Below are 72,089 nucleotides of genomic sequence, written 5' to 3' on the forward strand. Positions count from 1 at the left end.
ACGCCAGGGCGACTCGAGGGTATGAGTCAAGGACCTGTCGTCGGGAACATTTTAGAGTCTGTCGACTGTCCGTGCGGGTCGTTTAAAGTCCGTTAGACTACGTACAAAGGCTCGCCATCCATAAGAAGGAGTCATACCTGAGGCATCTTCGGATATGTCCTTGCATGGTTGCGGATAAATGCTCGCCAGCTGCGGTGCGTACGTGAGGAGGGCTCGCCAGCCGTGGTGCTTTGTAAGGCTCGCCAGCCGAGACAAGGAAATGTACCCGAGGCATCTTCGGGATGTGTCCTTGAAAGGGTGCGGGCAAAGGCTCGCCAGCCACGGTGCGTATATGAGGAGGGCTCGCCAGCCGCGATGCGTTGTAAGGCTCGCCAGCCATGGTGCATATATGAGGAGGGCTCGCCAGCCGCGGTGCGTTGTAAGGCTCTCCAGCCGAGACAAGGAAATGTACCCGAGGCATCTTCGGGATGTGTCCTTGAAAGGTTGCGGACAAAGGCTCGCCAGCTGTGGTGCGTATGTGAGGAGGGCTCGCCAGCCGCGATGCGTTGTAAGGCTCGCCAGCTGTGGTGCGTATGTGAGGAGGGCTCGCCAGCCGTGATGCGTTGTAAGGCTCGCCAGCCGTGGTGCGTATATGAGGAGGGCTCGCCAGCCGCGGTGCGTTGTAAGGCTCGCCAGCCAAGACAAGGAAATGTACCCGAGGCATCTTCGGGACCTGTCCTTGGAAGGGTGCGGACAAAGGCTCGCCAGCCATGGGTACGGTCGGTTAATGGACCATGGGAGTAGCCGCGTCGAATGGGCTTGTTTTGAAAGTAGCGAACTCGTGATGTCGCTGGGGAAATAGTGAGTATGGATTCTCACTATCACTATTTTTGGAATGAACGGGTTCCGCGAGGAAGCCCCCTGCTGGTATTTGAAGGAATAGTGAATTTGGAATTTTCACCATTCGGTTTGAATTTGCAGTGGCGGTTTTGATCGCCGTTTGTTCTAATTTTGAAGGAAAATAGCAAATTTGAGTTTTGCTATAGCGTTTGAAGTGACGGTTTATGTGCCGCCGTTGACATTTGATGGAAATAGTGAATTTGGAATCTTCACCATTGATTGAAGTGACGGTTTATGTGCCGCCGTTGACATTTGATGGAAATAGTGAATTTGGAATCTTCACTATTGATTGGAGTGACGGTTTATGTGCCGCCGTTGACATTTGTAAGAAATAGTGAATTTGGAATCTTCACTATTGATTGGAGTGACGGTTTATGTGCCGCCGTTGACGTGTGTGGTGAAAATAGTGGAATTCAATTTCCAACTACTATTTTGAAATTGACGGGTTTAATTGCTGTTGCTTGAAATAGCGGTTTTTGAATTTTCGCCATCATTTTGGAAAATGGTGAATTTTGATTTCACCATTGTTTTTGAAATTGGCGGTTTTGATCGCCGTTTGCTTGAAATTTTTGAAGAAATAGCGGTTTTTGAATTTTCGCTATTAGTTTCTTGAAGTTGGCGGTTTTGATCGCCGTTTGCTTGAAAATAGCGAGTTTTAAATTTTCACTATTTGTTTTGTTTGTTTTCGAGGAAATGACGTCATTCATATCGTCAACGAAAATTTTGAAGTTTGTTGTGGGAAATTGGGCCAAAGCCCAAATTTCGCTGAAAAAGAAAGGGGGAGGCCTGGTTTAGGCGTGAGCCATCTGGCGATAGAAGCCGGCTTCCCTATTTTCTGTTAAAAAGACGCGAGGTTGAGCCGCGGATGATTATTCATCTTCAACCTCAAAATCTCGCAAAATCGCCATTAAAGGACCTTTTAGCTTGCTTTCGTCTGTGCCATTGTCAACAAATGTCATCTCAAGGTAAGTATTTCCTCTTGAATCCTTTCAAATTTGTCGATTTTAGCTTGATTGAATTAGGGCGAAATTTTGCCCTAAAAATCGAATTGGGCGTTTTTGATTGAGCCAATTTGGAGTGAAATTGATGTTTGCATTAGGTTAGAAACCTGTTTAGGAGTATAGGGGTGCTTTTAGTTTGTATTTTGGTCCCCGTTCCCGCTCCCTGTGCTCGAAAAACGTGATTGAGGCGAGAAACCGTCTCATTTCACAATGCCAAGTTTATTTGCTTGGGTAGTGGGTCCCACTAGGTTGTATTGTAGTTGGGAAAACCCGTGTTTGCCATCTAAGGACCTTCGTTGGATATTTGTGGGCAAAAGTGGATTTTTGCCTTTTGCGACGTTCTTACGTCTGACAAAATAAGCGTCTGTTTGGGCTTGAATTGAGTCAGTTTGCCTTGAAATGGACCTTATTGGTATTTTAGGTCACCTTGGGGCGTGATAAAATCACGTTTGCCTTTTTGCGGTCGTTTTTGAATTTTTGACCGGCTCGGGCTCAAGATAGCGTATGAATTGCCTTTTTAAACCGTAGAAAAATCCCCATTGTGTCGGGAATGTATAATCCCCATTGTGTCGGGAATGTATTTTGGGTTGTAGGCGGACCTTGTGTGGGTCTTGAAATGCCGTTTTTGCGGTTTTGACTCGTCTTTTGCTTGAAAAGTGGGGCGAGTCGTTTTTGTGTGTTTTTTTTTGCGAATGGTTTGGGGCGGGATTGCCCCGTATTTTTGTATTGCAGGTTTTTGTTGTTTTTGGATTTATCCATTTCATGCCGTCGTAATGCCGAAATTTCGGCTGACGTTGTTTTTTGTTGTTGTTGTTTTTATTTATCGCAGGGTATCGTCTGGGACCGATGGGGTCCGTTGTCGAGGCTTTGGAGGAGGAAGTCGATCCCGGAGAGGGAGAGTCGACTGTTTTTGTTACAGGCTTGGTTGTGTTTCTCCCTGGCGGCCTTTGTCCGGCCAATGATCGAGTATCGATCGTTGGTCGTTGTCTGCAGAGATCCGGATAGGCGGCTAATACGGCCGGTTTGTCCTTTTCGTTGTGGCTCATGGGCAGGATGGCTGATGATTGGGGGTCAGCACCGGTGTGGTGCATCGCATCATGGTTCTTGGCCTCCCTATCATCCAAAATCTGCCTGGCACTGTCTTCTTTTTCGTCAAGGAGCAGGAGCGGAGGGTTATCGTCATGGTAACCACCTCTGCTTCCGCTGTTGCTCCTCTGTTTCCTGTGTGGCTCTCTTTCTTTTCCGTTTGAGAGAATAGAGAGTGCTTAGTTCGGTAGGTGGCGGATAGCCCCCAGTTCGTTGTCTTAGGCCAGTGTCTGTATGATAGACGTTTATTTTAGGCCAGTGTCTGTATGATAGACGTTTGTCTTAGGCCAGTGTCTGTATGATAGACGTTCGTTTTAGGCCAGTGTCTGTATGATAGACGTTTGTTTTAGGCCAGTGTCTGTATGATAGACGTTTGTCGATGTATTTTGCGTAAGGCGGTTTGTATATATGTGTTTTTTTATTGTGGTTTATTTTGTGATTTTTGGCTTTTTGTGTTGTGTTTCGGAGGAGCGCTTGTCGGCTGTTGATTCTCCATTTGCTTTGCACCAGTTCCTGCATCGTTAGTATAGAAAACAGGCAACATATAGCACATACGCAAAAACGTAAACACGTAGAAGCAATTGATTGAAAACACGTAAAGCATTTGAAAATCAAAATTAACCAAGATGATTTGAAGTTAAAATTGAAATTTTGAAACGAATTTTGAAAATTCCGTGACAAAATCGCCACGTTCGGAATTCAAAAGGAATTGTTGAAAATTTGAGCAATTAACTCGTGTCGTGAATTAAATTGCATTGAAATTTTGAAAATCGACTCGAAAAAAATATAAAAACTCAAACCGTCAGGAACGAATTTTTAGAAAAGGATTTTTGCAAGTATATTTGGCTTTTGAGGTCAAGACTCGAATTTGTGAGCTCTTGAATTTTTGTGTAATACCCCGTATTTTTATATAATTAATTAAACGGATATTATTATATATTAATTATTATACATTTTATATTACTAATTATGTCGGGTTAATTGTTAGTCGAGAATTATGTTAAATTATCAAGCGAAGTTAATTGTGACGGGTTTTATATTGAATTCGAAAGGAGAGCCAAACAATTAAACATCGACCCATTTGAGCTAGCCCAATAACATGTCCAGCCCAATAACCCTAACCCTGCTTAACCCTAACCCTAATAGTGCCCCAACCCTAACCCTAACAGTCCCCTAACCCGCCTCCCTCCTCTCAGATCCCATCAACCCGCCTCCCTCCTTCATCAGCTTAGATCTCAGCCTTTCACGCAAAACGAGAGAGAGAGAAGGAGCGTGAGTGTTGACGGCACAGCAGGGAGAAGCTAGGGACTAGTGTCGACGTCCGTGGGTGGCCGTGGTGGCCGTCGTGGTGGCAGAAAGATGGTAAGACCAACTCTTTTCCTCTGTTTTCGTTTGATGTCGGGTTTTTGGGGGTTGTGTCGTGTCTTGTTGAGGTGTTAAGGGTAGTTGTTGACGGAGTATATGGGTAGTAGGGTAGGTGACGAGTCAGGTGGTGGTTGTTGGGGTGGTTGTAGGCGGCTAGGGTGGCAGGGATAGGCAGAATCGATTAAGAGGGCAAAACAGGTTTGGGTTACGGTTTTCAGGCGAGTTTTATGGTTGGGATTTGGGGTGGCGCCACCGTTGACTCGGGGGAGGTCGAAACGGCGGCGTCACGGTGTCTTGGTTCGTGGGTTGACGGCGAGTGGGACTGTGGTGGTTGACAGGGCTATGGTAATGAGTGCGGTGGTGGTGTGTCGTGTAAAAAGGGGTGTTTGGTGAGGCACGACTGTGAACCAGGCCAAAAGACGGCCGTGGTTCACCTCGCCGGCGAGGGTCGACCCCAGTGGGGGTGTTTGCTGGTGGCTGGGTTGAAGTGGGGGACTGGTCTGGTGGTTGCCACGGTGGTGAGGTGGTGCGTGGTGGTGCGTGAGTGCGAGGGAAGGGGGGTAGTGCGATGCGGGCTGTTTTGGTTTTAAACGGGTTTTTCATCATCTAATCGTTATATTTCGTATCGGGTCGTATTCTAAATTAATTAATTAATTCCCGAGTGCATTAAAATAATTAAAGACGGGTTTGAGTCGGGATGTTTGAATTGTTTAAAGTTGATTCGGGTATCTCTTAAATCATATGATTCGTGTAATCTTTTATTTATCATATTAGTTATTTAATTTAATTCCCGAGTCTTTTAAATAAATTATTCCCGAGACATTTAAATAATTTATTTAATTTGATCCCCAAGTCGTTTAAATAATTAGAGATGGACTTTGAGTCGGGACTGGTTAAAGTAGAAAGTTACTATATCGGGAAAGTTCTATTTTGGGAGATTTCTATATTTAGTAGTTAGTAATTATAAATATCATAATTGTTTTAGGTGACGGATTCGTGAAGGATCGATAATCAAATGCATTGCTTTATTTCTCGGACCGCTTAATCGCTTAATTGGAATTGCTGGCACTTTGAGGTAGGGAAATACACTTGTCCTATTATCGTCATAGTTGAATTGTGTTGACTTGATTCCTGGTTGTTGATTTACGTTATCATTTATATTCGGAAAGGTGATTGACTGATTTGATCGTATTGAGTATGATATCACAACATCGGGTAACTGGCATGACTTTACGATTTATCGGTTCGATGATTTATATACATATTGCATTGCATTAATTATCATTGAGCATTTCATATGCATTGGAGTTGGAGGATGATGTGGTAGTGACGATGTTGAGATACGATGTGATGTTGTGATAAGGCCCAGGCGGGTTCTGCAGACTTGCCCTGGTGTCCTCACCGTTGAGTGGCGGATCGGCTTCGGTCGATATATAGTCTACCGGGATCGGTATGGTCAAGGCGTTCGGGGTATGAGATGTGTGTGATGAGTTGAGATGGAGATGGAGGTGGCGGAGTATCATGCATATCATATTTTATTGTTTGATTGTTTTCCCTACTCAACCTCGCGGTTGACCCTGTGTATTCGTGAACACCTGTGATGAACCATAATGGGGAGCAGATTTGACAGGTACTAAAGATTAGCTGACTTGGGAGCTATGGGGTGCGTGAGGACTTGGCCAATCTACCTAGAAGTTTAGACCACATAGAAGAATTTATCACATAATTTATTTTCCGCATGAGTTGTATTTATCTTATATTAAGTTTAGTTGGATAAATTGTAATAACATGTAATCGTTAAGTTTTAATTTAAAGTACTTTGGTATTGTTGTACTTTGTTATTCACTACCTCGGGAAACCGAGATGGTAACAGTCCGGTTTATTAGGGAATGTCTTGCTAAAGGCTCCTAAATAAACCGGGGTGTTACAAAGTGGTATCAGAGCGAACGATCCTCAGGCCTAAACCAATGAGCCCAATGAACATAGGAAGTGTCTAATTAAAATGAACCCCGGATAGAACTCGTTAGGAGCACACTAAGGTAAGGTATGAGTTAGGGGCCCCCTCACACCGAACCAGCCCCCTCTCTCGCTTGACCCGGAACCCCGAGTGTACATGAGAGAAAGGGTAGAAAAGTTGCTTGAGGTTGAACATGAAATTCAAATATCGTTGCCTAAGTATTAACTGATTGATACGTTGATTATTGCATAATCAAATTGATGAATACCTTGAGACCCATATATTCTAACCATTCTCGCAGACCACGCTACGGTAGGTATTTTGTATGACTGATGACGTGATCATAAATGTTGTGGAAATGAGAAATAAGATTTCGAGTCAGGTTAATAATCAATGAAGAGTTGTGCTAGTCGTGAGCATGAAAATAATTGCGAGTCGATGATAGTTACCTGGTTGGATGTTGAATGATGTGTTGATAGTACTATTATGTCTAGTAATATGCGGTTATGTGATCCCAAAGTCATGCTAGTATAGTCTTGTGATAGTAATTAGAAACACTTTTGAATTGCATGTTTATAGTCATAGCAATCGTGATTTAGATGTACGGAGTAGATCGATAGGCGAAGGGATTCTACGGGATAGATGTTTACGAAAGTACAGTGTGAGATTTAAGTTAGGATGGGTTAGTATCGATAATATGGTTGTAAGAGTTTGGAACATAGAAAATGAACGACTTAGTGCTGAAACTTGCTTTGTTTGATTGTACTCTTTAATTGACCTTACTGCCATTTCTTTTCTGTTTATTGCCTATGGATGAAAATTTTATGGGAGATAGCCTCGTGAGTTAGTGTTCATTTGACGTTGGTTTCATGCTTATAGGATATACGGATTAGGAGTAATAAATATTTTAGTGGGCTGTGGTCAGGAAGTTTCTGTGCAGTGATGTTTGACCAACGATTTTGTAAAAAAATCCTCATTTAAATTGTATTAATCATTTTCGCATAATTCCAACTCCATCAGTCATAAAATTCGCATATGTTTTCAAATTGATAAGCCACGAAAATTTTTGATGTCTCTATATTAAACGGTAGGTTTTGCAAACTGACCCAAGTTTTGGACCAATTGCTGTCACATGTTTGTTTGGACCAACTGAGTTGTAAAATTCTTTAAAAATGAAATTTTGTGCTTTAGACCTAATTCTTTTTCCCCTGTGTTTTTATCTCTCCGTGTTTTATAAAAATAATATGAATCAAGTTTTAATCGAACGGTTATTTATTCGTGATCTTTGAAAGTTACAACGTGAAACATGACTTGTAAATGTGTGTTCTAGGTTGAGTTTCATACAGTTGTTTATTAATTCATGAGCCTTAGTAATGTGAATTTATAATGCTTTATATGACGATAGTAGCACGCATGTTCAGTAGTTATGTATCTTAACAAGTGATAAAATTAAAACTTAGTTGATAACATTGTTGGCATGATAGCGTGAGTAAAATTGGATAGCTTAAATTGATTCTTAATCAAGGGTGAAATATTTTAAACGAGTCCAGTTGTTGCATATTTTATGTATGTTGGGCATGTTGTAATATCTCTAGCATGTTCATCATATTTGCATGGTGGTCGGATATATATGAATAATAAAACTATATTGTCGTACCTAGGAAGAATTGATGGCGTTAAAAGCTAAGGTGATTGTTCTAATATACTCGCATGAATATTTACAATAATTATGATTAAAAGTTTACAAATGGGTGGTAGTAATGATTGTGTCTAAATGTTCACACGTGGAGGATGTCATCTGAGATCTAAGGTCCTTTATGTGAGTCTGTGTACCTATAGTTATACCTATTGATTTCATTGCATTAAATTATTTCATTGAACCTAAAACCTATAACATGATAATAAACGATTAAGTCGTTATTCCTTATTGAATATGTTCGTTATTATATCGTCATAAAATGCTAAAGTGATTCTTGCAATTGTAACACGACATTCGACATATCTATATTCTCGAGTCGTTACTATCAACCATATTTTAATAAAGATTGTTTATGATAATGAGATTGGCAATTATAATGGGATAACCCTTTTAGGATTCACATGATATGCATTGTTTTAAATGATAGTCGTTATAGTTACGTTTAATTGAGCCGTGAATATAATTGAGTAAAGAAGTGCAACTAAAATCCTGATGTTGAAGTAATAGTCGTTCATTAATAAAGATAGGAGTGAATTGAATAAGATGAACCGGTAAATTACAATATGTGAGTCGACACCTAAGCTTGTTTTGTTTAAAGTAATTCAATTAAGTTTACCTGATTTTGGGTTTCGTAGTAAGTCGTAAGTGGATTCTATGACGACCCGTTATAAGATTATGTTAAGAAAATTATTCACCGTACAAAGATGAAAGTAAAAGTTTTGGAAATGAAGTTAGATTTTGTCGTGTGAGTATAAATTGAATGAGATTTCCAACCGGTGTTCGATTGTATGGTTTCATGATATTTGCTAGTCTGGAGGAATGGAACTAGAACGGAGTCACAAGTAGTGGATTAATTTAGTCATGTTGTTCATTCATGTAGCGAATTGGTGGGTTGTGGTTAGTTAAGAATGTCGAAACTGGTTGTTTTCATTTTATTGGTGATTCTGTGTCTTGACCTAAATCTGTACTATTAAGTAAAGGAAAGTCAGACTGGACCTATTAAGGTATAAATTTTCATAAATCGATTTAGTAAGTTTTGGACCCTAATTCTTTCTCATGTTGATTGATTCCCTATGTTTCTAAGGTAAAAGATTACCCTAATTAGTAAAATGAATAATTACTAATGCTTTTTACTGAAACGGTAGCCTCTTTCGATTGTTAGCCGTGGTTTGAGATCTGTAGTTATAATAATAAAGGTTACGAGGACGTAACCATGTTTTTAGTTGGGGAGGATTGTAAAATCTTGATGCTTAATTGCACTTATTTGTAGGTTATAGTTGACCAAGTTGACCTTTAGTTGTGGGGTACCTATGCGGAGGAGTTCGATATGTTTTGTTCATACTTCGGTTAGTTAATTGATGTGTAAAGGGAGAGTGTGAGTAAACTACTGGTAATGTGTTATGAGTTAGCCTATGAGCTGAGTTATGGTTACGGGGGATACGTTGCGGTCCAAAGCGACCATGGTTAATGAGTTTATGTTGAGTTTGAGATCGGAATTGAGATGGAAAGATGATGATGGTGTTCTCAGATGATTATATAGTGTTATACATTTGTGTTCGCAGGTAGTTATTAGTTGTAGTTAATTGGATTAAGAAAAGATGAGTTAAACTTCGGACGAAGTTTATTTTTAGGAGGGCGAAATGTAACATTCCGTATTTGTTACGTTTAATTGATGAGTCAAAAGTGTGTTAACCATGTTAGAATTGCGTGACGTCCGTAAGTACAACATACAATACCTTTCTTTTGTTGAGTATGGGAGCGAACTTCGGGACGAAGTTCATTTTAAGGGGGGAAGACTGTAATACCCCGTATTTTTATATAATTAATTAAACGGATATTATTATATATTAATTATTATACATTTTATATTACTAATTATGTCGGGTTAATTGTTAGTCGAGAATTATGTTAAATTATCAAGCGAAGTTAATTGTGACGGGTTTTATATTGAATTCGAAAGGAGAGCCAAACAATTAAACATCGACCCATTTGAGCTGGCCCAATAACATGTCCAGCCCAATAACCCTAACCCTGCTTAACTCTAACCCTAATAGTGCCCCAACCCTAACCCTAACAGTCCCCTAACCCGCCTCCCTCCTCTCAGATCCCATCAACCCGCCTCCCTCCTTCATCAGCTTAGATCTCGGCCTTTCACGCAAAACGAGAGAGAGAGAAGGAGCGTGAGTGTTGACGGCACAGGGGGAGAAGCTAGGGACTAGTGTCGACGTCCGTGGGTGGCCGTGGTGGCCGTCGTGGTGGCAGAAAGATGGTAAGACCAACTCTTTTCCTCTGTTTTCGTTTGATGTCGGGTTTTTGGGGGTTGTGTCGTGTCTTGTTGAGGTGTTAAGGGTAGTTGTTGACGGAGTATATGGGTAGTAGGGTAGGTGACGAGTCAGGTGGTGGTTGTTGGGGTGGTTGTAGGCGGCTAGGGTGGCAGGGATAGGCAGAATCGATTAAGAGGGCAAAACAGGTTTGGGTTACGGTTTTTGAAGTAGTTTTATGGTTGGGATTTGGGGTGGCGCCACCGTTGACTCGGGGGAGGTCGAAACGGCGGCGTCACGGTGTCTTGGTTCGTGGGTTGACGGCGAGTGGGACTGTGGTGGTTGACAGGGCTATGGTAATGAGTGCGGTGGTGGTGTGTCGTGTAAAAAGGGGTGTTTGGTGAGGCACGGTACGTGAACCAGGCCAAAAGACGGCCGTGGTTCACCTCGCCGGCGAGGGTCGACCCAGTGGGGGTGTTCTGCTGGTGGCCGGGTTGAAGTGGGGGACTGGTCCGTGGTTGCCACGGTGGTGAGGTGGTGCGTGGTGGTGCGTGAGTGCGAGGGAAGGGGGGTAGTGCGATGCGGGCTGTTTTGGTTTTAAACGGGTTTTTCATCATCTAATCGTTATATTTCGTATCGGGTCGTATTCTAAATTAATTAATTAATTCCCGAGTGCATTAAAATAATTAAAGACGGGTTTGAGTCGGGATGTTTGAATTGTTTAAAATTGATTCGGGTATCTCTTAAATCATATGATTCGTGTAATCTTTTATTTATCATATTAGTTATTTAATTTAATTCCCGAGTCTTTTAAATAAATTATTCCCGAGACATTTAAATAATTTATTTAATTTGATCCCCAAGTCGTTTAAATAATTAGAGATGGACTTTGAGTCGGGACTGGTTAAAGTAGAAAGTTACTATATCGGGAAAGTTCTATTTTGGGAGATTTCTATATTTAGTAGTTAGTAATTATAAATATCATAATTGTTTTAGGTGACGGATTCGTGAAGGATCGATAATCAAATGCATTGCTTTATTTCTGGACTGCTTAACTGCTTAATTGGAATTGCTGGCACTTTGAGGTAGGGAAATACACTTGTCCTATTATCGTCATAGTTGAATTGCGTTGACTTGATTCCTGGTTGTTGATTTACGTTATCATTTATATTCGGAAAGGTGATTGACTGATTTGATCGTATTGAGTATGATATCACAACATCGGGTAACTGACATGACTTTACGATTTATCAGTTCAGTGATTTATATACATATTGCATTGCATTAATTACTGTTGAGCATTTCATATGCATTGGAGTTGGAGGATGATGTGGTAGTGACGATGTTGAGATACGATGTGATGTTGTGATAAGGCCCAGCGGGTTCTGCGGACTTGCCCTGGTGTCCTCACCGTTGAGTGGCGGATCGGCTTCGGTCGATATATAGTCTACCGGGGATCGGTATGGTCATGGGCGTTCGGGGTATGAGATGTGTGTGATGAGTTGAGATGGAGATGGAGGTGGCGGAGTATCATGCATATCATATTTTATTGTTTTATTGTTTTCCCTACTCAACCTCGCGGTTGACCCTGTGTATTCGTGAACACCTGTGATGAACCATAATGGGGAGCAGATTTGACAGGTACTAAAGATTAGCTGACTTGGGAGCTATGGGGTGCGTGAGGACTTGGCTAATCTACCTAGAAGTTTAGACCACATAGAAGAATTTATCACATAATTTATTTTCCGCTGCGAGTTGTATTTATCTTATATTAAGTTTAGTTGGATAAATTGTAATAACATGTAATCGTTAAGTTTTAATTTAAAGTACTTTGGTATTGTTGTACTTTGTTATTCACTACCTCGGGAAACCGAGATGGTAACAGTCCGGTTTATTAGGGAATGTCTTGCTAAAGGCTCCTAAATAAACCGGGGTGTTACATTTTGAGGAAAATTGATGTCGTGTTATCAATTCTCGATTTTGATTTTGCGAAAAACCGAAAAATTTTCGGAATTTCGACTGACATGGAAACGATCCGTCGCGGATCGGGGCGACTAGCCCTTACCCCTTTAAAAAAAGAAAGAAAAATCCGTATGTTTAAAGCTGCATCATGGAAACCGTGTCGGATTTCGTAAAACGCGAAAACAAGGAAATGTGAGTATGAAGAAACACAAAATTTCCCGGATCATCCCGAAGAGGCACGAGGTTCCTGGCGGGAGGTTTGAGATGTCAGGAGAAAACACATGTTGAAAGAGACAAGTCAACAGCGGGAATCCTGGGGAAGCCTCAAAGAGGCGCGAGCTGCTCGGCGATGGAAGCCGACTCTCCTCTTTTTCTGAAAAACGCGCTGATCATTTTGTATAAATAGGGACGTTTGCGCTTCATTGTTTCATCATCCGAAACACAAAACCATCTCTACAAAACCTCTTCTTCTTCCACAAAATATTTCATGGATGCTTTTGAGAACGCCTTGCGACAATGGTGCCGGGATTTGTCGCCTCCCGAGAAGTATCAACTCGATTGCATGGGAGTTGGTCAATTGTTGGTGCTTCGTCAAGTCAAGGTGCAACCTTCGTTTCTTGAAGCATGTTCTCGGTTTTGGGATTCGAAACATCATGTTTTCGTTTTCCCGAAAGGTGAAATTTGTCCTCTTGCCGAAGAAGTTGGAGCCATTGGTGGGTGGCCGGGTTGTGCTCCGGTGCTTCCTCCGACTCGGTTGTGCTACAAGGAGAAATTCCGTTCCATGTTGGGCTTATCAACAAGCCAAGTCAACTTTCTTCTTGCTCCACATGGTGTGGATATGTTGGCTCTTATCAACATCTTCTCGAATCGGTTAGATGCTAATGTCTCGGAGGTGGCTAGGAGAAGGGCTCTTGCATTTTGCCTCGTCCATGTGTACCTCTTTGTTAATGTCTTGAAGAAGGAGGGGCCGAGATGCCATGGTAGCATGACCCTTATCCATGTGATCGAGCAAATGGAGCATGGTAGAGATCCATCATGGTTGTTGCTTGGAGAGATTATCCAAGCTTTGGACAAGGAAGGCTCTTGTGGAGAAGCTCCCTCTTTTGGATCGCCAAGGATCCTCCAAGTGTGGCTATTGGAGAGGCTAAGGTATGTAGAGCCTCCGGTTAATCCTTCTTCTTACTCCATCCGTCACCTTACCATGAGGAAGAAGTTGAGGTCTATTGGGCCGCAAGATTGGCGGAGGAGGGTGGTCCTCATATCCGTTGGGTGGTGCCGTGGTGCCACTTGAGGTCCTGCACGGGGTTGTCCGCTTCGGGTGCTAGTCCTTGTTCTGTGATGGTGGTGGGCTTGAAGGTTGTTTCCTTCATTTATCCCGAAAGGCTCATGCGGCAAATGGGGCGTCAACAAAAGGTGCCCGCTCAAGATACTCTTGTCCAAGAGAATGTTTTCCGGAACTCCGAGCTTGTGGAATTCTTTGAAACGTGGTGGGCCACTCGGCCACTTTGGGAGGTGCCAAACCCCGTTGCCACGACATGGGTGACTCCCGCTTATGTCAAGTGGTCACGAGCCCCGTCCTTGGAAGAGAGATCCAAATTCCGTAAGGACGAGGTCGTCGATTTGAAGTATCGAGAGGTTGGCAAGGCCAACCGTGCCTTCTTTGAGGAGTATGTTGATGAAGCTACTCCCGATGTGATGAGACCACCGAAGAGGAGGAGTTCCGGTCCCTAGAATATGGTGGGCCGTGCATTGGCTCGTCTTGGGTCGAACATGGGGTCTTGTGCTAGACCGGAGGCCGTCGCCGTCTTAGATCCGTTTAGGATCCGTTCCGACGAGGAAGTCCATGCTAGGCGGGCCAACAAGAAGAACAAGGGGAAGATGTACCCCAAAGGAAAAGGCAAGGGTAGAATGGAAGAGTGAAGACCTCCATTACCCACTTTATTATTATGTTGTATTATTGTTGTGAGTTTTTGTTATGTTGTACAGCTAGTTATTGTGTGTTTTGTGCTAGTTTTACTATGTGAGGTGTGTTAGTTGACACCTTAGCTTCGACAAGTTGTAGACTCGTCGAGCTTTATTTGTTGTTGAAATTGTAATCCCTCCCATTATTAATTAAATAAGAGGATTGCTCGTGTCGAAAATTGTGAACGCTTGTTTCTTCCATCCATTTTGTGAAGGCAATTCGATTTGAATTGTCCTAAGCATTTGCACTTGGGAAAGTGGTATTTTGTGGAAAGGGAGAAAGGCTCATTTTTTGTATGTTGGTGGGAAAGGGAATGGTTTTCCCTTTCTTTTTTTGGATGTTGTTTGTATGTGGGGATTTTTGTATGGGGATGGTTGTTTTTTGATTGTGGGAATGGTTGTATCCTCCTTGTGTAAGGAAGGACTGCCTACGTATTCACCCAAAGAGGTGAAATCAAACCATGATCGTAGTTCGGGATGTTTTGTGAATTTGATTTGGGTTTTGTGGTTGTATCCCTCAGGCATAAGAGGGATTGCCTACGTATTCACCTGAAGAGGTGAAATCAAACCATGGCTCGTAGTTCTGGGGGTTTGTTTTTGTAGTGCAAATGGACGTTGCCTTTGACGGATCAAAGGACATTCGAAACGGGCAAGGTGCCGCAGCTTAGACTCGATAAAACATGCAATTTCAAATCAGAACATATTGAGGAACTTGACTTGAAAAGGGTTGAGGTCGGTGCTAGTTGCAAAACTAGGCTAGGTTGTTGGTCGATAGGGTTCAAGGGTAGTATTTCTTGAGTTGGTCTAGGTTGGTCGGGTTTGTAAAGTCCTCCCCATCTAGGTCACTCAGTCTCACTGCGCCCCCCGAAAGTATTTTCTTAACCAGGTATGTCCCGGCCCAGTTGGGTTTGAATTTTCCCCTCGGATCGACGGGTAATGGTGCTCGAACTGACTTGAGGACCAAGTCGCCCTCCTGGATGTTCCTGGGTTTAACCTTCTTGTTGAATTCCCGTTGTATACGTCGTTGGTATAGCTGGACGTTGTGCAAGGCGTTGAGCCGCCGTTCGTCTAGAAGAGTGAGATGTTCGTACCTTCGACGGGTCCATTCCGCTTCAGGGACTTGACTCTCTAGTAGGATGCGTAGAGATGGGACCTCTAACTCTACCGGTTGAACCGCCTCCATTCCGTATGCTAGGTAGAAGGGTGTGGCGCCTGTCGGTGTTCGAATGGAGGTTCGGTATCCCTAGAGTGCGAATGGGAGTTTGCTCGGCCAATCGCGGTAGTTGTCTTGCATTTTCTTGATAATGGTGACAAGAGTTTTGTTCGCTGCCTCTACCGCTCCGTTAGTTTGGGGACGGTAGGGGGATGATCGATGTCGTTTGATCTTGTATTTGTCCAGCAAGGCTTGAGTTTCCGCCGGGAAGTGAGAGCCTTGGTCGCTGATGATCTCATGGGGTACCCCATATCGGCAGATGATGTTGTTTTGAATGAACTTGGCCACTTGTTTGGCGGTCAAGACTGCATATGACTGTGCTTCCACCCATTTGGTGAAGTAGTCGATGGCGACGAGGACGAAGCAATGCCCCTTGGTGCCTACCGGGTTGACTTTCCCGATGATGTCAATGCCCCAGGTTGAGAATGGCCAGGGTGACGTCATGGTGTATAAAAGGGATGGTGGTATATGTTGTATGCTGGCGAAGATTTGGCAACTGTGGCAATGTTTGACGTAGTTACGGCAATCGGCTTCCATGGTTGTCCAGTAGTAACCTAGCCGCATGATTTTCCGTGTAAGCATCATTGCGCTCATGTGAGGGCCACATTCTCCGTCGTGAACCTCTCCCACGACTTTTTTGGCTTTGTGATGGTCAATGCAAAGGAGGAGAATTCCTTGGGGTGTTCTTTTGTAGAGTTGATTTTGGTTTATCACGAATTGTGATGCAAGTAAACGGATGGCTCTTTGTCCTCTTTGATCAGAGTTGGGAGGAAATTCGTTTTTGGTTTTGTAATTGAGGATGGCTTGGTACCAAGGTTCATCATGGCTTTCCTCGTCGTCAATAATGGCACAAATGTGAGCTGGCTCGCTCCTTCTCTCGACACAAAGGGGCATTGACGTCATGTCGTCAGGTATGTTGACGAGCGCGACAAGTTTTGCCAGGGCATCAGCAAATTGATTTTCCTCTCGTGGCAAGTGGAAGTAGTCGACTTGGTCGAAGAACTCGGCCTCTTGATTGATCTTTGCTCGGTAGGGAGCTAAGCTGTCAGATCGGATTTTCCACGATCCGGACACCTGATTGATGATGAGCGAGGAATCGCCGTGGACCCTCAATCTCTTGATGCCAAGTGTGATGGCTGCTTGTAGGCCGATGAGGCATGCTTCATATTCAACGGCATTGTTGGTGACGGCGAAGTCTAGCTTGAACGAGATTGGAACATGTTCTCCCTCCGGTGAAATTAGAAGGATCCCTACCCCGAAGCCTCTCAGGTTAGATGCACCATCAAAGTATAGGTCCCATGCGTCGGAATCGGCACAAAGGATGTCCTCGTCAGGAAGTGACCATGTGTCGGTCGTTGGATCCTCGCTGACGGGATTTTCTGCTAGGAAATCGGCAACTGCTCTTCCCTTGATAACCTTGAGGGGTACAAACTTGAGATCAAATTCGGACAGCATGAGTGTCCATCTAGACAGCCTTCCGTTTAGTACGGGTTTTTCGAAGATGTATTTAACCGGGTCCATCTTGGAGTAGATGTGGACCGAGTAGTTGAGCATGTAATGCCGCAACTTCTTTGTTGACCATACTAGGGCAAGGCATGTCTTTTCCAGTTGGGTATACCTCGTCTCGTACTCAATAAACTTTTTGCTGATGTAGTAGATGGCTCTCTCCTCACTGCCAACTGTTTGTGCTAGCATTGCTCCCATGGCTGTGTCAGTAACAGTCAGGTATAGGGGTAGAGGAATCCCCGGTTGAGGTGGCATGAGGACAGGAGGTTTGGATAGGATTTCCTTTATCCTGTCGAATGCCTTCTGACAGTCGTCGTCCCAATCGGTGTGATCGGAGGCACGAAGCTTCTTGAATATTGGTTCACAAATCATAGTGAGTTTGGCAATGAATCGGCTGATGTATTGAACCTGACCGAGAAATCCCCGAATCTCCTTCTCGTTTCTAGGCCGGGGCATTTGTTGAAGGGCTTTGATTTTGGTTGGATCAATCTCAATGCCTCTTTTGCTGACGACATGTCCCAAGAGTTTTCCGGAGGTGACCCCGAATGCACACTTCTGAGGATTTAGTCTCATGTTATATCTCCGCAGGCGAGCGAAGAATTTCCGGAGGGCATTGATGTGGCCGTCCCGTTCTTTTGATTTGACGATCATGTCATCGACATATACCTCTACCTCCTTGTGCATCATATCATGTAGGAGAGTGGTAGCGGTTCTATGATAGGTTGCTCCGGCGTTGATGAGGCCGAAAGGCATGACCGTGTAGCAGTATGTACCCCACTGTGTAGTGAACGCAGTTTTGTGCATGTCTTCCTCAGCCATTTTAATCTGGTTGTACCCGGCATACCCGTCCATGAATGATAGGAGAGCATGCTTGGCGGTGTTGTCTACCAGAATGTCAATATGTGGCAAAGGGAAGTCGGCCTTTGGACTTGCCTTGTTCAGATCCCTGAAGTCGACGCAGACCCGAATTCTTCCGTCATTCTTTGGTACCGGCACAATGTTGGCCACCCAATCCGAGTATTCAGATACTTTGATGAACCCAGCTTTGAACTGTTTGTCCACCTCTTCTTTGATTTTTAAGGCCCACTCAGGACGCATCGGGTGTAGCTTCTGTTTCACAGGTTTAGCCCCGGGTTTGATGGGTATCCGGTGCTCTGCAATTTCTCTATCAATCCCAGGCATGTCTCTGTACGACCACGCGAATACGTCCTTGTATTCGTGGAGGAGGTCAATGAACTGTTGTCTTTCCTAGGGGTCCATGGTTATCCCTATCCTAAGTTCTTGAGGTGTATTGTTGGTTCCTACGTTAATAGGCTCGGTTTCCTCAATGATGGGGGTTCTGGTTTCCCGTTTGTCAAGTTCTTTGGCTAAGTGAGGTGGGTAGTCATTCAAGTCAAGTTCCTCATAATCATTCAGAATTGCATTGCAGTTAAATTGAGACGAGTCATAAGCAAACTTAGCGTTCATTAAGTTGACACGAGCGAAAATCTCGCAAAGGACAGACATCTCGTGGTCAGTCAGAGGCAACACAACAGAAGAAGTGGCCCCTGGAACAGGCTCCAGGTTGTCACCATTCATGGGAGTGGGGGTGACCCTAGCCTCTGAATCAGCTATGATTTTGTGATAAAACAGTGGGAAAGAGACCTTGACTGAGACCTCCGGAGTGTTAGGAGCTATAACAGACTCTGACTCCGACTCAGACTCAGACTCAGATCCTTCTTCACTTCCCTCCTTGAACATAGGGCCTTCTCCAGTTGTTATCTTGAGAATGCGGCCTTGCTGATCGGTCCACTTGATGGTTTTCCTCCCGGCCCAGGTGGCTTTCACCGGTCGATGCTCGGAGATCAAGGCGGTTGGATCAAACTGATTGTCTTTCAGGGCGATGTTGATGATGTCCTTATAGTCGAGGCGTTTGACGTTATCTTCCCCAAAGAGTAGTGTGACAGCTTGTCCGTCGAGGCATGGTGACGGTTTGGACTCAGTTGATGCAGCTTGAATGTTGTCGGGAATAAAGTAGCAGTCCTGGAAGACTTCCACTCCCGGGTAACTAGCCTTGGCCACTGAGTCATAGATTGGCTCTGGAAAGCCGTGGTAGAGTTCAGACTCTCCCTCAGGGACGAAGTATCCGTTGAGGGTTAGGTGGTATGGACGGAGGATGACTCCGTGCTTCTTGCGTTTTCGGACTAGGAGGTTCATCTCCTGGATATCTTTACTGGTAGGTTCGTACCCCAACCCAAAGGGAATGTTGGGGACCTTAGCCTGTTTCAAGGGAGGCAATGGATCCTTTAGTGGTTTGAGCGGCAAACCCGGGAAATAACCCTGACGCATCATGATACGGTTGATCGTGAGGTTGGTGAACGGGTCACCATCAGAGGTTGCCGATTCATCAGTTATGGCGTTTACAGCTTGGAAACCCCACATTTCATTGTCGTCCTCCTCAATGGCTTAGGAGGCTACCCCTCTTCTCATAACTGCTTTGATTGGGGAACCGGGGATCGTGATCGTTTTCCCGTTGAAGGGGACCCTGATCTTTTGGTGGAGCGTTGATGTGACCGCCTTGACGACGTAAATCCAGGGACGTCCCAGGAGCATGTTGAAGGACGCGTCGATGTCGACCACTTGAAAATTGGTTTGTCTTTCTAATGGCCCGGTTGCGACGGTCAAAGTGACTAGCCCAGCGACCTTGCGACGAGTGCCGTCGTAGGCGCGTACTCCTTGATTCGTTGGGATCAAATCAGATTCCTTAATACCCAGCCTGTGGGCAGTTTTGAGAGGAATGACATTCACGGCGGAACCGCCATCCACGAGGACCAATGGTATATTCTTTTGGAGGCATTGTACGGTGATGTACAGGGCTAGGTTATGATTGGCTCCGAACAGGGGGATATCCTCGTCGAAGAAGACAATAGGGTTACTCAGATCAGGGGCGTCCTTTGTCATGTGTGCCACTATTTCTTCTGGGGAAGAGGTGGAGGGCACGGTTAGTTTTCCCAAGGCCTGCAGTAGGGCCTGTCGGTGCTCAAAAGACGTTGCGATCAATTGCCAAATTGAGATTTCGGCCTTTGCTTTCTGGAGCTGTCTCAGGATTGAGTTCTCGGCCAAATTGAGATTTCGGCCTTCGCCCGGGACGATTTGGTCATTCGTTGTTGGAACGACCGCTGGGTTGCTCGGATTCTGATAGGGACGTCCGGACCGGGTGAGCTGTCAGATTTCCTTCGTCCGCTTTTCCTTTCTCGGTGTGACATAGACATCCTCAACATCATCCTGCCATATGCCGTTAATTTCAGGGTCTCGAGGATACCTTGGAGGGGTATTCCTCGGTGGGTAGTTCTTGTGGGGAATATTTTTGTGAGGGCGATTTTTGTGAGGGTAGTTATTTTGAGGGTGATTTTCGTGAGGTCTATCACAGAATGGTCGCGGGAGCAATCCATCCTGGGGTGGGTAGTTTTGAATGCTTGGGGAAATCTCCCTTGGACGCGATGTGGGTGGATTGAAGATGAGTCAATGGTAGGCGTCGTCGAGTCGGGTGATTCTCTCAGAAAGGCTGGCAATGGCCTCCTCAACTTGCTGAAACATAGTGAGCATAGTGGCAGCACTGAACACAAACACTCCGTCTGAAGGATCCTTTTCCAGAACATTCACCTCATTGTCAATCGGCGAGATGAGATGAGAGCAGTCTAGGGTCGGCTCATCGTCAGAGATGGCGTGAATTCCCAGAGGATTCGTCTTGTTGTTCGGCTTAGTTGGTGGGGGTATAGGCAAATCTCCCTTCTCAATCATGTCTTGAATGAGGTGCTTGAGCTTGAAGCAATTTTCGGTATCATGCCCTTTCCCTCGATGATACTGGCAGCAGGCGTTGGGGTTCCAAAATCGGGACTTCTTGGCGTCGGCCGGGTCTGGGGTGGGCCCGATCGGTTGTAGCTTCCCTTGGTCCATGAGCCTTTTCAGGCCACTTGCATAAGTTGACCCTATGTTGGTGAACAATCTCTGGGGGCGTTCGGTTTTCTTTGCAGATGGTTCGACGAGGTTAACCTCATCAATCTTATTTGTCTGACCGTAAGGGCGAGATCCGGTTGAGGTGGATCCTTGATAGACCCTGCCAGTGGTCTTTGCTAAGAGACCCTTTCGGAGGTCGTCCTCAATACGTGTCCCTAGAATCTGCAGATCTTGAAAAGTTTTGATATTCTGATACCTCAGCAGGTTGGCATAAACCGGGCGGAGGTTGTTGACAATTTTTTCTACCAGAGTTGATTGACTCGGCTTGCTGACCAACTGAGTACTCACCCTCTTCCAACGGGTTAGGAACTCAGTGAATCCTTCCTTGTCGTTTTGGGTTAGCACCTTGAGAGTACGGGTGTTGGCCTGGATCTCGACATTGTCGGCATACTGTTTGGCAAATTCAATTGCGATCTCATCCCAGGTGGTAAGGTTTTTCGGGTCCAAGGAGTAGTACCATTGGCGAGGAATCGGCTCCAAAGAGGATGGGAAGATCCTGGTAAAAAGCTCCTGTTTGACCCCCTTAATGGCCATGTTGTCTTTGAAAGTACGGATGTGGTTGAGTGGGTCCTCCACTCCCTTGAACTTAGGCACATCAGTCAGGGTGAAGTTGTCGGATAACTGGTCCCCAACAGGTTCGAACCTTCGGTTATTCTCAAGGTGGATATTGTTACCCCTGGCTAGGAGCTGTTCCTCCAGGAGTTTCAGCCTCTTCTCAGTTTCAGTCAGAGGTGGGGTATTATGTTCCCTAATTTCCTTGTTCTCCGGGGCGTCGATACGGGTCTCGACGCGATCCAGGGTGACCTTAAGAGCGGTAAGCAGGCTGGCTAGCTGATCAGTTGTGACATCTCTGTTGTTATCATTGTTGTTGTGGTTGACAGACGAAGTTGAAGACGGTGCCATGGCTCTGAGGCAGAAAAACGGCTCACATTACAACTCAATCCGACACGGTTCCAAGACTGAACGCAGACAACACAGAGGATGAGACAAAGATCGACTCAACAAGACGGGGTGACCGTGTGTGGTTCCTCGGTGCTGACTCGATTTATGACGTGACGGTGTTTGACCGAACCTTTGACACGAGTCCAAAATGACGGCGCGACGCCATTGGACGGGTCTCGTGGTGAGACGACTCATAAGAAAAGACCCATAAGTACGTTTGCTTTGACTCGATAGAACGAGGCGGAAATGGAATGGTGGACTGAAGTTTTCGAAAATAGGAATTTTCAAAAAGATTCATTTGTCGCTTTAATGGGTGGCTTCCGAAGATAGAAATCTCCGCAAGTCGATCAGTTGAAAAGAGGTTGTCTTAAGTTTATTTGCAAAAGACGGTTTGAGTTTGAGTCGGCTCGGAAAACAGTGCATTGTTTCCCAAGACGGTTTTGAAATTCAAAATTTTATGTTTTGAAAATCGAGTTTGAAATGTTTGAAAAGGTCTCGGGGACGGTGTATGGTCCTCGGGATCCCGAAAGTGTCTCGAGAAAAGGGTGTGTGCTTTTCTCGGGTTTTGAAAGAGAGCCATTGTCGAAGCGAAACGGGTTAAAATCCGTGTCTAGACGCGGCGATTATAACGGCGTAAAAAAGGTGATTTCAAATGGTTATACAAAACCGGGTTTGAAAATCGTCATTACGAAGGCCTAGAAAGGCGTGTTGAAATGGTTATACAAAACCGGGTTTGAAAATCGTCATTACGACGGCCTAGAAAGGCGTGTTGAAATGGTTATACAAAACTGAGTTTGAAAATTGTCATTACGACGGCCTAGAAAGGCGTGTTGAAATGGTTATACAAAACCGGGTTTGAAAATCGTCATTACGACGGCCTAGAAAGGCGTGTTGAAATGGTTATACAAAACCGGGTTTGAAAATCGTCATTACGACGGCCTAGAAAGGCGTGCATCGGTCGGCGAAAGACCGACTTTTGAAATGGCCATTATAACGGCGCGAAAGGTGTTTTGAAAGTTTGAAATGACACGGAAGGACTTATGATCAAGTAGCACATAAGCACTCACAGTTTCATTATATTATGCATTATGCTGACACGAGTTTTGGTTTAAAAGGGTGGGTTACACACCAAGCAATCAAACCCCGATTTGCGAGACGGATACCAATCCAAACAAAATGTGTAAGGAGGGTGCCCTAGCCTCGTGCTCGAAAGTGATGAAAGCTCTTTGACGAAACAGAAATGTGTAACGTCAATGGTATGCTTGACTCAATCGGGATTCGAAACGCGGGGATGAGAAAAATCACGCCGACGAAACGAGCCAATTGGTCGAAAGGGGTTAGGTTGTGGGCCCGGACAAGGAACCCGACCGTGACCGTAATATCAATCAATGCATTCCAACCAAGACCTCGTTCGAGTCTCACTATCTAGGGATCACAAAGACGTAAGTGTCCTAGTTTTCCCCAGCGGAGTCGCCAATCTGTGGGCATGGGCCACGTCTCGGTCTGTGGATTTTGGGCCACCTACCAATCCGTAGGCGCGGGCCACCTGCAAGCCCAGTCGATCTGTTGACATGCAGCGGTCTTTTGAAAGCCACGCTCGGAGGCGTAAAGATGCCTTCGACCGGATCGTTTTAGATCGGTCGGTTTCGTCTCGGTAAGGGTCTCGAAAAGATTAGAGATGTTCGGAGTCACCACCAAGCATTATTCTGGGATGCCTGGAATCTGTTCGAATTCCACTTTATACCTCGGTCAAATCGAAGCACAAAGCAGCGTTTTGACATAGGTACTAAAGATAGGGAAATCGTCCCTCTTTAGCATCCTATCTCTAGAATGACTCTCGTACGCCCTGGATAAGGTCGTCCACTATCCAAAGTTTCTGAGTAAGAGGTGAAGGTACATATTGGGAAGCCCTTTAATCAGACACCCAATCCCGCCCGCGTTTAGCGGCCTCTACTGATCGATCTTGGTTGGTTGAATGCAAAGGTTGATAAAACGGTTTAAATGCATGAATGCGCATCCAATGATTTAAACCTAACATGTGAGAGCTTTCTAAGTCGGTTGATTTAATCCAAGTATCAAGTATAAGATGTCGAGTTGGATTAAAGATTGATTTGCATGCAAGACGGAAATTAAACATCCATTTACCGTATTAGGTTTAGGGTGCATAACATGATCCATTTGTCTTAGTAAGGCATTTTGCAAATATGGTTTGAATAGTCATCTGATCCGTCCTATATCCTGGTTAACCGGAGTCGGGATCGTCCTAGACTAGTCTTTGGAAGGGAACAGGCCTGCACTGACGGCTATAAGAGGCGCGAGCCAGCCGGCGGTGTAAGGGGCCTCCCACTGGTTTTGAAAATGAAAAAGGGGAGCCTGTTTGAGGCGCGGGTTAGCCAACGGTAGTATGCCGTGTTCTGACTATTTAGAAAACGTTATAAAACGTGTTGAAAATGGGTATTTGAACCCGGTTTGGTTTTGAAAGGGTCGTTTAGACCGCATTTGTTGATTTGAAGAACTAGACTCGAATAATCATCATTGTTTTGATAATATTCGGTCTCGGGTTCGATTTGACAAGCTTGACATGAATAGTTTTGAAAATTGATTATGGACTAGTTGTTTTAAGTCCATTTGAATGTAATTAGTCGATACTCATCATCGTACCCGGGTTAAAATCCGGCATGGTATGTAGAACCAAGGATGATTTCGTGTTGGTGACTAATATGTTTGTTTGAAAATATGAAGAAATGAAATAAAAGGCTTTAAAATACCTTTTAAATGTCATTAACCAAATATTATCACCGAAACACGGATTTAACCGTCATGGTATGTAGAACCAAGGGTGAAAAATGCTTTATGGTTAAAACATGTGAAATGAAACAAAAAGGTTTCGAAAATACTTGAAATGGTAGAAACCGATTACAAATATGAAAATGGATTAAAGGGAAATGACGAGAACAAACACGGTTGATCTCTGGTCTGAGTACCCCATTTAGTCGCGAGCCTGTTGGCGACCCAAGGGGCTTCTGCCTCAGACCAAAAATCAGTTTTGGCTCGTTTATTCCATGTTTTTGTTCATGTTATGCATGTTTTAGCATGTTAAAGTCATGAAACAAATAAAAACATAATAAAAGAGAATTTTTACACCCTCATACTTACATTTTTGGTTATGGCAAGTGACCGACGTAAGTGTAACAACTCGTTTGATCGGAAAAACTCGGTTTAAAACCGTTTTGGTAAGTAAAAAGAGTGTTTTAAAAGTTTAGTGCTGGTGTAGTGGTCAAATTGGTCGGACAAGTGATTTAATGCACGATGACGGTACCAAACAATGTGTAAGGCTTGTATTTACGATCGGTAGGTCGTAAATACGCGTCGGATTGTGACTTAAGAAGTCGAGTCGAGAATTTTAAGGGAGAAAAGAGGGGGCGGACACTCGCGTAACTCTCAAATGGGTGGCATTTGAGGGGTATTTATAGGAGAATGAGTGGTTGTGTGAGTTTTGAGCGACGTGGCCACTTGGGCTGCTCAAAGAGGCGCGAGCCACGTCGCGGGTCTTCGAGCTGTGTTGTCGCTTTCACAACAAACGCAATCATGATTTGTTCTATCCTAGGTTTTGCAGTCACATGTTTGGTACTTGACCAATATGAATCCGGGAAAACTTAGCATAGAAGGTTTGAGATATATTTGGTTTTTGTGTTTGACTTGGTTTGACTCGTTGTTGGAGTCGGGATTTGAATTTTCGAGTCGGTTTTTTGTCCGGTGTCGATTTTGACTCTAGTTAGTGTCATCGCGACCCCGTCGTCGTGCATTAAACACTCCAGGTATTTTTGAAATGTTTTGAAATGTTTTATTTTCGAAATCGTTTTAAGTTTTCCGACGTAAAGTTGTACACAAACTGTCGATCAAACGTCGCGATTCCAAAACATGTTGTAGTCCGATAATCATCGGGTGTTTGTTGGAGTCTCAGCAAATACTGGGTATCTACAGATCACGTGGTGGACTTGACGCGGTACATGCGTGGCATGGTGGGTGGAAATGGATGTGTTGTTCATGGTTGAGTCACATTACGAGTAACTTTGCATTAATGGATTGTTTCATGGGTCCGCATATTCGTGATTGTTGTGCATACGTGTGAATGTATGAGTTTTGATGTGATATAGATACGTATTAATAATCGAGTTATGCCCCGTGATAAATACGCATACTTATAACCAACATGAGTTGAGAGTTATTTGTAGGATTATAGATTAGAACCGTGGGTTTGACCTGACACTTGACCTTTGGGAGGCTTGTAGATGGGGGATTATATCAATAAAAATATAACTACATGAGGTTTGATTACGAAATTACAATGAGTAAGAGAGAGTGGTGAACCTAGACCTTGGTCTTTTGTGGAATTTAGTAATGGACGTACGAGAGCACACTTTGAGGTTTGAGAGTTGAACTTCGGGACGAAGTTCTCTTTTAGGGGGAGTGGATGTAACAATTCAAAAATTAAGGAAAGAGAAAGTACGGAATGTGAGGAAGTAATGAGAGTTGAACAAAGAACCTTGGGATGAGTGTGATGTTATAAAGGAACGTATACGATAGACTAGCATGTGAGGCGAGACAGTGTGCATGAGAATCGATGATGAGACTTGAGGAAAGGAGAGAGTGGGGGGAACTTCGGGGACGAAGTTAATTTTAAGGGGGGAAGATTGTAATACCCCATATTAAATAATTATATAAATAATATTATGTTGTATTTTATACAAATTATGTATGAGATGGAATAATATAGTAATAATAATGATGATGATGATGATGATGATGATGATGATGATGATGATAATAATAATAATAATAATAATAATAATAATAATAATAATAATAATAATAATAATAATAATAATAATAATAATAATAATAATAATAATAAAAATAATAATAATAATAATAATAATAATAATAATAATAATAATAATATATAATAATAATAATAATAATAATAATAATAATAATAATAATAATAATAATAATAATAATAATAATAATAATAATAATAATAATAATAATAATTAACTCGAGAAGGTAGTAATTGTGACAGTTACTAGAAACTTCCACCCACCTTATATACTCCACCATACCTTTTCCACCCACCCTTATCCACTCACAAAATCTCATAAAATCCATATAAAAGATAAGGGAGAAGAGAAAAAGAGGAGATTTGGAGATTTGGAGATTTAGAAATTCTGTCACCTCGCCTCGAGATCGTAAGGTAATACCGTCTTTTATCTTAATTAATTTACACCATTGACGCCTTGACCCCGACTCACCTCTGACCATCTTTGACCACCCCGTTGACCACCATTGACCACCAAAAACCGAGTTTGACCGACTTGTTTTATGGGTATTTATTGTTGTTGTGTGACCGTCATAAGACAGATTTTTGACCCACCTTTCGTGGTTGTTTTTGGCTGATCTTGGGTGGTCCTTGTCATAGGTTGAGAAGTGGTTGTAGTGGTGTTCATGGGTGGCGGAATGGGTGGCGTTTGTGTGGTAGAAAATGGGGTTGAATAGGGGCATACAGGATTGGGTGTTGTTGATGTATGTTGTGTTGTTGTCAGTCGTTATTGCTGTTGTGGGTGTCGTGGTAGGGTGTGTAGGGTCACCGTGGGTCCATCGTGGTGAGGATAGTCGGGTGGTGGGCATGGGTGGCCATTGGTGGCGGAATAGGTGGTGGTTTGGGTAGTGTTTCTTATGTGTATGTAGTCGGTTGTGCTGCTGTTTGTTGCTGCTATAGGCTGCGGTTTTGAGGCTCATTGGTGGCTATTGCTGTGCGTGAGTGGTGGCTAAGGAGAGGGTGGTGATAGGTGGCGGTGTTGGCCATGAATATGGCGGTTATAGGGGCTGTTTTGGGGACTGTTTTGAGGGTGTTTCGGGGCTTGTCCAACACGGTTACACCCTGTATCGTGGGGGGGTATTTGAAAGGGTGTTAACGGGATTTGGGTAGAATTTAAGACGGAATTTAATTATTAAATAACGGGTGTGATTGAGTCGGGTTGAACCTTGTTTAACGGGATATGCGAGTCGGGATTTGGATTTAATTATAAAAATATATAATGGTATTTTAGTTAGATTAGTTAGTAATTATATTTAATTATCATAATTAGGTGTCGATTTTATGTAGGAGCGCATTTGTATCCGCTTGCTTCCTTATTTGAAGGGATTGCTAAAAGTTAGGTTTATCCTACTCAGTTTTAATACATGTTTGAATGGCCATGTGAGTCGTATTTTAATGGTCATTGCATTATAACATGACATTGGTTAGTTGCATTAAATGAGTCGGTAACTGGCATATTATACGGTATCTTGCATTTATTGTATTGTCTTGTATGTCGGAGAACTTGGTGGTTTACTTGTTGTTATGAAGACGTAAGGCGGTTGGGAGACCGTCTTACGCTTGAGTCGCCTCTTGGAGCTTCCCACTCCAAGAGGGATGTGCACATTAATCGCTCGAGTTTCAGAGGAACCCGTGTGATTGAAACACTACGTCTGGCAGGGATCCGGTTGGCTTCCGAACCTAGTACGTCTGTGCGTGTCCCGATACCTGTTTGTGGTTGTTGGTATGCCTGGGCGTGTCCCGATATCAGTGTGATTGTCGGTTTGTCTGGGCGTGTCCCGGTACCGTGGTGGTGGTTGTCTGATAGCGGTTCATTATTATTATAGTCATGTTGCACACTCACACACTTTGAGTTGTGTCACACTTTGTTTATTGAAACTGACGTTTATGTGTCTGTGTAATTGTCACCTATTTCCGGGGTGGCCTGTGTCGATCCATATGATATTTCCGATCATATGGGGAGCAGGTTGAGTATAGGTTATCTTGATAGCACGTGGGAGAAGGACGAGCCTTGATGACATCCGAGTCGAGTATAGTTGGCTAGAAGAGTATAGTTGTCATGAGTTGTACTTTCTTTTATTTATTCACTCATGGTTATGTAATTGACTAAACTTGTTATTTATAATAAATGTTTCTCGATTGTATCTCCGATTCACCGCCTCGGGAAACCGAGATGGTAACATCCCCCAATTACCTTGGCCAGGTAAGAAGGGGGTGTTACACCTCCAGCCAGGCAGGGGACATAAGCCCTATAGTCAGGCTGGATCCCACCCACTTCAGTCATTACATGAAGAAAAACTGCACATGATTGAAGATCTATACGGAATTAAAACATAAGACAGGTTAACAGGTTTGAAGAAAACAGGTTAACAGGTTTGAAGAAAACAGGTAGTCAGGTTTGAAGAAAACAGGTTAACAAGTTTGAAAAGAATGACAGGATTGAAAAATGCAAGCCTGAAAGATGAACTTTATATCATTAATAAAACGCTTACCCTCTGGGACAAAGGTAGCAAAATGTATATCTATCCTATCAGGGATACCCACCCTGACCAGGACCAACAAAACATAAAATTATCTTTACAGGGACATTCCTCCTGGGCAAACGTACAAAATGATTAATGATTCTAACAAGGACATTCTCGTTGGTTGGACAAAATACCATTGTTTGACATTTCTCCGAATTATATCTCTCTAGTTAGGGCTAGATACTAACACCGATCAGAAATTATTCCTCGCCTGACCGAGCACCATAATTCCTCTTTCTCAGGAAACACATTAGCCTCCATCGGCTCAGGATACTTTTCCAATATAATCCTTGTCAGGATCAGTCCTAGTACTGGAGACCGGCCCACCGTCGTTGAACCTTCCTCCTTGACTTTGGCAAGTCTCGCATTCAAGTCTGCTATGCCAAAATTGACAATTCTGGTAGAAGATCTGGTGGCGGAACAAAATAAACTAAGTTAGCAATATAATAAAGCACCACATTAAAAATACAAATGAAAAATGGCAGAGAAAAGAAAGTCTTACTGCCAGAAGTTGAAGCCCCAGCAGCCTTAACATGCTTAGGAACCTTGAAGGGGCCTTCAGCCTTGAAACAACGAAGAAAGCATTCTACTCCACAGCAGATAGGCCACGACCTCTCCATGAGAGGAATTGCCAGGAAAGTAGTTACCCTTTCAGAGGGATAATCAATATTGGACAGCCAATCGTCAACTTCAAAAAAGGAATCCATACGTCAGAATCAGTAGGAATGATCCCTTTATCCTTCAAAATTTTCTCAAACTCAGGTTTTAGACGATTGGGCAAAGAGTGTTGTTCAACGAGAGCCTTTGTCGGCTTAAACTCAGTTTTTTTTTAGAAGATGGTGACTGTATCAACAGCTGGAACAGAGGATGCATCTCCAAGAATGATGGGTTGATTTTCAGAAGTTGCTTCGACATGATTAGGAACCGTTGGAGTGCTAGGAGTAACAGCACCCCTGGTGGATTTTCTCTTAGTAACCATAATGAAATTTTTGGGTGTTTTCTGGGTTTTTACGATGAAGATTAAAGAATAATTCGAAAAATTTTCAGAGAATTAATCGATTTTTGGTGAAAAATAAAGCATGAAGTGAAGAAGTTATTTATAGACGGTAAAAATTGGGGTTTGCTGCAACTAGCTGTTTTCTTAATGATGAAGCATGCTGAATCGTCTTGGAAAAGTTGTCTAAAGATGAAAAGAGAAGGTTATCTCCTCATTACTGGGCTGACCCAGCAATAATAAGGAGATAAGGGGCAATTGTTGGGCCTAGACTTTCGCACTACTGACAGGATAGAATTCTACCCTGGCCTGGCGATCAGGGTAGTTCAAGTTTGGCACGAGTCGTTGAGCCTAGACGCTCGGATCATCTTCGGGATCAAGTTCAACCTTGGCCTGACAATCAGGGCAGGATTGTCAGAGTAGCTCGAGCCTGGCACTAGGCAGGAGAGGACAACGGTCAAATGTAAGGTCAACATTTGACCAAGTTAAGGATGGTTATATAAGATTATTACCACTTAAATATGGTAATTAAGAGAAAGATTTGGTCATAAAGAAGGAGCATTAATAGGCATTAATGCGCAATTAAGGAGCAATCAAGATAGCAATTAAGAAGGCAATTAATGACGCAATTAAGAGAGAATATTTGCTCTTAATGGTGAAGATTACTCTACCGTTTGGAGAAGGCTATATAAAGAGAAGCAAGAATCACAAGATGGGACATTCGATGGAGAACATACACAACACATTCTACATTATTGTCACACAAACATACATACTAAAAGCTACAGAGTACTTAGAGAATATTACAAGCATTATCATTATCATACTTATATTCTCACAATTACATAGTGAAATCATCTCCTGGCTTGGTGCCCGTGATTTTTCCTCATTCAAGGGTTTTCCATAAATCTATTTGTCATGTTTTCTTTTATTGTTCATTACTTTTACTTTCGTTTCTATTTACATTCTAATCAACCATGCAAATGTACGATCACGATAACATCAAAATAAGAATATATTAGTTAACCCCATAGTATTCTACCATGGTCGTATTTCTAGCTCTGTACGAAATATGGACAAAATAAGTTCCAAATGGAGAAACTGGTCCAGATTAGACAAATGTAGCCATAATGATGGCAATGGTCCAGGAGATTCAAATGCTTCAGGAGAAATTTGAGAAGATCCCTTAAGTACCTACCACTACCAGCATAGAAGAGGCCAACCCTGAAAGCTATGTTGACTCTCCCTTCGTGGACGAGATAGCCAGGGTAGATCTACCAAAAACGTTTGTAGTACCATCAATGACGACTTATGATGGAACTGTAGATCCACAAAACCATGTAGCCTACTACAAGCAAAGGATGTTGGCAGCATCAATACCCAGTGAACTACGACAAGTATGCATGTGCAAAGGCTTTGGAACAACACTGATCTGGCCTGCCCTGCAATGGTACATAAACCTGCCAAATGGAAGCGTCAGATCCTTTGCAGATCTGATAAATTTATTCAACCATCAGTTTTCCAGCAGCAGGGAGCTTGAGAAAAGATCCAGTGATTTGTACCGGATTAAGCAAAAACCAGACAAGATAATCAGGGCATTCCTGACCAGGTTCAATAAGAAGAAAGTGTCAATCTCTAGATGTAACGTTGGAACAGTTGTGGAGGCATTCAGGCAAGGACTACCGCTGGATAGTGATTTCTACGATGAGCTAACCATGAACCCTTGCCATACCTGTGAAGAAGTTCAGGCAAAGGCACTTGGCTATATCAAGCTAGAAGAGGATAAGAGCTTCAAAGTAGATACCACAACCAACATTGCATGCTACAAAAGATCTAACAGAAAAAGTGCCAATCACAGAGGAGGTGGCTCCAGGCCATCTCTCTATACTAGACCTGACATATCAGAAGTCAACTATGCTCATCAGCAACGAGGTAGCTCCTATACTTTGTAAGACCCCCCATACACCAAGGTGCATTCCAAGGACCACCCCAGTGTATAAAGGTGCTACCATCTCGTTTTCCCGAGGTAAGTAGATCAAATAAACAATAACATAATATTTAATAAGTAACTTTATACTTTACATTGTAATGAACGTAAGAAAGATACAACAAATACAACTGGATAACTACTAGACATGAGTGACAGCGATGATATCTATTTCAGTGGCGTAATGACTCAAATCCCTTCCACGTCCCGCAAGCATCAAGACTAGTTATACCTGCTAAACCAACTGCTCACCATCCCCGAATGGATCACCACAGTTTTGAAAACACAATACCGGGTCAGTTCACTGAATAATAAAGATAAGCAAAGTATAACAATGACAAAAGCAGCTGTTCCACAATCATCTCCAATTCATAATCACATCTCATAACTGACTACACAGTTAAGTGTGTAGTCCTGCCAGATTACTGTCGCGATAGATAATCCTCACCGCCAGTGGGGGACCGCAGCCTTGCCCCATAGGCCCTGCTCGCCACAACGAGCAACAACCCATGTTCCTTAATGTGCACATCCCCTCTTGTGGCGGGTTCCATAAGGGGCGAATCAAGGGCGTGAAGCCACTCTCGCAAGTGACTCCACTCAACCGAGGACGCACCTCACAATCATCAACAATCCATCATAACTCCAATACTCCAGAATACAATCAACCAACAACAATCAACCAACAATATTAATCATATCAATTAAATCACAACATCACAAATATCAATCTTAATTCAATACGCAGTCAACTGAGTAGGGAAACCCTACCTTTTTCGCTATTCCATGATAGTGCATCCAATAACTAACCAAGCAAGATTCCGAGATGAATCCCATAAGTAGTAATCACATCCTATTACTAGACTATTTAAGACCTACTGAAGATGACGACGAAACATATACTCACCTTGAGACATGGACCGACGCCGGCACCGGCGACAACCCGATTTGACGACTACAAGCATGAACCATCCTCTTCCGTGGGTTAGTGTCAAGGCTATGTAAGAGTGTAGGATGATGGGAGGTAAATGGGCGAGAGAGAGAGAGAGAGAGAGAGCGAGAGAGAGATTAGGGTTAAAAAGCGAAAGGAACCGTTGAAAATGAGATAAGGTTTACGATCTCGCGTTTTATAATAACGCATTAACAGACGTGACACTCAGCCGAGTATAGGCATACTCGGCCGAGTAAGCCCTACTCGGTCGAGTATTCTCACTACTCGGCCGAGTGACCTTCACTAGGTCGAGCAACCAGTAACATAGGTCTCCTAACCTCTCCCATATCCCTTTCTACGGGTATCCTTTGGTCAAACAGTCAGTCAACGGATCCTTAAAAGGGGCGGGTATTACAGTCTTCCCCCCTTAAAAAGGAACTTCGTCCCCGAAGTTCGTCCCACACCTCCCAAAACGACAAGACAAGAAACCTAAGGAAATACCAACCACTAATACGGCAACGAACATCAAATAAGTCTAAGACGCGTACGACACTTAGTTGTAAACATTTCTTGACGTAGTCTCGTCAACCACGAAATAACCATACTATTACTGTATGCAACCACCAAGCTAAATAAACAACGAAGTTTATATCGTAACCCAACTAAGTTATGGGATGACGACTCCAAAAGTACACATTACATAAGTTTGTGACAACTTAGAGACTTGAAGGTAACAAAAAGATGAAATATAGAAGAACTCTGTCAATTTTTTAGGACTTTTACCGCGATGTTATCTACCACTCTAAAAGGAACTTCGCCCCCAAAGTTCACTCCACCCATCAAACCAAACTCATATGTGCTTAAAGAAACAACAACATTGGATGTCTATCACGTCACGTGACAACTACGACACACCTGTAACATAAGTAAAACAACCACCATATTCATGCAATTTAGCGAAAATAGGTACATGCAACACAGACAAAGAGATGTAAATCATACGTATGCGAACCATGATGATACCATTCTCATGCCGCCACCCCTTCCCAGTTCTTATATTATTATTACCGCCTCAACACTGATTCCAACTGTTTATCGCTACCTTATAAGCCAAGTTCATACCATGAAGACTTAACCCGATACTAGGACACCGAAAGGTACATACAAAGGAAATTAGATACTCAAGTGTACTCTACAACAATTCAAATTACGAGGGGTGCAAGATACGGATACTCGGTCGAGTATCGAAGAGTACTCGGTCGAGTACGCGATACTCGGCCGAGTATCTTCTTGCTCGGCCGCATATTCTAGAGAAGAATCGTGAATTTGGCAACTTATGCCCATAACACCAATGTTTTATCCTGCAAAACAGCTATAGTTCTAGCATCAACTCAAATTCCTGGTCTAGATGACTCAATAGCAGTACGAAAGCAAGTAGTGGCCTTATGGCCAATTACAAACACCAAAATAAAAGAGTACGATAAGTTCAGCAAATATCCAACATAAGTCCAGAAAAAAAGTCTAGAAAACAAAGCGGAACTCAAATGTCTGCATCCTCCTCCATCTCCTCACTACCTCCGGTGCCAGATGTCCCTGCTCTAGATGTTCCCGCTCCTTGATAAGCTCCAGACGAGTAGCCTCCACCGCTGGTCCACCTCCCTGCCTCGTCCAGCTGACTACCGTAGTTGGCTCCCCACGGTCCTGCGAGGCAGCCAAACTCGGTCTCTATCGGTGGTCTCCAAAAGCTGGGATCAACCACATAACTATGGAACACTCCAGTGTCAGCCCTGGGTCCTCTCCACCAAACCGGTTGCGCTAAGTCCTTCCCTATAACCTGGTTGTAGGCCATCCCATGCTTGTGTCGCAGCACCAAGGTCGTAGAGATCCGCTCGGTCAGGTCACTAACCTGCATCCTAGGGTCGTGGACGGTGGGGTAGAGGAAGTAATGCGATGGGTAAAAGCTAGGTGTAGAAAAGGAAGGCTCATTCGCAGTCGCGGCCACCCTAGCTGCTCTCCCTCTACGGTGGTCTTGGGGCGGGGGAGCGATCGGCTACTTCTTCGACAAGTAGATAGGCTCGGGTAGGTCTAGCAGGATCCTGAGATCGATCAGGTAAGACTGAGGGTCGGGTCTACGCTCACCACTCCCCGGATCATACTTTGCCAGGTGGTCCACCACGAGAAGGTGCTCGGGATTGGGGAGCACCATCCACATAGATCCTCTCACCCTCCAAGCAAAAGACCCATTCTCCAGCTTCCTAAACCACCTACTATGACACCGGTATTTCTCATCCATCTTGGGGGCAGACTCGAACAACTAAGTACCCGGCGCAGGTGGACCCTCAAATTCAGTCAATCTCTGGGCTAAGCGGGTCACTATGGCCCCACAAGTAAGGTAACGTCACGAAGACCATACCATAAGAGCCAAACTAGACCATACGACTCTGGGAGCACTATAGTAAAAAGGTTTCCCCCGACGAGGGTTAAGATAGGACATCAACAACATTACCTCATGAGTGTTCATCTTGCTCACATCCTCGCTCCCAAACAGTAGACAAGTCATCATCCTAAGGAACATATGGAGTGACACATGTTGAACATCATTATTCAACATGGCACTCGCACTCGGAACGGGTCTCCCGGTCAGGTAAGGTAGGTAGTGAGGTGCCCCACTGTTTTTTGCCACATCACTCAAGTATCCCTCTTTCTCAGTCTCTAGCCCAAGGTGGTTAGCAAACGCATCAAGTGTCAATCTATGGTCATCGTTCATAAGGCAGAAGGAAACGGTTTTCCCCTCTACATCATAAACGAAGGAGCTAAGGAACTCCAAGGTGAGGTATGGCTATGACTTCGTTCGAAGATGGTAGAGTCCCTCCATTCACAATATCTCAAAAATATGAATGATATCCCCTTTAACCCCCAAGGTCTCCAAGATTTCGGGGTTCACACAATAAGTCGGTCTCATGGCCCGACCCATTAAGGCCACAAAAGCAGCCCGCTGCTTGAAGTAAGAGAAAATTACAGATGGATAATCGTCCACCGGAGGAACAATGGGTTCTTGGCTAGATTGGCAAGTTTCCAAGTTGACATTGGTGCGAGTCCGCTTCTTAGCAGCGGCTTTTGATTTCGGCATGCTGCAAAAAGATGAATTCAACAAGGATTTTCCGGAAATTATGCCATAGTAAGGATTATTTTTCAACGTATACACTTTTAAGACGGAGTTTTAAGACGGATTTTTCTCTCAAAAGACATGATATACCAATCAATTAAGGAATGGTTATCATTAATTAACCAACAAAGAACATCCTAGAGGCAATCTAGGGGACCAAAAATCAAATCGTTGAGACAAACTCTAGAAATTTTCCTACATAAATCGATGGATTTGAGCATAAAAACTGTTTTTGAGCATGTATAAGTCGATGTTTCAAAGCAAATATAATCAAAATATCACCATAGAAGTATAAGACTTTGGATTACAAGAGTAAAATTTCAGATTTTAGGGCAAGTTTTCCCATTGATTAAATTAAAAGCAAAGAAGATTGATTAGACACATTACCTTAGTTGGAGATTTGAACAAAGCAAGAGTGAAATTCAAGAGCAAATTTAACCAAATATCACTAAGTGTGTTTTGAGAGAGAGAAGTTTTGAAGAATTTTGTATAAGAATGAAGGTAGGAGGCGGAATGATGGAAGGAAAAAGGGTTATAGGGAATTCCGGAAATAACCGAGCTGGACCGCGATTTTTGGGTACTCGGTCGAGTATTAGGATTACTCGGCCGAGGAGTAGACTCTACTCGGTCGAGTATTTGGTCTACTTGGTCGAGTATTCAGAGATCAGTAGCAAGCTGAATCTGTCATCCTGAATACTCGGTCGAGTACCTCTTTACTCGGCCGTATATGGCCTACTCGGTCGAGTATCAACTTTACCCGGCCGAGTTCAACAGAATAGTGACGGAATTTTAAGACACAAAGAGTATTTCCCTACAAAACAATAACATCGTTCGGAGTTCCACTAAATCGAGCTCGTCACAATTAGACCCTATTTCTAATACACACAAAGCACGTCTTGAGTATTAAAGTTCATTACGATGCACCTACGCAACAATGTTACACTTCACCTATCCAGTCAATAGAACAATTCATGTCATACACGCATATACCGCACTCAACTCGACTATGTTACAGGTAAGGCACGACATGTATTTCCAATTCTATCGATGGCATATAGCACACCAAAGCTACAAGTATACATTCATATACCATTATACTATTAAGCACACGTTCATGTTCCCGTCCTTCTCGTCGTGTTACAGCACTACCATCGCTTGTTACCTCCCCGGTCATGTACCACTATGCATAAGACTTTAGACTCATCATCCGACATATCCTTACATACACGCACACTCAATTTACTAGCACTTCATCGATGACAACCGTTTCCACGCATTTAGAACTCCACATATTCCGCACATGACACATTACCACATAGACTTCTACACACATGCATACTTGACACACACACTTGCAGAAACACACTCCTATACACCTACCCTTCCACGGTGGCTGGCTTAAGTATGATTGGGGTCGGGATTCTGAGATGAGGGCGCCTTCTCACCCAAAACCGACATAAGGGGCTCCCCACACACATACACTAGGTTCATTTTAAATTTAACACCCTATAGTCATTTGATTCATTGGTTCAGGTTCCAAAATCGTTGCTCTGATACCACTTTGTAACACCGACATACACCAAGGTGCCTTACCAAGGACCACCTCAGTGTATATAGGTGTTACCATCTCGGTTGCCCGAGGTAAGTAGGTCAAATAAACAATAACAGAACATTTAATAAGTAACTTTATACTTTACATTGTAACCAACGTAAGAATGATACAACAAATACAACTGGAGAACTACTAGACCTGAGTGATAGCGATACCTATTTCAGTGGCATGATGACTCAGCTCCCTTCCATGTCCCGCAAGTATCAAGACTAGTTGTACCTACTGAAACAACTCCTCACCATCCCCGAATGGATCACCACAGTTTTGAAAACACAATACGGGGTCAGTTCACTGAATAATAAAGATAAGCAAAGTACAACAAAGACAAAAGCAGCTGTTCCACAATCATCTCCAATTCACAACCACATCTCATAACTGACTATAAACTTAAGTGTGTAGTCCTGCCAGATTACTGCCGCGACAGATAATCCTCACCGCCAGTGGGGGACCGCAGCCTTGTCCACCTAAGCCAGGCTCACCACAATTAGCAACAACCCATGTTCCTTAATGTGCACATCTCCTCTTGTGGCGGGTTCCACAAGGGGCGAATCAAGGGCGTGAAGCCACTCCCGCAAGTGACTCCACTCAGCCGAGGACGCACCTCACAATCATCAACAATCCATCACAACTCCAATACTTCAGAATACAGTCAACCAAAAACAACCAACCATCAATATTAATCATATCAATTAAATCACAACATCATAAATATCAATCTTTATTCAATTACGCAATCAACTGAGTAGGGAAACCCTACCTTTTTCGTTATTCCAAGATAGTGCATCTAACAACTAGCCAAGGAAGACTCCAAGATGAATCCTACAAGTAGTAATCACATCCTATTACTAGACTATTCAAGACCTGCTGAAGATGACGACGAAACGTATACTCACCTTGAGACACAGACCAATGCCGGCAGCGGCGACAGCCCGACTTGACGACTACAAGCATGAACCATCCTCCTCCGTGGGTTAGTGTCAAGGCTATGTGAGAGTGTGGGGTGATGGGAGGTAAATGGGAGAGAGAGAGATTAGGGTTAGAAACAGAAAGGAACCGTCGAAATTGAAATAAGGTTTACGATCTCGCATTTTATAATAACGCGTTAACAGATGTGACACTTGGCCAAGTATAGGCATACTCGGCCGAGTAAGCCCTACTCGGTCGAGTATTCTCACTACTCAGCCGAGTGACCTTTACTAGGTCGAGCAACCAGTAACATAGGTCTCCTAACCTCCCCCATATCCCTTGCTACGGGTCTCCTTTGGTCAAACGGTTAGTCAACGGATCCTTAAACGGGGCAGGTATTACATACTTACCCACCTATTCAGGAATATAACTTCTCCGTTGATACTGCAAGGCTCATCAAGAGGCTTGACAACATGGGAGACATTGTCAAGTGGCCAAAAAAGCTGGACAACCCCAGCTCCAGGAAAGATACAACCAGATGGTGTGAATTTCACATGGACATAGGACACACCACAGAGGAATGCTTGGGCCTATGCATATAAGTGGATTACCTCCTAAAGAAAGGTTACTTGAAGGATATAATGCCATCACAGAAAGAGATGACAACGTAACGAGGAAGGACTAGGAAAGGCCAAAACGTGACCTGCCACCAGCACCACCAATCTATGAAGTCAAATTCATTAATGGAGGATCTGAGATTTGTGGCATGACTAGCTCAGCTGCAAAGAAAATAGCCAGGGAGTACAAAATAAAATCTCCTTTTAAACCCAGAAATTTACCTCAAATTACTTTTGACAACACTAATATGGAGGGAATTTCAGATTTACATCATGATGGCCTGGTCATCACCATGCAAATTGGCACTGCTTGTGTCCTGAGGATTCTAGTAGATAGTGGCAGCTCAGTCAACCAGATCATCCTAGATGTCCTGAAAGCCATGAAGATTGACGAGAATCAAATCATAAAAAAGTCAAATGTCCTAGCAACACTCAAAGGACTCCCACCTCGGTCTCATTGAGGTGTCTTATATTGTTCCCACTTTTGAAAATCCAAAATGACAAACTAGTTTCATGTATTGCATACTTGTGCATGAACTCCCTCATTTTTACACTAGAAATAGTGTCTTACTTGGTTTGGGGAACTTCAAGCACAAGCATTGGGAGTTAATCTAAATTATCTCTCCAAGCAATAAATTCATGCATCATATAGTATAGTATAGAATGCATCACTTGTGTATATGTCATATAGATTGCATAGTAGTGTAGAAATCATGCATTCTCATTTAGCTTGCATAATTTCCTATCGTTTTGGCCATTAAGGACAATGCCCATACTAGTGTGGGGATGGGAAATTATAACTTGACTTTTAAATCAAAAAATTAAAAAAATTAAAAAATTTTGAAAAATACAAAAACATGTCTTTTTATTTCATAAACATAAAACCGTAAAAATTTGAAAAACCAAAAACATGTTCATTCCTTTATAGTGTAGAATTGTATATATTTTGTATATACTCGTTTGTTTGTTTGTCTATCCTTCTATCACATTGATCGACTATGCCACATCCGAGATATGAGGATTATGAAGACCGCATGGTATGATCTTTCCAATCTCCTTTTTCCTCTCTATGTTAATGACTATGTGGCTTTATTTAGATTGATGCGGTTTACACCAATGTGATTGTTGGAATTGCATCTAGTTTATATGGCATACTAGTTGGTAGAAGCATATGAATTAGGTTGTATAAATGTTAGTTGCATCATGGCAAATAGTTGCATTTTAGGAAAAATTTTGTAAAAGCATCTATTTGTGAAGTTTGACAAGTGTATATAAGGCCCTTGTAGATACTTTTTCTTCTTAAGACTTTGCTCATTAGAATACTTGTAAAACACCCTGGGATGTGTCATACTAGTATCCTTTGATCCATGGATTAAGGCCTAGTCAAGATGTAGCAGGAGCCACTGACCAGGACACCTCACATGAACAAGCAAGCCAAGGCAACACCACACCCATCTCAGGAACCAGCCAAACTGAGCTAAGTTTAGTGGCCAATAAGTATGAGTACAAGCCCAACCACCAGCTGCCACCATGGCCAGCTGGTTGGACACTGAATTAGCCTCAGAAAAGTCCTAGGAGTTCGAGGAAAAATCACAATGCAAGTCCAGAAACCCAAGCTGGACAGAACTGCAGCAAATGACAAACAACTAAAGTAACCTTTCCATTTTTGGCTAAACAGTAGGGAAAAAGCCATCAAAGGACTTTTGGCTTATCTCACCATTTACCAGGTGCAAGTAAAGCCAACTTTGATGCCAAGGACTCAATCATTTCATCCTCAAGTGCCTACATTCAACAGAAAAGCCAGCAATGCAGCAAAGGACCACAACCTGTCACTGTCACCTGCATTTCTCTTTTGTTTTCATTCCAGTATACAATTAAGAGCTTTTAAACCGTTGTAATATTGTATTTGGACTTTTACCAGCATGTGAGGAAGAATCCTGACCCTTGGATGTAGTTTCCTTTCAAGTTGTAACCTAAAAAGGCCTATATAAGGACCTCAACTCAGACTGTTGTAACACAGCTGATTTATGAATGAAACCTGAGATTTCTCTCAGTTTTAAACCTCTTAATCTTGTGCTTAGTCTGTAGATTAGAGTCAGGCGTGATAATAACCTGTGCTTAGACTGTGGTTATGTATGAAGTACCTGTTAGTAGAGTCTAAACCTTCCTGTGCTGAGTCTGTGGTTTGTTTAGCTTTGCTGTTTACTTCAGTTTAGTCTTTTCTGTGTTAATCTGTGGAAATTATAAACTTAAGTACTCCAAATTGTTAGCTAAATTCAATGTGAGTATTCTGTGGGTTTTAGTTTATAATTATATCCAAAGTTCCCCCCATTCAGTCACCATTCCAGAACTGACTCATTTACAACCTATTGTGTCTGTCATTCAGTTCAGTTGAGTTTTAAAAATACTTTGAGTCCTCTAAAAATCCTGGAATTTTACTCAGAGTTAGTCCTTATATTAAAGTTAATTACTGCCAAGTTTCATGATTTTAGGAGGTCTTTTGATAATTTTATTAATTAGCACAAGTTTATTGCATTCCTAAGAAACTGTCTTTGGTTTGCCAATTTGGTTGCTGTAATTGCCCAAACCCTTGGGCATTACACTGCAAAGTGGTAATCAGAGCAAGGTCATAATACAATTCCATCTTGTGTTAGTCTTGGGAGAGGAAAGTGGGTTTATTTTTACCCTAACTACAACAAAAACACAAAAATAACCCAATGAGTGAAGAGAGAATTACTGGCATTGAAACCAGAGTGGAATAATAGATAGCAGGAAGAATTAATGACTTGGTAAATGTTGTCAACACTCTTGCAGAAGTGATTCCTAACCATGATCCAAGGAGACCACCCCTAGAGGCAGAGGCAGGGGTAGGGGCTTTGTTGGAGCAGGAAGAGGACAACAATACTACCAAGAACAAGAAGAAGATATCTCAGATACTGATGAATCTATGGCAGAGGGCATCTACATGGAAGGAGACAAAGATATAAAGGTAGAAATTCCTGATTTCCATGGTAGTTTAAACCCTGAAGATTTATTAGACTGGATTAGAGTTGTTGAGAGAGTCTTTGAGTTTAAAGGATATACTGACAGGAAAGATATCAAAGTTTTTATCCTTAAATTCAAAGGCTATGCCTCACTTTGGTATGAAACCCTGAAAAACCAGAGAATTAGGGAAGGAAAGGAACCCATTAAATCTTGGCTAAAACATAAGAAGAAGTTGAAAGATAAGTTTATAGCCAAAGATTACACACAGGACATGTTTATTAAGTTAACCCAACTAAAGCAAGACCAACAATCTGTTGAGTCTTATCTTAGGAGCTTTGAACAACTTACCCTACAATGTGAGATCACTGAAAAGCCTGAACATAAGATTGCTAGGTTTGTTGAGGGCTTAGATCCTAAAATTGCTTTAAGGGTTAGAATGCAGCAAGTTTGGTCTTTTGATGAGGCAATCAACCTGGCATTGAGGATTGAAAGGATGGGAAAAGCCAAGGTCACTGCTTCCAAACCCCTTGCCAGACCCACTTTCAAACCTTTTTCTGGGGTTAGGATTGGGGAGAACCCAAAACCTGCAACTTAACCAACACCAGACAAAGGGAAGAGTCCTATGAATCCTAAAACCAACCCACATGTGACTGATGTTAGGATTAAATGCTTCCAGTGCCAAGGGTATGGCCATTTTAGGAAGGAATGTCCTTCTAAGAGAACCCTGACAGCAATGGAGGTAGAACAGTGGGAGAGGGAAGGTTTGGTTCAGTATGAGGAAGATGAGACTCTGATAATGGAGGAAAAGGAGACTGAAGAAGAACCAGAACAGGAGCAAGTTGTGGCCCATCCTGACACAGGTCACAGCTTAGTCTTATGGAGGGTCATGCATTCCCAACACTCACCTTTAGAAGCTGATCAAAGGTCCCTGATATTCAGAACCAGATGCACAATTCAGGGAAGGATTTGTAACCTGGTCATAGATGGGGGAAGTTGTACGAATGTGGCATCAAATTCCATGGTTAACAAGCTCAACCTGACAACTCAAGAGCACCCAAACCCTTACAAGTTGAGATGGTTGAACAAGGGAGCAGAAGTAAGGGTGGACAAACAATGTTTGGTTCCATTTTCTATTGGGAAGGTGTATAAAGATGAAGTCTTGTGTGACATTATCCCAATGGATGCCTGCCACCTACTCTTGGGGAGACCATGGGAGTATGACAGGAATACCACTCACCATGGGAAGGATAACATCTATAGTTTCAGGCATGAAGGCAAGAAGGTCACCCTGACCCCATTACCACCTAACCAGAGAAACTATGGAAGTCCAAGTATGCCAGAGGAGGGCAATGGTGTGCTATTTCTCTCTGAGGCAGCCATGATCAAAGAAATGAAGCAAGAACAACCTATCTGGGTGTTACTATCCAAAGAAGTAAGCAAGGAAAGGAGCCCTGAAATGCCTGCCGAAGTTAAGCCCTTAATTCAGAAGTATAAGGAGGTATTTCCCAGAGAGCTGCCTAGTGGGTTGCCACCATTAAAAGGCATTGAGCACCACATAGACCTTGTTCCAGGCTCAGTGCTTCCTAACAGGCCAGCTTATAGATGTGATCCAGCTGCTACCAGAGAATTACAAAGCCAAATTGAGGAACTTATGAGCAAGGGATTTGTAAGGGAATCTCTCAGTCCTTGTGCAGTCCCTGCTCTACTTGTTCCAAAGAAATATGGGACATGGAGAATGTGTACTGATAGCAGGGCCATTAACAACATTACTGTCAAGTACAAGTTCCCAATCCCAAGGTTGGATGACATGTTAGATGAGCTCAGTGGTGCCATGATTTTTTCTAAGATTGATCTCAGGCAAGGGTACCATCAAGTCGATAAAGAGAAGGAGATGAGTGGAAAACTACCTTCAAAACTAAACATGGACTGTATGAATGGCTTGTGATGCCATTTGGTCTTTCTAATGCATCAAGAACCTTTATGAGACTAATGACTGGGGTGCTAAGGCCATGTTTAGGCAAATTTGCAGTGGTCTACTTTGATGACATCTTGGTTTACAGCAGCAACAAAAATGAACACCTGGAACATCTTGAAGCTGTGTTCAGGATCCTCAGGGAACAAAAACTATTTGGCAAGCTGGAAAAATGCACTTTTATGGTTGAATAAGTAGCATTCCTAGGGTATATTGTCTCTGGAAGAGGAATTACAGTTGATCAGGAAAAAGTTGCAGCCATTCAATCATGGCCAACTCCTAAGACAGTCACTGAGGTGAGGGGGTTCCATGAATTAGCCTCATTTTACAGGAGATTTATCAAAAACTTCAGTTCAGTTGTTGCTCCTATTACTGAGTGTATGAAGAAGGGAGAGTTCCAATGGACTGAGAGTGCTCAGCAGTCCTTTGAGAAGATTAAGAAATTGATGTGTGAGACTCCTATCCTGAAATTGCCAGACTTTGATCAACTCTTTGAAGTGGAGTGTGATGCCAGTAGTGTAGGCATTGGTGCAGTCTTGATCCAAGCTCAGAAACCTGTAGCTTATTTCAGTGAAAAATTGAATGGGACTAAATTGAAATATTCTACCTATGACAAAGAATTTTATGCAATTATTAGGGCAGTCATGCATTGGAGTCATTATTTGAGACCAAAACCATTTGTGTTGCATTCTGACGATGAAGCTCTGAAGTATATAAATGGCCAACACAATTTGAGTCACAGGCATGCCAAGTGGGTAGAGTATTTACAATCATTTACATTTTCCAGCAAGTATAAGGAAGAGAAACAAAATGTAGTGGCAGATGCTCTATCAAGAAGGCACTCATTGCTGTCAACTATGGAGAACAAGGTTCTTGGTTTTGAGTTCATAAAAGAAATGTACAAGGAGGACCCCTTACTTCTCTGAAGAGTGGATCACACAAATCGAGGGGCATAAGGTTCCAGGGAACAAATATCTGCTACAAAATGGGTCTCTATTCCAAGGGAACAAACTCTGTGTGCCAAGGGGTTCGTACAGGGATCTCCTGATTAGGGAAGTCCACTCAGGAGGCTTGGGAGGACATTTTGGTGTTCAAAAGACACTGGACATACTGCAGGAACAGTTCTATTGGCCAAAAATGATGGGAGATGTCCAAAATGTCCTCGGGAGATGCTCAGCCTGTCAAATGGCTAAGAGTTCTTTCCAAACTGGTCCATACACTCCATTACCAGTACCAAGCAAGCCATGGGAGGATGTAAGCATGGATTTTATTGTTGCCTTGCCAAGGACACAAAGAGGAAAAGATTCAATCATGGTTGTTGTTGACAGGTTCAGTAAAATGGCCCCTTTTATAGCTTGCAAGAAAACAGAAAGATGCTTTGCAAGTGTTCTTTGAACTATACTTGAAAGAAATTGTGAGGCCTCATGGAGTTCCAAAAACAATTGTTTCAGATAGAGATACAAGGTTCATGAGTTACTTTTGGAAAACTCTATGGAAGCTGCATAAGACCAAACTGTTGTTCAGTACATCTCACCACCCCCAAACAGATGGCCAAACTGAGGTCACCAACAAAACATTGGGTAGGATTCTGAGATGTCTTGTCAACAAGAGTCTAAAAGATTGGGACATCAAGTTAGCAGCAGCAGAATTTGCCTTCAACAGATCACCATCGACTGCTACTGGTCACAGTCCTTTTGTGGTTGTCTATGGGATTAACCCTCTAATGCCTATAGACTTGTCCTCTGTGCCCAGGGATGAGATGAATCATGATGCTAAGGCCAGGGCGAAACAGTGTTGAGACTCCATGAAACTGTGAAAAGGGAAATTGAGAAAGCCAATGAGAAATACATGAAGCAGTCCAAGGTACATCAGAAGAAGAAAGAATTTGTTCCAGGGGATTTGGTCTGGGTTCACTTAAGAAAAGAGAGGTTTCCAGCAAGAAGAAGTAACAAGTTAATGCCAAGAGCTGATGGCCCCTTTGAAATTGTCGAGAAAATTGGTCCAAATGCCTACAAAGTGGATCTACCAGGAGAGTATGAGGTGCATGGCACTTTCAATGTAGGTTATCTAAGTCCATATTATGATGATGCTAAGGGAGAGGAGCACCAGGCTTGAGGACAAGCCCTGTTCAACCAGGGAGGTTGCGCAGGAGCCACCGACCAGGACACCTCACATCAACAAGCAAGCCAAGGCAACACCACACCCATCTCAGAACCAAACCAAACCGAGCTAAGTTTAGTGTCCAATAAGTATGAGTACAAGCCCAACCACCAGCTGCCACCATGGCCAGCTGGTTGGTCACTAAATTAGGCTCGAAAAGATATAGGGGTCCAAGAAAAATCACAATGCAAGTTCCAGAAACCCAAGCTGGACAGAACTGCAAAGACAAATGACAAACAACTAAAGTAACCTTTCCATTTTTGGCTAAACAGTAGGGAAAAAGCCATCAAAGGACTTTTGGCTTGTCTCACCCTTTACCAGGTGCAACTAATGCCAACTTTGATGCCAAGGACTCAATCATTTCGTCGTCAAGTGCCTACATTCAACAGAAAAGCCAGCAATGCAGCAAAGGACCACAACCTGTCACTGTCACCTGCATTTCTCTTTTGTTTTCATTCGAGTATACAATTAAGAGCTTTTAAACTGTTGTAATATTGTATTTGGACTCTTACCAGCATGTGAGGAAGAATCCTGACCCTTGGATGTAGTTTCCTTTCAAGTTGTAACCTAAAAAGGCCTATATAAGGACCTCAACTCAGACTGTTGTAACACAGCTGATTTATGAATGAAACCTGAGATTTCTCTCAGTTTTAAACCTCTTAATCTTGTGCTTAGTCTGTAGATTAGAGTCAGGCGTGATAATAACCTGTGCTTAGACTGTGGTTATGTATGAAGTACCTGTTAGTAGAGTCTAAACCTTCCTGTGCTGAGTCTGTGGTTTGTTTAGCTTTGCTGTTTACTTCAGTTTAGTCTTTTCTGTGTTAATCTGTGGAAATTATAAACTTAAGTACTCCAAATTGTTAGCTAAATTCAATGTGAGTATTCTGTGGGTTTTAGTTTATAATTATATCCAAAGTTCCCCCCATTCAGTCACCATTCCAGAACTGACTCATTTACAACCTATTGTGTCTGTCATTCAGTTCAGTTGAGTTTTAAAAATACTTTGAGTCCTCTAAAAATCCTGGAATTTTACTCAGAGTTAGTCCTTATATTAAAGTTAATTACTGCCAAGTTTCATGATTTTAGGAGGTCTTTTGATAATTTTATTAATTAGCACAAGTTTATTGCATTCCTAAGAAACTGTCTTTGGTTTGCCAATTTGGTTGCTGTAATTGCCCAAACCCTTGGGCATTACACTGCAAAGTGGTAATCAGAGCAAGGTCATAATACAATTCCATCTTGTGTTAGTCTTGGGAGAGGAAAGTGGGTTTATTTTTACCCTAACTACAACAAAAACACAAAAATAACCCAATGAGTGAAGAGAGAATTACTGGCATTGAAACCAGAGTGGAATAATAGATAGCAGGAAGAATTAATGACTTGGTAAATGTTGTCAACACTCTTGCAGAAGTGATTCCTAACCATGATCCAAGGAGACCACCCCTAGAGGCAGAGGCAGGGGTAGGGGCTTTGTTGGAGCAGGAAGAGGACAACAATACTACCAAGAACAAGAGGAAGATATCTCAGATACTGATGAATCTATGGCAGAGGGCATCTACATGGAAAGAGACAAAGATATAAAGGTAGAAATTCCTGATTTCCTTGGTAGTTTAAACCCCGAAGATTTATTAGACTGGATTAGAGTTGTTGAGAGAGTCTTTGAGTTTAAAGGATATACTGACAGGAAAGCTTTCAAAGTTTCTATCCTTAAATTCAAAGGCTATGCCTCACTTTGGTATGAAACCCTGAAAAACCAGAGAATTAGGGAAGGAAAGGAACCCATTAAATCTTGGCTAAAACATAAGAAGAAGTTGAAAGATAAGTTTATAGCTAAAGATTACACACATGACATGTTTATTAAGTTAACCTAACTAAAGCAAGACCAACAATCTGTTGAGTCTTATCTTAGGAGCTTTGAACAACTTACCCTACAATGTGAGATCACCGAAAAGCCCGAACATAAGATTGCTAGGTTTGTTGAGGGCTTAGATCCTAAAATTGCTTTAAGGGTTAGAATGCGAAGAAGTTTGGTCTTTTGATGAGGCAATCAACCTGGCATTGAGGATTGAAAGGATGGGAAAAGCCAAGGTCACTGCTTCCAAACCCCTTGCCAGACCCACTTTCAAACCTTTTTCTGGGGTTAGGATTGGGGAGAACCCAAAACCTGCAACTTAACCAACACCAGACAAAGGGAAGAGTCCTATGAATCCTAAAACCAACCCACATGTGACTGATGTTAGGATTAAATGCTTCCAGTGCCAAGGGTATGGCCATTTTAGGAAGGAATGTCCTTCTAAGAGAACCCTGACAGCAATGGAGGTAGAACAGTGGGAGAGGGAAGGTTTGGTTCAGTATGAGGAAGATGAGACTCTGATAATGGAGGAAAAGGAGACTGAAGAAGAACCAGAACAGAGCAAGTTGTGGCCCATCCCGACACAGTCACAAACTTAGTCTTATGGAGGGTCATGCATTCCCAACACTCACCTTTAGAAGCTGATCAAAGGTCCCTGATATTCAGAACCAGATGCACAATTCAGGGAAGGATTTGTAACCTGGTCATAGATGGGGGAAGTTGTACGAATGTGGCATCAAATTCCATGGTTAACAAGCTCAACCTGACAACTCAAGAGCACCCAAACCCTTACAAGTTGAGATGGTTGAACAAGGGAGCAGAAGTAAGGGTGGACAAACAATGTTTGGTTCCATTTTCTATTGGGAAGGTGTATAAAGATGAAGTCTTGTGTGACATTATCCCAATGGATGCCTGCCACCTACTCTTGGGGAGACCATGGGAGTATGACAGGAATACCACTCACCATGGGAAGGATAACATCTATAGTTTCAGGCATGAAGGCAAGAAGGTCACCCTGACCCCATTACCACCTAACCAGAGAAACTATGGAAGTCCAAGTATGCCAGAGGAGGGCAATGGTGTGCTATTTCTCTCTGAGGCAGCCATGATCAAAGAAATGAAGCAAGAACAACCTATCTGGGTGTTACTATCCAAAGAAGTAAGCAAGGAAAGGAGCCCTGAAATGCCTGCCGAAGTTAAGCCCTTAATTCAGAAGTATAAGGAGGTATTTCCCAGAGAGCTGCCTAGTGGGTTGCCACCATTAAAAGGCATTGAGCACCACATAGACCTTGTTCCAGGCTCAGTGCTTCCTAACAGGCCAGCTTATAGATGTGATCCAGCTGCTACCAGAGAATTACAAAGCCAAATTGAGGAACTTATGAGCAAGGGATTTGTAAGGGAATCTCTCAGTCCTTGTGCAGTCCCTGCTCTACTTGTTCCAAAGAAATATGGGACATGGAGAATGTGTACTGATAGCAGGGCCATTAACAACATTACTGTCAAGTACAAGTTCCCAATCCCAAGGTTGGATGACATGTTAGATGAGCTCAGTGGTGCCATGATTTTTTCTAAGATTGATCTCAGGCAAGGGTACCATCAAGTCAGGATAAGAGAAGGAGATGAGTGGAAAACTACCTTCAAAACTAAACATGGACTGTATGAATGGCTTGTGATGCCATTTGGTCTTTCTAATGCATCAAGAACCTTTATGAGACTAATGACTGGGGTGCTAAGGCCATGTTTAGGCAAATTTGCAGTGGTCTACTTTGATGACATCTTGGTTTACAGCAGCAACAAAAATGAACACCTGGAACATCTTGAAGCTGTGTTCAGGATCCTCAGGGAACAAAAACTATTTGGCAAGCTGGAAAAATGCACTTTTATGGTTGAATAAGTAGCATTCCTAGGGTATATTGTCTCTGGAAGAGGAATTACAGTTGATCAGGAAAAAGTTGCAGCCATTCAATCATGGCCAACTCCTAAGACAAATAACGAGGTGAGGGGGTTCCATGAATTAGCCTCATTTTACAGGAGATTTATCAAAAACTTCAGTTCAGTTGTTGCTCCTATTACTGAGTGTATGAAGAAGGGAGAGTTCCAATGGACTGAGAGTGCTCAGCAGTCCTTTGAGAAGATTAAGAAATTGATGTGTGAGACTCCTATCCTGAAATTGCCAGACTTTGATCAACTCTTTGAAGTGGAGTGTGATGCCAGTAGTGTAGGCATTGGTGCAGTCTTGATCCAAGCTCAGAAACCTGTAGCTTATTTCAGTGAAAAATTGAATGGGACTAAATTGAAATATTCTACCTATGACAAAGAATTTTATGCAATTATTAGGGCAGTCATGCATTGGAGTCATTATTTGAGACCAAAACCATTTGTGTTGCATTCTGACGATGAAGCTCTGAAGTATATAAATGGCCAACACAATTTGAGTCACAGGCATGCCAAGTGGGTAGAGTATTTACAATCATTTACATTTTCCAGCAAGTATAAGGAAGAGAAACAAAATGTAGTGGCAGATGCTCTATCAAGAAGGCACTCATTGCTGTCAACTATGGAGAACAAGGTTCTTGGTTTTGAGTTCATAAAAGAAATGTACAAGGAGGACCCCTTACTTCTCTGAAGAGTGGATCACACAAATCGAGGGGCATAAGGTTCCAGGGAACAAATATCTGCTACAAAATGGGTCTCTATTCCAAGGGAACAAACTCTGTGTGCCAAGGGGTTCGTACAGGGATCTCCTGATTAGGGAAGTCCACTCAGGAGGCTTGGGAGGACATTTTGGTGTTCAAAAGACACTGGACATACTGCAGGAACAGTTCTATTGGCCAAAAATGATGGGAGATGTCCAAAATGTCCTCGGGAGATGCTCAGCCTGTCAAATGGCTAAGAGTTCTTTCCAAACTGGTCCATACACTCCATTACCAGTACCAAGCAAGCCATGGGAGGATGTAAGCATGGATTTTATTGTTGCCTTGCCAAGGACACAAAGAGGAAAAGATTCAATCATGGTTGTTGTTGACAGGTTCAGTAAAATGGCCCCTTTTATAGCTTGCAAGAAAACAGAAGATGCTGCAAGTGTTGCTGAACTATACTTGAAAGAAATTGTGAGGCCTCATGGAGTTCCAAAAACAATTGTTTCAGATAGAGATACAAGGTTCATGAGTTACTTTTGGAAAACTCTATGGAAGCTGCATAAGACCAAACTGTTGTTCAGTACATCTCACCACCCCCAAACAGATGGCCAAACTGAGGTCACCAACAAAACATTGGGTAGGATTCTGAGATGTCTTGTCAACAAGAGTCTAAAAGATTGGGACATCAAGTTAGCAGCAGCAGAATTTGCCTTCAACAGATCACCATCGACTGCTACTGGTCACAGTCCTTTTGTGGTTGTCTATGGGATTAACCCTCTAATGCCTATAGACTTGTCCTCTGTGCCCAGGGATGAGATGAATCATGATGCTAAGGCCAGGGCAGAACAGCTGTTGAGACTCCATGAAACTGTGAAAAGGGAAATTGAGAAAGCCAATGAGAAATACATGAAGCAGTCCAAGGTACATCAGAAGAAGAAAGAATTTGTTCCAGGGGATTTGGTCTGGGTTCACTTAAGAAAAGAGAGGTTTCCAGCAAGAAGAAGTAACAAGTTAATGCCAAGAGCTGATGGCCCCTTTGAAATTGTCGAGAAAATTGGTCCAAATGCCTACAAAGTGGATCTACCAGGAGAGTATGAGGTGCATGGCACTTTCAATGTAGGTTATCTAAGTCCATATTATGATGATGCTAAGGGAGAGGAGCACCAGGCTTGAGGACAAGCCCTGTTCAACCAGGGGAGGTTGCAGCAGGAGCCACTGACCAGGACACCTCACATCAACAAGCAAGCCAAGGCAACACCACACCCATCTCAGGAACCAGCCAAACTGAGCTAAGTTTAGTGTCCAATAAGTATGAGTACAAGCCCAACCACCAGCTGCCACCATGGCCAGCTGGTTGGTCACTAAATTAGGCTCAGAAAAGATATAGGGGTCCAAGAAAAAATCACAATGCAAGTTCCAGAAACCCAAGCTGGACAGAACTGCAGCAAATGACAAACAACTAAAGTAACCTTTCCATTTTTGGCTAAACAGTAGGGAAAAAGCCATCAAAGGACTTTTGGCTTGTCTCACCCTTTACCAGGTGCAACTAATGCCAACTTTGATGCCAAGGACTCAATCATTTCGTCGTCAAGTGCCTACATTCAACAGAAAAGCCAGCAATGCAGCAAAGGACCACAACCTGTCACTGTCACCTGCATTTCTCTTTTGTTTTCATTCGAGTATACAATTAAGAGCTTTTAAACTGTTGTAATATTGTATTTGGACTCTTACCAGCATGTGAGGAAGAATCCTGACCCTTGGATGTAGTTTCCTTTCAAGTTGTAACCTAAAAAGTCCTATATAAGGACCTCAACTCAGACTGTTGTAACACAGCTGATTTATGAATGAAACCTGAGATTTCTCTCAGTTTTAAACCTCTTAATCTTGTGCTTAGTCTGTAGATTAGAGTCATGCTTGATAATAACCTATGCTTAGACTGTGGTTATTGATTAAGTACCTGTTTGTAGAGTCTAAACCTTCCTGTGCTGAGTTTGTGGTTTGTTTAGCTTTGCTGTTTGCTTCAGTTGAGTCTTTCCTGTGTTAATCTGTGGAAATTATTAACTTAAGTACTCCAAATTGTTAGCTAAATTCCCCGTGAGTATTCTATGGGTTTTAGTTGATAATTATATCCAAAGTTCCCCCCATTCAGTCACCATTCCAGAACTGACTCATTTACAGCCTATTGTGTCTGTCAGTCAGTTCAGTTGAGTTTTAAAAATACTTTGAGTCCTCTAAAAATCCTGTAATTTTACTCAGAGTTAGTCCTTATATTAAAGTTAATTATAGCCAAGTTTCATGATTTTAGGAGGTCTTTTGATAATTTTATTAATTAGCACAAGTTTATTGCATTTCTGAGAAACTGTCTTTGGTTTGCCAATTTGGTTGCTGTAATTGTCCAAACCCTTGGGCATTACACTGCACAAGAGTACCTTGTGGTGTGATAACTCCTTGGCTACCGTTTATTCCAAGGTAACCCTTGAAACCATGCAACTATCTTCCACATTCTACCACATTTTTTCAACAAAAGGGAATGGGCACAAAAACTATCAAAATTTGAGTTCAAGCATTGAAATGAAAAAACAAAAAGTTTGCAATTTGCATCAAAGGAAAGAGGAGTATAAAAATAAGAACTCCTATGCTTCAAATATAACTACCCTCACTACAAATGGGGTGGCTTTGAAAATGTTCAAAAGAAAATGCAAAAAGTTGAAAGTTGTCAAGTATTGAAATGCCAAACATCAAAGAAATGGCAAAAAGAAAATGTTCTCAAATGACAAATGCCATAAGAAATTTGGGGGAAAAACCACTACGCCAAATCTGGCAATCAATAAGGAGCGTATCACAATGGTCTAATGCATTTAATAACGACACTTGGATTACCGTTTTCAAAATATTGGCGGAAACCTACACCACGCTAATAAGAATAACGGTTTCCGTCGAGAACCGTTCTTATTATAATGTGACAACGGTTGTTTAACAAACCGTTATCAAAAACGTTAACGATTTCCAAAATCTCGTTATAAAATCGTTCTTGTCAACGGTTATTAGACAACCGTTACCAGTTTAAGAAAATGGCATTTCAAAAACCGTTACTAAATTAGCACCAGCAATGGTTTGTGGTACCCGTTGTTATGTTATAGATACTCGTTTCTTGTAACCGTTACCAGTTTAAGAGCTTTAATAAATATTCAGTTTGACCAATAATATTCAATTTGACCAAAATAATTCTATAAATATGTCTTCATAATATTTTAGGTCAAAATCTAAATTTTCAAACATTTACTCTTCAATTTCTCTCTAAATTTCTCTCTAAAAAAATATGGCTGGTGTAACAGAGCTATAATCACGTCATCATTATACACAGCCTTTTACTTGCATTCTCCATAATCTCCCGGTTCATTATGATGGGAATGGAAAGGGTTTAAACCCTAATTTTGGGTAGTTGACGCAAATGCTTCATGACTCCGGTTTAACTGCGGTTAAAAAAGTGTACGCTGTGTCTACAAACAAGCAAGGTTTTGTAGGCTTCGCTTTTATCGAGTTTGACGAAGCCAACTGCCATGATAGTTTTCGTCAGGCAAGAACATTAGGGGCTATATTTGCGGAGAAAGATGCGGGGAAAGATGACTTTTATTAGGATGTTAAACAAAAGGGCCCTTATCTATGGGTTGCGACCCATGTTGATTTTCGTCTGCTGACACATTACCAGAGGCAGCATATTCCTGCAACCGTGCCTATGTCATGGGAGAAAGAGGCCATTCCACCAGCTGCGCTGCCCGCTGATGATGAAGAGTCGATCTACGACTTGATCTATGCCAAAATTGGGCATGAAGACTATCCTAATTCTTCATCAGATTCTAATTAAGTCTTTACTTAATTATTATCTGACATTATGAGTTGTATTTTGATTATGGTGGTTATTAGAATAAAAGTTTAATTATTTATATTATTTGTTACTACGTTTTAATCAAGTCCTTACACTCAAATTCAATCCACCAAATAAAATATTATAATGACTAACTTTCTACTTATAATAATAAAAGAGAATGGAAACGGCATAATAAAATAATAAGAATTGGACCCGTTATGTCAATAATAAGACAAAATGATAACGGTTCTTTGTTAAGCCGTTATCATATTACATATATCAACAACGGTTATTTAAAGCCGTTGTCATATTACAACAATTAACAACGGTGTTTCTTAAAACCGCTGTAAAAATAGATCCACTGTGAAAACTGAAAAGTTTATGATTTTAGTCTACCAACTAGCGTATATATAGAGAGTTTATTTTTTTAGGGTGTTATTTATAATGAAAAACTAATTAAAGAAGTCATATTTGACGTCGTCGCCGTCATTAATCTTTATAGCTTAAAAAAGGTAATCTCATTTTCATAGCTACTGGCTTATATATGGGTCGTACTTGGATGATTGATGGTGAAATTGGTGATCCCATTTATAATGATGGAATTGCTGAATTTTACAATTTCGTTAGTGAAAATTTTCATCTCCACTCATCAATCCCCTGCCCTTGCAAGAGATGTGGTAATATTAGGGTTTTGCCTATCCCAGATGTCTAAATACACTTAGAAAAGAATAGTTTCAGTAGAGATTATAGGCGTTGGATTTTTTATTGAGAATTAGAGGATGGGGATGGGGAATCTGATGTAGAGGTAAATAAACATACCCCTGAAGCTGCTAGTTTAGATATAGGGGATGGGGCATATGATTTGTGTGTAAACAATCGTTCACCTACACCTGAAGTTGTTTTAGGTGAGAAGTTTGATGAAGACGATGGATTCGATGATTTTGAAGCTACCGGTGATGGGGAAATAAATGCTGATGATTTAATTGAGAAGTTGAGTCAACCTGAAATGCCTTTATTTACTGATTGTAAGAAGTATACCAAATTGTCCGCGGTGGTAAAGTTATATAACTTGAAGGGGGCAAATGGGTGGAGTGATAAGAGTTTTACGGATCTTCTAGCTTTGTTATGTGACATGCTTCCTGACGGTAATATTCTTCCGAGTCGGACATATAAGGCTAAAAAAATGATTAGAGAATTGGACGTGGAATATGAGAAAATACATGCTTGTCCCAATGACTGCATATTGTACCGTAAAGATTATGAGAAATTATCATATTGTTCGCACTGCTCTGTATGGCGTTATAATACTAAGGAAGGGATCCCAGCTAAGGTGTTGTGGTATTTTCCAATAATATCAAGATTCATAAGGATTTATATGAATGAAGAAGATGCAAGAATGTTGACTTGGCATAATAGTGGAAGGATTGAAGATGGAAAGTTAAGACACCCAAATGATGGTCAACAAATGGAAAGAGTTTGACGCTAAATATCCTGACTTCGCCAAAGAAGCAAGGAACTTGCGTCTAGCGCTCTCCACAGATGGAATGAACCCTCATGGAAACATAAGTACCCAACACAGTACTTAGCCAGTTGTGTTGGCCATCTATAATTTGCCCCCATGGGTTTGTATGAAACGGAAGTATCTGATGTTGTCTTTGTCGATATCTAGCCCTCGACGACCTAGAAATGACATAAATGTGTATTTGGAACCACTTCAAGATGATCTGAAGATTCTGTGGGAAAGAGGGATACCGGTGTTTGATGGCTATAAGAAGGAAAGTTTCAATCTGAGAGCTATGTTATTGTGTACAATAACTGACTTTCCGGCGTACGACGATCTTTCTTGACATACTGTACATGGGAAAGAGGCTTGCCCATTGTGTGTGTATGAGGGGGGGGGGATGTTGAATCAGAATATTTGAAGCATTCTTGAAAGCATGTGTACAGGGAAAATCGTCGATGGTTATGCCCTGATCATCATTATCGTAAGCTTCGCAGGGCGTTTAATAGGTGTCCTGAGCAACGTGGGAGTCCGCAGATTTTGAATGGTCATGAAGTGTATGATAAAGTGAAAGATATTGAGATAACGTATGGGAAGAAGGGACCTAAGTTGTCTACTCGTGGTTATAAAAAAAAACCATATTTTTTACCAAACTTCCGTACTGGAGTGACCTTCTGGTTAGACATTGCCTAGATTTTATGCACATTGAAAAGAACGTTTGTGATAATATAATCAATACTCTGCTGAATGTCCCGGGTAGGACAAAAGACAATAAGGCGGCTAGGGATGATATGGTTGAGATGGGTATTAGGCCCGAGCTGGCAGCTAAAACAAAAGGAAATCGGACTTTTTTGCCGCCTGCAGCTCATACTCTTTCGAAAAAGGAGAAAAAAGAGTTTTGCGAATGCTTGCATGGTATTAAGGTGCCAGAGGGCTATTCATCTAATATTAGAAGCCTTGTTTCGTTGCAGGACCTAAAACTTACTGGTTTAAAGTCACATGACTGTCATACATTGATGCAACAACTACTAGCTGTGGCCGTTCGTTCCATTCTACCTCCAAAGGTTCGACATGTTATAATTAGATTTTGCTATTTCTTCAAATCAATCAACAGCAAGGTCATTGATCCCGATGAAGCGGAAACTTTGCAGGAGATCCTCGTCACCAGTCTTTGTCAGTTTGAAATGTATTTTCCTCCCTCATTTTTCACTATCATGGTTCATTTGACTGTCCCCCTTGTCCGGGAGGTTTTGTATCTCGAGCCAGTGTATTTGAGATATCAATACCCATTCGAACGATTGATGAAAGTTTACAAGGATTACACATCTAATAGGTATCGTCCACAGAGGTGTATTGCTGAGCGAGCAATTATCAATGAAGCTCTTTTGTATTGTTACGCGTACGTCTCCTTGGATGAGTTAATTGGAGCTCCTACGAATCGTCATATTGACTGGATGAATGGAAAAGGTGTAAGGAGTCGTGTTTCCAAGGATATATCATCTGACATCTGACATGCGACATAGACCTCATACATACGTTCTATTTAACGATGATCATGTCCAGCCTTACAGAGCAGAACACCAGAGTTACCTTAAGGGAAAACACCCTCATAAGAACGAAAGGTGGTATGCAAATCAGCATTACAAGCAATTTAGTGACTGGTTTAAGGATACTATTTACGATGATGACAACCCAATTGATGATAGCTCAACCAGCCTACGACATCTCGCTTTCGGTCCTAATGCTCGTGCAACTTTTTATAGCGGGTATGCGATCAATGGGTACACTTTCTATACCCGCATTTAAGATGAGGCGAGCACAATGCAAAACAGTGGAGTTTGCGTAAATTCTTAGGCTATATACTTTGCTAGTTGAAAGGATAAAAATCCTATTTTGGATACAATGCAATATTATGGAGTTATTAAAGAGATATTGGTTTTAGACTACATGGATTTTGAGATACCTATATTTCGGTGCAAGTGGGTTGACAACAAGAATGGTGTTAGAAAGGATGATTTAGGATTCACATTAGTAAATTTCGACAAGGTTGGAAACAAGGACGATCCTTTTATATTAGCATCACAAGCAAAACAAGTTTTTTATGTTACCGATCTTATGGATAAGAAGTGGTCACTTGTTCTATCTTGTCATCGCCGAATTCCAGATGATGAAGACGTCGAATTTGAAGGACTTGATCACAGTGCTATATCGCAATTTGGTAATGATGTTGAAAATGTTAACATTCCAAACATATATACATGGGATGATCATGATGAAGGTATTTGGGTTAATGAAGAGACTAGCAAATCCAAAAAACATTCCCGGCAGCCGTGAAAATATCAGCAATCCAATCGAGTTATCTTACGTCATGTGTAATTATTGTCTTGCTGTTATATATATCAAACTGCTGTTGTAAACGTTTTCATTGTTGCGCGGGTTAGGGAAAAATCGTATCAAACAAAATGATGCTTTATCTTATGAAAATGATGCTTTATTTCTTGGCGGTAAAATCAAACAAAATGAAATATAAATTAAAACGGATATACCCAAACCGTTGTTCTGGACGTGTACAGTTATAACGGTTGAGGCCGTTGTTATATTTATAAAAATGTTGCTTTATTTCATGGCGGGAAAATCAAACAAATTGAAATATTTCAGACACCAGTTATTTCTAACCCGTTGTAGATAGTACTAATCAATTACGGTTTCAAACAAAACCGTAGTCTGTTTGGAAACAAAATATAACGGTTTTTTTAATACCGTGTTTATTACTTTCTAATAAACAAGGTCTTGAGAGAAGTGTTATATTATTCACACATATATACTCTTAGCTTCCCCTCCCCCACATAATATTCTCAAACATTGAGCTTCCCCTCTACCACCAGCCTACCCCATCGCCGTCGCAGTCATCGCCATCGTCGCCATTGTCGCCGCCAGATCAATCTGGATTCTCCTCTTTAAAGAAGTAATAAACCCTCCTCTCTAGAGATTTGTTTGTTATTATAAGTATGCATTCTTATTATTTGTTTATTAATTTCTGCTTTAGATATGGTCCAAAAGTGCAAAATAAACGATGGAAATGCGTCAGGCGACGACTCAGGTGATGAGAATAATTTGGAACACACTGCGGGTCGAATGCGCCGCAGGGTTTCCCTAGAAGCAATAAATTCAAAGATACCTAGTCCTTTACAATGGGATAAAGATACGGGGCTGCCATATGGTGAGTATGCCGGGTATTTTGCGAGTTGGATTAGTTGTTGTGTAAGACAATATGTGCCTTTCGGTACGCCGCGTATCTGTGAACTGAGTCAAATAAGGAACACCATGCTAATAAACAGAATAAAGGTATGTATATACAATAATAAATGTTTTAGTTGAAATTAAGTTACCACTTGATATGTGTATTAGCCGAAACACTTGTACCAACTATGCTCATCATATATGCAGTTAGCTTACGTTGTCCCCGAAATGTATGATAAGTACCTAAAAAAAAAGGCAGGGGAAGCTCTCAGATCTTGGAAGTTAAAGATGGCTGAGAACCACTTGTTCAACAAGGAAACCGGGGAGATGAACAAGAACCCGCCAAAAAAGAAGTATCCGTATGTCAGTCAGGACCATTGGGATAACTATATCGCTTATAGGCAGTCTGACAGGTTAAAGGTAACTTAATAATAATAATAATAATAATAATAATAATAATAATAAGTAAAGAAATATACTTAGTTTAGTGTTTGGTCATGCTTACGTTTCTTGATAAAATTTATTTGATGAAGGCTATGAGTGAGAGGAACAAGGCGAACATTTCAAAGAAAAAGACCGTCTTTTACGGCTCCCGAGGTGGTTATAGATTGATTAAGAAGAAACTTGTAAGTACTACATAATTCTTATAGTATTAGACTATTAGGTGTTATAGTCGGATGTTATATATGTTCATCGTAATCATACATATTTTGAGAGGATATCAATGTGATGAATTAATTGTAGGCAAAGCTTGGAAAATTCAGTCGTCACGACGCTTGGGTGGAAGGTCACACTCCTAAGAATAGAAAGACGGAAAATGAATATGATAAGGACATCAAAGAGAAAATTGTAAGTTTGAATAAATATGTCACTCCTACCACTGGTAGTCGGAGTTATATAATTGTGTGTTGCTTAATGGTTTTATGTGTATGTAGAGGATCTGTGAGAAGGAGGTAGAGGAAGGAAAATGGAAGCCTGAAGGACGTGATGACATTCTTGCTAGGGCAATCGGCAAAGCAGAGCATCCAGGTCGTGTGAGAGGGGTAGGAACGCATGTTGGTATCACTAAGTATTTTGGGAAAACTACTCGACGTGGTGATGCTTCCAAGAAGGTAATCTATAAATACTGTATTTGAACCAACGTAATTAATTTACAACTATATATGCTGACATTAATTTCTACTACACAGCTACATAAAATAGCCAGGTTGATGATGAGAATGTTGGAAACTGGGGAAAAGCCATCAGAAAAAGAGTTGGATATGGTTTAAGAGGTCATAAAGGAAGCAGATAAGGAGGAGAAGGAGCAGGAGGAGGAGGAGGAGGAGAAGGAGGAGGATGAGGTGGAGGAGGAGGATAAGGAGAAGGAGGAGCAGGAGGAGGAGGAGGAGGAGGAAAAAGAGGTAATAATATTTGTCTTATATACAGTGTGTTATATAATTTGGAAAATTAGTACGTGTTATATGGACAAGTGTTAATGTACAGAAGGAAGCTGAGGATGACATGACAAGGGAGAAGGAAATGGGAAAGGAGACTGAAGTGGGAGCCGAGGATCGATATCAGGTAGTTGAAGAGGAAGAGGATGCCAGGAAGGCCATGACACAGGATGAAGTGGAGGTAGTTGATGACCAGATATTCTTCTCAAAACCGAAAAAGGTAATAGCTGCTAGTTTATAATTATTCATATCATACACGTTTTTTACTTAGGAAATTTATTAAAGGTAGTGAATGTATGTGTACTATTTGATTAAAGCTGGCGTGAAGGGCGATTGCAAGGTGGCTTGTCGTCTGTCCTATTTATAAGGGAAACAGAAAGTTGTTGTTGCTAGGGAATACGTGTTCGATTACGACCGGCTTCAACAAGTTAAGGTTCATGGTATACCCTTTCGTCACAATTGCAGGAAAGTGGAAGTGTCCCAATTATATAAAGACGAGTATGGGGAAGTACAAGTACCATTTTCTACTGAGGGGGTCACTTATTTGAAAGAAGCTCTAAGCTCTTATGTGCAATGGCCTGACAAACTCATCAATGTTGTCAACCCCGAGGTAACTATATGCAGACTTTAATCTTTACTGAGGGGGTCACTTGTTCTTTAAATATATTAGGGTACGAATATTAACATATCGTAACTACTTTAATCTTTACATTTGCAGAACTTAACCAAAGCCATGATGGTAGCTAAAGCAATTACTACTACGTTAACGAAAGTTTTTGCAGGCAAGCTTGCTTATGATTCTTATTATGAATCGTGTGAATATAAGAAAAAGATGAAAACTGCTTCGCTGAAGGCTTTGCACAACCTGGTTGTAAAGAGGGCACCTACAGGTGATGTAGTCATGATTAGCATTGAAAAGGAAGTTATGGGCGCAGCTGATATAGCCATACTGGACCCGAAGCAACTGATGGAATTTGTCGACCTTGACAATTTAGATGCTGTTCACATTTTGATTTGGATGAAGTAAATTTTATTAATATAACTATTAAGTCATTTCTATTTACGGATAATAATGTTTGTTAAAATTATCAATTACAAAAACAATCTTAGTTCCATGTGGTGTAATAGGTACCTCAATAATCAGTTCGCTTAGTGGAAGGTCCTTAGTCACGCCTACGGATTCTTGAGTCCTAAGCCGTTCTCTGTTAATAGAATTTCATACGAAGACCAAATCAATAATATCGCTCGTCGGTTGATGTTGTCCAAAAAACTATGGCTTGCCCCCTACAATGAGAATATGTATGTATAGTACGTGATTATTGTAATGAATCACGGTTCTATAAATTTATTATTAACATTCTTAAATGCGTATAAATGAACTAATAGTTCAATGTCTCAAAATGAATAGGAAGCATTGGGTGCTACTGGCAATCCAAGTGGAAACAAAAACAGTGTACTGGATTGACTCTCGTGAAGGCAAACCTTCTGACAGTTGTGTAAGGATGATAACTGAGTAAGTTTATAATCTTCAATAATGTCATTTGTTATTGTATGACTTGAGCCATATATATGCAAATAATAATGGCATGTGTGTATATTTATGAATTAGTGTTTTTGAAGCAAAACAAATATTATGTCCATTTGGGAAATATGAAAGCAACACTGATCTTAATTTTATCACGCCAATAGTAAGTGTATTCTTAATAATTACTCGTACAATTTAATTAATGTTTATGCGAGAAGTTGATTATCTAATTCAGCTGATTTGTGTGTGATTTATATAATAGTCTCCTAAAGCACCAGACGACAAACAATGCGCCTTTTACGTTTGTCACTCCATGTGGAAGGTTATCGACGGAAAATTTTCTACCATTCCGATACGGGTTACTGTGATTTAAAAACTATTTCAGATGTAAATTGAGTTCAATTCTGTATACTTCCATGTATTATATCTATTTTGATTATATATATTTTGAATTGTAGTTTCCACTAATACTCAACAAAGCCCCAGAATATTCGCCAAAGGACATCAATCGGATGAGAAATATGTGGGCCAGTTATGTTGTTTCATTAGCGGAGTCTCAATAGTTTGCTCATGCTTTATGTACGTGTGTGTGTGTGTGTGTGTGTATGTGTATGTATATATAGAGCCATTGTGTATTGGCTTCTTTTGTTTTTTTGAGGAAGTTGTGTTTTGGCTTTTGATCATCCTGTTTGTACTGTTTTGAAACTGGGTTTAATTGATCACAGGGTGTAATATTTTGATGCAGGATTGAATTTTTGTAGTGCACAATTTCTTTGAATGCTATTTTCAAAGACCAAATTTGAAAAATAGCATTCCAACAAATACAAACGCTCTTGAAAAATAGCATTTCAAAGAAATTGCTAGAACAAGCTAAATTTTAAAAAAAAAAATTAAAAACGAAAACGGTTAAAAACAACCTGTTGCAAACAATTATTTGACAACGGTTTTATTTAGATAAATAACCGTTGACATCTTTTCCCTCCCCATTCAAACCGCCAAAAATATAAGATAACGAACGATAACCGTTGTCGACTTCAAAATTTTAACAACGATTTATTTAAGAAGAACCGTTGTCAAAGTTTCATAAATTGATAAATATAACAACGGTTTATCACGCAATAAAACCGTTGTTAAATATTGACATTTAATTAAATAAGATAACGAAATGAGTCGTTATCATAGATAATATTTAACAACGGTTTTGGAACCACTAAACCGTTGTCAATAGTAAACTAGGACAACTGGGTTTGAAACCGTTATTAATATCTAATAACGGTTTCTTAAAAGTATACCCGTTGCCATAAACATAATTAACAACATTTTTATAACGGTTCTTGAGTAGTGATAACGGTATTATAGATCTGTATTGATGTTATATAACGGTCATACGACCGTGGTATATATTTAACAACAGTCATTGTAATAACGGTTCCGTGTTTCTATTTAATAACGATAATTGCATTATTTGACCGGTATTGGATGTCTTATTTGGCGTAGTGAACAACAACAAAAGCAAACTCCCACAAACTCAAAATACTTATTGATCCCTTTTCCATCGAATCCACTTTTATGCATGGTAGAGAGGGGATGACCCTTCTTCTTGTCTAGGCAAAAAGGGGAATTCCACGATCCTCCAATGTTTCTAACACCATAGGGAGTCTACTCTTAACGAAAGCATTTAAAAATTGAGGACAAAGGTACCCTAGCTTGACACAACTTGGAGGTGATTTATTGGTATCCTTCTAGGCTTAGTAGTTTGAAGAAACCGTATCTATGATGGAATGGGTACCCTTAGATTGCTTCCCTTGTGGATAATTTCCGCCACTTAGATGAGGAAAGTGGCTATTCATTTTTGTAGATGCATCCATTACTTGCTTTTGTGTGCTTAATGCTTGGATGTATCGCCATTTTGGCAAGCCCCACCTTGCTTTGCAAGAAGGCATCCTACCTCATAGTTGACTTGTTGTGAGTTGAAGGGGCGGAGTGAGACCTACTAATTGTCTCATATCGGCTATATTAGTAGGTTAGTTTAAATAAAGGTCTTAGTTTTAGTCACCTCTTTACTCAGGACGAGCAAAGGTTCGCTTTGGGGATGTTTGATGTGACTCATATTTTAGCACATTTAGTCCCCGAATTAACCTCGTTCCTATGCTTTATAGCACATAATTGGGTCATTTCCTATCTTTAGTTTCCCATTTTGCATATTCTTTGAGGTCTTGTCTCCTTTGTAGGAAAGGAGTGCTAACCTTGCATTTATGAGGCGGAATGGAGCTAAATTGATCGCACCTAATGACCAAGCATCAAAGAGAAGATAATACTAGAGACCTAAGTAGATAATAAAGTGAAATGGGCAATGATGAAAGGATCCTTGCATCCCCGAAATGATCCTTGCGGATTGTTAAGGAGGAAAAGAAGAGAAGCAGTCTGCCCAGGAATCCGAGCGGATCAGGCACGATCCGGGGGTCCCGCAGCACCAAGATCCGGGCGTCTTGTGCCCAAGACGAGCGGGACGCAGCAGCTGGAGCCGAGCGTCTCTCCCAGGATCCGCTCGGATCACATGTCAGAGAGCTCGTGCCTTACCTCAAGACGCACAGATTGTGGAAGGACTAGCACGGAAATGCTCATTTCCTTTGAGAGGAGCATTTCCTCAACTTTTCTTAGGGACTTAATAGTCATTTAAGCCCGTAGTAGCCCTAATCTTTGTACCTAATCTTTAGTATAAATACTCCATTGTACTACCTAGATTAGCATCATCCTTGAATGCTATCTTAAGCAATCTTAATCCATCCTTAATCACTTTGTAATTCTCTCAAATTAGTCTTAATTTAGTTGTAATACAATTCTCAATATTAATCACATCTTAATCTTTCCTTAATTTCTCTATTGTTCTTCCTTTATTTTGGGTAATCAGAAGATTATTTTGGTTTATTTGGAGGATTGACAACCTTCCATCAATCATCAAGTACTTCTATTATTCTTGCTTTATTATTTGGAATCATCTTCATAGGTATAATTCTCTCTTAACCTTGTTTAATTATTGTTAATCACTTTCATTTATTCATCATGTTTTGCCTTGTTAGTATGATTGACAACCTTATTAACATGCTAAACTTGATCATGGGTGAGTAGTTTCCTTATCTAGGATTAATGGGGAATTAGAGGAAACCAATATGGGGATTGATTCATGCTTAATCTAATATGTTTTCATAATTAAATTGCTTGCTTATTGTGATTTCAACATATGCACATGTTCTGTTTGATGAAATGCGAGCCTATGAATCCTTGCATTTTTTACCCATCACTTATCTTTTCAATGAGACTTGACCATGCATATAGTTGAATAGGAAGGATTAACTCGACTTTTAGGTGTTGTACAATCTAATCGATTCGGCTCCGGGACCCAAACCTTCCTAGGGATTGTAAGCTTATACACCAACTCGATAATAGAGAACATGTTTGTATGATCAACTCCCATGAATCCCCTATGAACCCATGATACCCTAGTGCCTTTAATCAATTGTTTACACCCCTTTTAATCATCTTGCTTGTTTTCATCACTTTACTTTTATCTTGTTGATTAGCTTACTTGATCTCCTATCTCAACCCAAATTATGACACCCTAAGACACGACCATTTGCAATTGAAAATCCTACATCAATACCGTCCCTTGAAATCCGACCTTTACTTGCCACTTTGCTAAGATTAGTTTGTCAAGTTATAAATATTGTTTTGGTTGGTAACTTTTGACGACGAGTTTAAACCGGACCAATGTATATCAAATTGACAATAAAAGAACGTACTTTATTAAATAAGTTTAAAGTGATACATATCCAAACCAAAACTGTCTATTGAAATACAAATTTTCCAAATCTAAAACTAACTAAATAAAAATATAAGATCAAGACACAGCGGAAGACTCTAGTGACACGTGATGACTCCATCCCAGCTATCCCTTGCGCAATCCATCTCATACCTGCTCAATAACTGCTCACCATCCCCGAATGGATCACAACAGTTTTAAAAGCAGTTACTGGGGTCAGTTACTAATTACACAATATAAGATAAACAAGATAACAACACATATGACCATCCAACTCCGTCACATCTCCACACACCTGACTACACACTAAAGTGGGTAGTCATGCTAGAATACCCATTGCAACAGATATTCCGCACCGCCAGTGGGGGACCGCAGCTGTACCCACCGAATCCCCGCTCATCAACTCTGAGCGAAAACCCAAGTTCCTTAATTTGCACATCCCCTCTTGTGACGGGTTCCACAATGGGCGAATCAAGGGCATGAAGCCACTCCCGCAAGTGACTCCACTCAACCAAGGACAAGCCTTGCGAACCACAGACAAACACATCCAACCAACTATACAACAACAATCCCCATATACAATACTAATATGATAAAGATCAACAACAAACACAATCATCACTAATCAACTATCAAACACCATGTAATCAATAACCGAGTAGGGAAACCCTACCTAGAATGGCAAATCACCAAGATCGGCACAAATTAGCTATTCAAAACTGCTCCTCTACGAAACCACCTCCTATAATCACATAATCATAACATTACTGTTTTGACAGGGATTTTACTAAATAAAAATGTCCTGCCAGGGAAGTTTTGAGGGGGTGATCTAACTCGATGGAATTACCTGACTAGTATTGCTAAATAAGTAAACGAATAGAAAACAATAACACAAAGATTTATACGTGGAAAAACCCTGGGAATAAGGGAAATAAACCACGGGCACCAAGCCAGGAGGGATTATTACTATGATTTTAGGTAACCTGACAGGGAATTTGTATATCAGGTGTGGTATATGGTATGGCAGGCTATGAATAATGCTAAATATTTTGTTGATTACAAGTAAGAGAGTAGTAGTATGAGTGTACGAGTGAGTGAGTAAGTATCTCTCCTTCTCTAATCTTCTTTGATATTTATAATAGCCTTCAAATGGTCTACCCAAGCTGTATTAGGGTTTCCTGGTAAATAGGACACGTGCCCTATTTACCCGAAAGCAGTTGTTTGACCCATTCTACATTTCAGCCGTTGCTTTTGATCTTTTCCTCCATATTCTTCCTTTGAATAGGTCTTCCTTGTTAATAGGGACTTTGTTTTCACATCCTGAACGTGCTTTGCTTTGTGGCTTGACTTGCTTTGGTGATGGTATCCTTATGCCTGACGTGGTGTCTTCTCAGGCCAGGCTTGTTAGTTGCCTTATCCTGTGTTTCCCTCCTGCTTGATGCCTGACCAGGTTTTCCAGATGTCTTGCTTTAGATATTTTTAGTTCAGGCTTGGCCTTGAGTAGTGCCTGACTTATGTCTGATGAGTCAGGGTAACTCTAGGCCCAACAATTTCCCATTATCTTCTTATTCCCTAATGGGTCTGGCTAGGAATAAGGAGATAAAAATTCGGGCCAGGCAGAAGAAATGTATAGGAGTATTTTATCGGAATAGATTTTGTGTTTGGTTCAACTTCCATAACGGCTAGTTTGCCATTAATGGGGTAGATTCACAAAACCCTAGGAGAGTTATGATTAGGTTTGTCCACTTGCTTTTGCCCGTTTTTTTTTCCGGCTATAAATATCTCCTTCCGTTTACCTTTGCTTTCACATTCCTAATCTTCATATTCTTCTTTCTTTCTCTAAAATTCTCTTTGCAAAATAAAATCAGTCTTCAATTAAACCTTTAAAATATGGCTGGGGGAAGAAGAAAGACGGATGCGTCTAAAGCTGCTGCTGAGATTGAGAAAGCTCCTGTTTTTGTTGATGTCCCAGACATCATCTCTGAGGATGAAGTTGTGGAGATAACTGCTCCCCCGGAAATTTTGTCTATGTCATACAAGGAGGTTGAATATACCCTGTGAAGGCTTTGTCTGCCTCTTTTTATGAGGCTAATCAGTTGAAGCCGTCCTTTAAACATTATATGAAGGGCAAGGGTCTTCTTCCTGCTGAGGCTGATGTTTGGATCCTTGAGAGCGGCCCAGTCAGGGCTAATTAGAGTAGTCCAGGCTGGTTTTGTATCTTTGAATGGGCGTTTAAGGGTGGATGTCAGCTTCCACTTTATCCAATCATGGCTGAGGTTATCAGAGCTGTCAGGATTCCTCTATTTCAACTCATGCCAATGGTTTGGAAGATCGTTCATTCAGTTGGGAAATTGTGTGCTAAACATAAGTTGGTCATAACTCTGGAGGATTTTAAGAATGTTTATCATCTGAAGAGTCATTCCCCTGGTCGATTTAATCTTCAAGTCAAGTCGAAGATGGCTCATCTGATTACCAACTTTGATTCAGGAGAGGATAAAGGATGGGCACAGACCTACATGTTCATCAGGGCTGACTCCATTACCCCTGATCTTGATTATCTCAATTACCCTGCCGTTGACGGAGGTAATTTTCTTTTTCTGCATTGTATTCTGATTAGAGATGATTTATTCTATTTTGAAAATATGCTTACTTGATTTTGTTTTCGTAGTGACTGACTGGGCAAATGATCCTGATGCTGAGGGATCGGCTGACCGAATTGCAGCTTTCATGGCATTGCCTGAAGAGGAAAGGACATGGCCTGCTTGTCTGGGGCAGGCACATATACCTCACTTCAAGAAAGCTAAACTAAGCACCTACAAACCTGTGAAGGGTGCTAAAGCTTCAGGGGCTTCTTCATCAGGCAGTAAGTTTTGTTGCCTTTGCTTTGTAGGTTTTTGTTTGAACATATGTTTATATTGATGATGTAGAAGCTCGCCGTACACCTACTAGGGCTTCTGCTAGGATAGCTAATTTTGGTTTATCCCTGGTGAAGGCAGGTGTTTCTCAAATTACAGGGGAGAATCCAAGAGTAGTGAGGCTACAGGGAGTGATAGTGATGTGCAGGTTCAGGCGTCTATTCAGGAGGTACAGCAGGTGTCTCCTGAAAAGGTTGTGGATGAGGTTGGTCGGGCTGAAAAGAGGAAGAGGGTTGATGAGACTACAGATGGGGTCCATGAGGTTAGGGGGGTTAGAGCCCGGCTTGATGAAGTTCAGTTTGCCAGGGAACAGATCGAGGCTCAATCTTTTATGGTTGACGACCTTTACTATAAATACCAGGCTGAGGACTCTTCTGCTCGTGCTTTGGCTGCTATGTATCGTACCAGGGATCATGCTGCCAATCTGATCACTATGCTGCAGGAGGTAATTTTTTGTCGGGTTTTGTTTTGGTTGTTTTTGTTTTGCTTTGCCTGAATGGTGATATTTTCGCAGAATGTAAATGATATGTTGAGGGGTGCCTGCCAGCTGGATTCTATAACTAACCCCAAATATACCTTGGATTGGGAAGTGCAGTGCCTGAAGAAAGATGTTGTCAGCCTTAAAACTGATTTGGAAGCGGCAAAAAGTGAGAATCATTCCTTGAAAGAGGATAATGAGGCAGGGAAGGCACGGTTGGTGGTGGAGTCGTCCAAGCTGAGTTCCGCTCAAAATGCCCTGAAAGTTCTCCAGGCCAAATTTGACACTGTTCAGGAAGAGTTGAAGGCTGAGAAGCAGGCTATGCAGGAACAACTAAAGGTAAATAAGGAGTTGGTTGTTGAGAGGGACTTGGTGCAGGGTAGGTACAAGGATGTTGCTCTCTATTTCTTTGGTAGGGGTCTCGTGGATGCTATGAAGGAGCATGTTGAAGTCGGGCCTTTCTGGGATCCTAACCAGGAGATAGCTAACCTTAATGCCACTTACCCTGAGCTTTGCAAGCTGCATGCTGATGAGGAGGTAGATACTCCTCCGTCCAAGGAAAAGAGTGGTGAAGCTGGTGAAGGGGAGGATGATGAGGAAGAGGAGGATGAGGAGCCTGTTGATGAAGGGATCAGCTCTGCTACTGCTTCCAAGGCAGGCTAGTTGTTTTTGGTTTATTTTTGAAGTAGTTTTTTTGCCCATCCAGGGGGGATGTTCCCTGGACAAACAATTTTTCTATTTTTTAGAATATTTTGCCCCACCCAGGAGGGATGTTCCCTGGGCAATATTTGTGTTCTAGTATAATTTGAATCAATCTTTTTTTTTTTATTTCTTTGAATAGCCTGATTTGAGCGATTTGTACCTGTAAAAAAATACATTTTGAAGTATTTTGTTAGGAGGATGCCTGTCAGGAGGGCTTATAGCCCTCAATCCTTATCAGGAAATGATGTCTTTTTTGCCTATCAGGAGGGCTTTTTAGTAAGAGGGGTGGTTGCCAGTCAGGAGCGCTTATGGCCCTCAACCTGTCAGGAGGGCTTTTTAGACAAGTGGTCTGGTCTATTCCACCATTGTACTTGTCTTTTATTTTTTGTACTGAGCTCAGTTTTTTGTGTGTGTTTTTTGGGTCAGGCAGGCAGGTGCCAAGTTATTGTAGAGCTTTTCTGGGATGTTGTTCAGGTTGGGTGGAGCGGCCCCCAATCCTGAATATTTGTTTAAGCTTGTGTGTAATGTATAATTAATAGAAGAAAAGCGTAAAACAAGTTTTCAGGATTTAAAATACTAGGATTTTAAATAGGCAGACATAATAGAGTTTGCATAAAGGAAAATAGGCAAATATTCAGGCATAATAGCAAGTAGCAGGAAAACATGATTAGTGAAGGTTACATGATTTTATTTGGGGTTTGCTATAAAACTTGGTCAGGCACATATGGAGTTAGTAATTTTACCTGGTTTTGGTTTAGACATGAAATAGCTTTAGGTGGGAAATGTTCCAAGATCTGGGGATCATTTCTCCGTTCAGGGTTTGTAATCTGTAGGCTCCCTGTCCTACTATTGAGTCGATCAGGTATGGTCCTTCCCATGTAGGAGCTAGCTTGCCAGCATTTTTGTCCCTTGTGTTAGGGAAGACTTTTCTTAGGACCAAGTCTCCTTCCCTAAACACCCTGATGTTAACATTTTTGTTGTAGCTTCTGGCTACTGTTTGCTGGTAGGAAGCTATCCTGATCTTGGCTGCATCTCTCAATTCTTCAGTCAGGGTCAGGCCGTCTTGTAATAGTGGCCTATTTTCCTCTATGGTGTTCAGGCTGCTTCTGGTGGTTGGTACGTGGATTTCTGCTGGGATTACTGCTTCACAACCATAGACCAACGAATAGGGAGTTTGGCATGTGGCTGTTTTAGGTGTAGTTCTGTCAGCCCAGAGGACTAAGGGGAGTTCTTCAGCCCATCTGCCTTTTCTTCTTTTTAGCTTTTTCTTCAGACAACTGATTACCACTTTGTTGTTGGATTCTGCTTGACCATTGGCTTTTGGGTAGCCTGGCGTGGATGTTACCAGGTTGATATTACATTGTACACAGAAAGCTGCTGTTCTTTTTCCCACAAACTGGGTACCATTGTCACAAACTATTTCTGAAGGTATCCCATATCTACATATGATGGTGCATTTGATAAATGATATGACATCCTTCTCTTTGACTTGCATGTATGAATCTGCTTCTATCCATTTTGAAAAATAATCGGTCATTGCTAACATAAATACT

The sequence above is a fragment of the Silene latifolia genome, chromosome 1, assembly GCF_048544455.1.
Source record: "Silene latifolia isolate original U9 population chromosome 1, ASM4854445v1, whole genome shotgun sequence".
Taxonomy (NCBI): domain Eukaryota; kingdom Viridiplantae; phylum Streptophyta; class Magnoliopsida; order Caryophyllales; family Caryophyllaceae; genus Silene; species Silene latifolia.